General features: G+C 37.7%; 2 protein-coding genes across 2 annotated transcripts; one reads left to right on the top strand and one right to left on the bottom strand.

Annotated features, from left to right (window-relative positions):
- Positions 1 to 647: 647 nt before the first annotated feature.
- Positions 648 to 21,870, bottom strand: rab10 (RAB10, member RAS oncogene family). The gene is made up of 6 exons (XM_012875801.3): positions 21,126 to 21,870; positions 11,303 to 11,363; positions 7,893 to 8,031; positions 4,962 to 5,051; positions 3,190 to 3,291; positions 648 to 1,788 (listed from the first exon to the last, which is right to left on the bottom strand). Exons 1-6 carry the CDS (start codon positions 21,250 to 21,252, stop codon positions 1,702 to 1,704), a joined length of 606 nt encoding a protein of 201 aa, XP_012731255.1. The 5' UTR covers positions 21,253 to 21,870; the 3' UTR covers positions 648 to 1,701.
- Positions 21,871 to 29,491: 7,621 nt separating this feature from the next.
- Positions 29,492 to 55,800, top strand: LOC105935409 (kinesin-like protein KIF3C). The gene is made up of 9 exons (XM_036147220.1): positions 29,492 to 31,479; positions 47,685 to 47,786; positions 47,895 to 48,017; positions 49,166 to 49,284; positions 50,321 to 50,437; positions 50,580 to 50,688; positions 51,594 to 51,730; positions 55,026 to 55,109; positions 55,190 to 55,800. The coding sequence occupies exons 1-9, from the start codon at positions 30,067 to 30,069 to the stop codon at positions 55,194 to 55,196; spliced, it is 2,211 nt and encodes a 736-aa protein (XP_036003113.1). The 5' UTR covers positions 29,492 to 30,066; the 3' UTR covers positions 55,197 to 55,800.
- Positions 55,801 to 56,698: the final 898 nt, after the last annotated feature.

The following is a 56,698-nucleotide window of genomic DNA, read 5'->3' as shown; positions in this document are numbered from 1 at the left end:
ATATTAAAATCCTCACTGCTGAAACCCATACGATTTATTATATTCTTGCCACTGTAACAGTTTTAAAGAAATAGTTAAGTTTATTAATGATTTAACTAAATATGTGACAATCAATAATTAACAATAGTCTATAAGAGAAAAGCCTCAAACAAATACATTTTTCCTGTCAAAGTTTTGAGAACCAGCTAAAATAAAATACGCTGCGGCCACCAGGGGGCAGTATGTGACAACATTTTCATTAAGTTTCCTTTAATAAACACCATTTTTACTGCTTACACAGGTTAAATGTCCTGTACTTCAAATTATGTAATAAATAGCATATTCTGGAGAGAAAGGTTTATTTTAATTTAGTGTGTAACTATATTGAGAAAGGCTTTTGGTATTCAAAGAAATAACCAGGTCACGTTTTTCTTTTTTTAAATGCATTTAATTTAAATGCATTTCTTTATCCAAATATGTCAGAGGAGTTCCCTCGAAGAGGATTTTGTGCTGGTCAGCGTTCCAACGACATTTCTGTGCAACAAACTATTCAATCTCACCTGGAATAGTTTAAAACCTTTGATTTAATGACATTTTCAGGGTCTTCATCATCAGCAGTGGCTGACAGACATCAGTCCGCACGCTTCACACGATTGAGGACAAACAAGTTAACTTAAACAAGCTTATTTTTTTTAATGGATCTGCAAAACTGTTTGAACTTTTTTATTTTATTTTTTTCCAAAGAGAACTCGTGTTCCTCCCGCCCACAGTTACCCAGTGGCAAACATTACACAATGTTACAGAAACATCTCCAACCCAAAGAAAACCTGCATGCAAAAAAAAAAAAAAAAAAAAGTGGGGAAAAAAAAAATAACTCAAATATAAAGTAAAATAATCCATACAGATAAAAATAAAACATCAATAAACAGGACATACTGTATAATGCCGTTCTCTTGGCTGAAGCAGAAATTCAAACGCCTTAGCTTCAGTTCCACTTCTTCATAAGGAGAGTCTGAACTGACAGATTACCGAACTGCAATTTCATTGGGTAGATGTGGCTCCACCCACCACACAGCCCCGCCCCTGTCTTCCATATAAGGCACAGGACAAAATAAACCCCCACATACAAAAGGAGCTAGCCACGCCTCTGTCACTTGGTAACAAAGTGTAAATAAACAAACACGGTAAGATGACAGAAAGCCCACTGAGTGTACAAAATGTTATTCCTATAGTAGTTTTTTTATTTTTTTTGGTCTGATTTTCTGTTTACTTGGAGTTCCTCTGAAAAGAGAGAGCTGTGGGTGGGCGGTGTTTGGGAGGATAAGGGAGGAGGGGTGGGGAGTCCAACTAAAGTGACCTTAGGCGAAAGGAAATATTAAAAATATTGTCTTTTCACACTTGTCTTTTTTTTATGTTTAAAACAAATGACAAGAAACGTGACTGGATTTCTCCTTTTATCAGAAATAAAAATGATCATCAGATGCACGGTGGAGGAATATGATGTGGGAAAAGGAGGAGTGGAGAGCGGGGTTGGGGTGGGGGGGGGTTTAGAAGAGTGAGGTGGTTTATTGTTTTATTCTGATAAAGAGACAAAGTGTCAGTGTGAGAGAAAACTCATGAGACGGGTTAGAGGGGGGGGGAGACGGTTAGAGTTAGCAGTTAAAGAGAGATCGCGTGTCTGTGTGTCGGTGTGTGTTAGTGTGGGTGAAACTGAGGAGTTGTTCAGCTGCAGCACTTGCTCTTCCAGCCTGTGACGCCGCCTCCGTTGGTGATGTCCACGTTTTCACTGTTGGGCTCTTTTACGGGCGTCTGTGGGACAAAACGGTCAAAAACGTCAATGAGTAAAGAGAAAACAAGGAAATAATTACTTTTAACGTTTGGGGTACCTTCATTTTTTTTGCTCCACCTTTGTCCCTTGATAATAAAAACCAATGCTTTAAAAGACTAAAATTGAAATTTATGCATAATTTTTATGACCGTTATTATGAACTTCCGTCCTCTGCATAGAACTTCATTTTAAACCAGTTTTAGCAAGAATTTTAGTTAAAAAAATAGAACATTCATACTTTTATTTGGGGGCCGGGAGTGGAATAATCGTAAAATGGGCAGTGACGTTTATTCAAACTAATTATTTTTTGTACAAAATCAAAAAAGGCATTTTTACACCCAACATACCATAAATGGGGTATATTAAAAATATCTAGCAGAAAACAAGGGGAATTCCAACAACAAATGGTTCAGATTGTAAATCTTTATTTGAGAAAACCCATTTTTTTATTATACTACAAAAATTAGGGCTGAGTATCATCTAGGATGAGCCGATTCGATACGATTCTCGATGCATAGCTCAGCTTGATTTGACTCTAATATCGATATTTATTACTTTCAAAATAATGCTCAATGCTCAAAGTCAGTCAATCAACAAAGCCAGCCAAATATTATATTTATGTTAAATTTAACAGGACAATAAAGTGCATTTGGTTCAATGCATTTAACGCATCACAGAAACCAAAAATGTGCCCAAACCTCTGATTTTAGGGACGATGGCGCTTCTAAAATCCTGTCGGCCAGATTATTGATATGAAATCGTTTTTTTAAAAAAAACATCAATATTAATCTTTCCATCGATTTTTATGCACAGCCCTAATAAAAATCTTAGTTTTAATGCTGTAATACGTCTTTTGCAGAAAATACAATAAAAATGTATCCCTTTTAAAAAAGGTGAATTGAATGTAAAGGATCAGAGTTTTTTAAACTTGGAGCCAACCTCTGGATTTCTGATCAAACATTTATTATCCATACAGCTTCATCAATCCGTTTGTAGCCATCTATTATTTAAATATTTGCAACTAATAAAAAAAGATTGACAGAAATCAATAAAAAGCTTTTCACTACAGTTTCAGAAAGTAGCTAATATTGCAGTGATGAGACCTTTAATTTGAAAGGCTCTTCACTTCTTGAATCCTCAGATCTAAAGTCATGGCCGTTAAAGGGATCAATCAAAACGACAAATTCTTTTTAGCGAGACAATTTCTCAGCGTACGGTCAAACTTAAGTTTACGACTCCAGGAAAACATGTATTTTAGAGCGCATCTGTTGTCAATTATTTATATAAAGAACCAAGTTTCTTGTGTAATAAAGCAACTAGTGGCCCTGAACAGCAGCCATCAGCACCGGCGTTAACGTCTGGACCGGATGACGCATACGAACCTTTCTGAGGATGTCTTCTGCTAACGTCAGGAAAGCCTTCTCGATGTTGATGTTGGCCTTGGCGCTCGTCTCAAAAAACCTAATGTTATGCTCCCTTGCGATCTGTGGACACACAAACAAAAAGAGACTTCAGGAGACGTGGACGTTTCTTTAAAAAGAGGTCCAGTCTGAAAATAGAGCCGCTGATCCTCCTGGCCGGGTCGTGTATCGCTGGAGTCACTGCACGATATTTTCCACAGGTGAGGCGGTCTGAGTTAGAAAGTCGTCAGTTAGAAAGTCATCAGTGGTTTGCTGTGATTACCGTGCGTTCCCTTTGGGAAAGTCGACCAAATCTGAGCTAAAACTCTTTTTAAAAGTACGGTGCATACTAATAGTAACGTCCTTTGAATGGCCTTGTCACTGAAAAGTGCTGTATAAATTAACTTGCCTTAGGGCTGGGCGATAAATCGATTCAATCGATTAATTCGAATTTACAATTCTTTAAGATTTCATTTTTGGAAACTCTGGATTTTATTTTGCCAATACACTCATTGGGTTTCCATGAAGAGAACAGCATGTGATGCTGGATATATGTTTAGGCAAATGTATTGTCAAAATATTGTTAAGTAGGAAACTTTTTTTTTACCATAATACGAGGTACTTCATTTACTTATTTACTTTTTTTTTTAAATACTTAGTTTGAAGTTCACAAGTGCAGTGAAGCCTGTTCTTAGCTCAATGTGTAATACCACTAGCAGCAAATGTTTTGTTAAATTTTCATTGATTATAATGGCACGGCTGCCATCTTGTGTCACAGCTTGTCTTTAGTTGCACTTTGAATTTAGGTCAACTCCCTGACAAAATGCTTGACATAAAAGCAAGGTTTTAAAATAATTTCTTTAATTTCTTTTTATGAAACAAAAAGGAGGAAAAAAAAATCGATTAATCGGATTTGGTATGATAAAATCGGAGATTTATTTTTTAATCCATATCGCCCAGCCCTAACTTGCCTTGCTTTTGAACATAAACAATTGAAAAACTGATGGAGCCACAGATAAAACAATAAAATAAAAACTGATGAAGCCATAGATAAAACAATAAAATAAAAACTGATGAAGCCATAGATAAAACAAGACAGAGAGTCATTAACCCGGGCGGCACAAGAATAATCTCGTACGTTTTTAACAACAACTGTGTGAAAACTCATTTTTCACCTCGATTCTGATCAATTTTAGTCATAGCTAGTAAAAAAGTACTGATTGCTCACGAGATTTTTGTGACTTATTGCCTCAAAGTCAGAATGGAGTTTAATTTATGCCAAACATTGCTTCATTATCTGCAGGCCACCAATAATTACCTGTAACAAGTATTTACCTGTGGGTCCATTTTGGTAGCAGACAACAGAAAATTATTAAGTTTTTTTTGAACGATTATTTTCTACGCAGGAATGTTCCAGAGGAAGAAGAAAAATAAAAAGTTGAATAAACATGTAACAGCATGCATCTTACATTATAGAGTGTACTGCATGTTGAAACAACACTATCATGGATTTTAAAGACTGTAGAAAATAAATTAACGAAAAAGTGAAAATGTTCTGATCGCATTGTTGATCCAAGTAATTACCGTATGTTGTACCTGAATTTTTCCTTTTTTTTTTTTTTTTTTTTTATATATTTTGGAAAATGATCTGGACTTAAAAAGCAGCAGCCAATCAGCGAAGAGGACCTTAACGTTTAAGGTCTGCTTTTATCCCAGGGTGGTGGTGGAGGTGTGGGGGGGGGGGGGGATCTCACCTGCTCTCCCTTGGCTTTGGGGACCACCCTCTTGTCCTCCATGTCACACTTGTTGCCTAGCAGCATCCTCTCAACATCTTCGTTTGCGTGCTGAAAACAGAGGAAACAACGTTAATTTCCTGGATTGTTTCTGATGAGAGCAAATTTAGGCTTCATTTTGCTGGATATTCAAATTAGAAATTTTGGTATCAAGTATCCTAAGCAAAAATAAAAAAAATATTATATATTGAATTTCAAAATGGCTTAGTGTAGCAGACTGAAATGGAAATGAACTGATGTAAGGTCTGGTGTGTATCTGGTATTTGTCTAATCTGAACTGAATTATCTCACAGGGACTTTTTCAACACACAAATAGTGATCTGTAATGATTAAGGATTAACAGATAAAAACAATCAAATATGGACCAGACAAAATCATGAGGAAAAAAAAAAGTGAAATGATAGAGGGTATCTTTCAAACACATTGGAAAGAAAAGCTCTTTATTTCTCAGAAATTATGAGTTTTTAATCAAATAAATATGATGGTTATAAATGTAACAACTTAATTTAACAACAAATATATATTAACAGTAAAACTAATACATGATAATAATCCAACCCCGATTATGAATTAGAGCAACTAGCAAACTATTCAGGATTTAAGTTATTTTTTAGGATTTCTTTTACAGTATTTACAGTTTTTTTTTTGCGTCTATTCTAATATTACGATATTTTATGCCTAGTTCAATAGTGTTTGAACAAAATATAAAGAATTATATTTTTAAGTAAAATACTTAAACATAAGCTAGACTAGGGGTGGCCGATAGTGACTTAAATTTTTTCCGTAATATTGTAATAATCATAAAAGGTGATAAACAGCAAATAATCCTAATTTTGATTGACTTTATTGAGGCACTCATGAAACAAAGTGATGAAAAATAATAACAATACAGACATTTTCTGGGTTTCCAAACACGTTAAATTCTTATAGTAAATATTTCATGATACCCATAATTACATTAAATGCCCACCACTAATTCCAACATTTTGATTTTTGTATTTTATTACGACTGGGCAATAAACGGATGTTACAGATTATCTTTAAGAATTGGAAATTCAATTTAAAAGTATTTGCTCCCCCCAAAAAATCTTTTTTTGGCCAACGCACGCATGGACTTCCATGAAACTTTAGATTATATCACTCCCAAAAGGGGAAATTGTTTTGCTAACAGGATTTAATGTTTTAAAGAACATTTAATAAATAAATAATAATAAATATATTTAATAAATCAAAGTGCCTGGTCTTAGGGTAAAAAAAAGTTTCCTATTAAGAACATTTTGACATTTACTAGAAGCTGTACAAGTGAAGTCAGGGCGTGTTTTTAGATGTGTGACACCAATATAAGCAAACATTTTGTGTTATATTTGCGTCGTTAACTATGGCGGGGCCTAACCATTCCGTTTTGGTTTGTTTCAAAGCCTATAATTAGCTGCACTATTTACACCAGATGAGGTGTTTTTAAAAGTTATTAAAATAATTTAAAAAATATGTTTCTATGAATTGAAAAGGTAAAAATAAATATCGACTACCGTATGTTTCAGACTATAAGTCGCGTCATAAAGAGGGGAAAGAATATAAGACTGTGTGCGTAACGGTGCTACATGCTAAGCTAACAGTAAGACACGGATGTTTCAGCGCAACATAAAGATGACGTGCATCAGTGAAGTGTTAACATGCCCGGATAACAGAGCTGTAAGCTAGCGCTAGCTGTTATTAGCTTCACAAACAACTCAATAACAGAGTTCTGTAGTTTTTTTTTTTACAAGGCTAGAGCGCCCTCTTGTGGCTTTAGACGGTAATGTTTACTCCTTGGCTCATACTAGTCAATATGATTTACCATTTAAATTTTATATATAAGTGGCACCTGCATATAAGTCACAGTATTGGCCAAACTATATATGAATAAAAAAAAGCGACTTACAGTCCAAAAAACACGGTAAATCGGAGTTTGTAAAATAAAAAATATGATTTTTTTTAAGCCATATTACCCAACGCTAGTTTGTATGTTCACAGGCTTTTCAAAAGGTACAATATAAGTAGCTGAAAGGAGCGGGTGGACAAATGATGAAGCAATGGGTGGGGGACTGGGTGCTGCCCCGTTGAGGTGGGGTGCCTGGGGGAAAGGTGCACAGTCACATATTTTCTGCCTAATATTTGATAGTTGGTAAGAAAGTCTCAAAAGTCTTGTTCAAAAGTCTCTCTAAAACATCCATTCTCTACTGGATTAAACACGAAAAAGAAAAAGTGAACAAGATCCCAGCTCCTTTAAAGTCAACAGCATTCTTTCAGAGGCAAAGGAGCAACGAATGAAACGTCAAGTTCTCCGCAGGAAATTCATTGTTTCCTTTTCCTCCTTAACAGCCGGGGCGACACCAATTACAATGACACGGTCAGACGGGCTCACCCAGCTCGGTCCGACACCTTTGTGCTAAAAAGGAACCAACTATTCGCTGTAAATAATAATCCAAAGCAAAGTAAAAAGCCTTTGTGTGAAGCGCAGATTGGAAGAACAAGAGTCGAAAAACAAACAAACAGTCGGAGGGTGAGGCATAAAGACAGCATGATAAGTCATATTTAAGTAATATTAAAAAAGAGAGGTGATTGAATGCGGTCTTTGGGTTAAACGGTTTTGTATGTCCCATTAAAGATGTCCTGTTTCCCATTTAACATGGTCGTTATTTGACGTAGGACATGAAAGAGGCGGAACACAAAAAGGAGAAAAGGGAGAACAGTTATTGAGTGTCTGAAGTTTAAGTTGTTTTATATGGTGAAACATTTCTAACAAATCCTGTTTCTTCAAACATTAGGTGCTAGATGTTTTCAAATGAATTACAGCTACAACATCTAAAAAGGCACAGCCCATAATCGCCTCGATATTTCTGCGTCCCTCACCTCATCAATGTTGCGCAGCCATTTGCTGATGTTTTCGAAGCTCTTGGCGTTGGTGATGTCGTAGACCAGCATGATGCCCATGGCTCCTCTGTAGTACGAGGTGGTGATGGTGTGGAACCGTTCCTGTCCTGCTGTGTCCCTGAAAACAAACGTTTATATATTTAATACTCCTCTTTTCTCAGATTAATTCACGCCGTCCACCGTAGGACACCGGGCCCTTTTCCAGTGCCGTCCCTCGGGGCTGTGGACCGCTCTGCTTCCACAGACCTTTGATGCCCAATGATTTCTTTAAAATGTTTTGCCTTTATAGTTTATTGTTGCTCTTTTTAACATTGTTTTATTGACTGTAGCACTTCTGTTTTTTTTTTTTAAATGTGTAAATGTGAAACGCCTTAAAAAAGATTATTACAACTACATTACAACTAGGGCTGAACAATTAATCGCATTTTCAATATAATCGCGATTTAAAAAAAACGCAATTTCCAAATCGCAGAGTCTGCAATTTTTGGCTATGTAACAATTAGGGAATTAGACGCGTCCATTAGGTGTTGGTAAAATGTTTAAAGTGGGTTTGCCTCCACATGGAAGGGAAGAGAGTTGCAGCAGTGAGATAATCTAATTTTATTACTTGTATTAGAGTTTATATAATCATACAAAGCATTAAGTAGCGGTCAATCGGTTTAATACATAGACTTGCTTGTTGGTTGCACTTTATGTTCAACAAGGATTGATGTTCAACTCAATTAAAAGCTGTTCTCTTGAATAATATTCTGATTAATAGAAATATTAAAAGTTCTTGTTTTAAATAGTCCTTGTTTACAAACATCTTTATTTAAGGCCATTTTTGTTGCTTGTGGTTAACGCAGAGAAAAGTCAAAATTGCAATTTTGGTTGAAATATATTGTAGGCAGAACGCAATCATTACTGCTCTGAGTTTAGATGCTGTGGGTCTTTTAGCAACTAATCTGCACAGCGAGGAAACAAAATGATTTGTTGTTTGTATATGTTTAAAAAAACATGATAAATTAAACTGGGAAAAAAATAAATAAAATCGCATTAAATTGCAATATTAAGAAAAAAAAAAAAATCAGATTTTCCAAAATCGTTCAGCCCTAATTACAACCAAAATGAATGTTTTATTCTTCATTCTTTATGTTTTATTTTCCCCTTTAGGTAACAGCCCAGTTTTTAATCAACTAAAATTTTGCATTAATAATTAAAATCAAGTATGATTATGACAAATGAAACTTTTCTTTAAGCTTTGTTTTAATTAAAACAATATTTATTAAAAATCGCATATAATTAGAACATCGTTTTAAATCTCTGGAGCAAATTTTCCTGTTTAAACTTCCAACATTTAGTCTAGTGTGCTCCTGACATCATGGTATGATCAAAAGAAGACGATTATGAATTTGGTAAACGATTTAAAACAGTCTTAAAAAGGAGCAATTTTGCTGTACAGAAAACAGTCCGCAGGTGGAGGACATTTAAAACATCTGCCGACATCCCCAGATGTTGCCATCCAAGCAGCCCTGACCTCAGACTGCAAGATGCTTAAAGTCCCCAAAAAACTTTAATGCCATGAAGGGAACAGCAGCAGCTGATGTGAAAGGGCAGAAAGCAACTGGACAAGTTTAACCTTTATGGAAGACGTGGAAGGAAGAGATCTTTGTTCTCCAGCTAAAACGTTTCAGCTAGTCGTAAACCAGGACATGCGGAGCAATGATCTTTATACAGATTAGATTAAATTACCTTTTTTTTGGGGGGGGGGGGGGGGGAACCTGAGCAGAGGACATGTTTGCTATAAACCAAATAAATGAACCCAACTGTGAAGCTCAGAGTTGGGAGCATCGTGGTTTGGCTGCAGCAGCATTTGGCCAGCTGAATTTCAATCAGAGGAAAATGTGAGACCTGTTGTAAAATGAAACGCTGATGCAGAACGAGACGCTGCGACGTACCAATGACCCAAGACCGATCAGTGAAGCATTGGTTAAAGATTTTTCTCACTACATTTTGTTTAATGTGTAAACAAAGGTTATTTTGGGTGTTTTGCTTATAATTAAACTGCTTTCTTTCACAAATATAAGTAAAAAAAAAAAAAAAAAAAGAGGGGTAACCATTTGTTTTTTAAAGAACTAAATATTTCATGGAGTGTCCTAATTTTTACACAATTTCTACTTAGACAACTTTATTTGTCATTTTGTATGCATACAGAACGAAATTTTATTGCATACGGCTTGTAAATTGCAGTAAAAATCTAATTACAGTATAAGGTACAGCAGTGATTTAAAAGTAAACAATTTAAATGTGGACAACGCAGGAGAAGTCACAGCGTACAGGTGAGTATTTTTAAAACCATTTCTATGTGCAGAATTGATTGTGCAAGGGCATTTGTGCAAGAATGCACAAAGTTGATTATTTTATTAATTGGTCCATAACATGATTTCTGCAGCAGGAAAACAAAGGAGAGAACCCATGAAAAAAAAAAAAAAAAAAAAAAAAAAAAAAAAAAAAAAAAAAAAAAAAATCAATACACCTTTTCACTCCATGATCGTAAATATTGTCTAAAAATTTAAGGTAAATGGTTGAATTCTCACGTTCGTTTACGGTGCTTTTAAAGACCCACCTCTATTGTTTGGCTTTTAAATTAAACAGAGCTTGATCTCCTAAACATTTTTATTTTAACAAATTATTTTATTAAATAGTCCCTTTTTCTGTTCTTGCTGTGCAGCACTTTGGTGCAAAGTTTTATAGAAATAAAGTTGTCGATGAAATTTTCCAAAAATCTTTACTATGTGAAATCTGAAAAACTACATATTAGGTTTAAAATGTTTTGTGAGTTAGCCATTTTAATGCAGCAGAGGGTGTTAATGTCTACATGTCTGCATACTGGATCATAATAACAGATAATCTGTACATATAAAGTAATTATTGGTTAAAAAAAACAACTAATAAACTGCAGAAACTACTTGACTGGATGTTTACGTTCAAAACTCTTAATAGAATAGATCAAGAAAACTATCTGTTCAGAGAAAAACAAAAGAAAATACTTTTAAAACTACAAACTAAAAACTTAATTTAATTATTTTATCTGAACCCCTCAGCAGTGAAAACGGTGAGCAGAGTGACTACATGCAGCTGAAGTTCAATGTTTTAGGCTGGGAAACATTTTGCTGTTCTGCAGACGGTTAAACTGGCTTCCAGCTGGTGGAAATTAGCCCTTCTGGATGACGATGATGCAGCACATGTCCTGGTGGAGACCATTTCCTGTCCTCGCATACTTCAGCGCATGAAGGAGTCGTGTCAAACAGATGTTTCACTGAGATACGCGTCAGAAACTCAAGAAGATGCGCTCAATTCTCAACATGACAATCTAAAAAAAAAAAGAAATTAAACCATCTCAGACTTACCAGATCTGTAGTTTGATCTTCTTTCCTTGTAATTCCACAGTTTTGATCTTGAAGTCTATTCCTGCAAAGAGAAACGAACACGTCAGACACGTTTTTACACAACTGGGGTCAGTTCGTCGGAGCCACGATTCAAAGATAACCGATGGACTTAAGCTGACAAATAAAGTCAGCAGTAATTACACAAACACAGAGGGGTCAGACATAAGCCAAAGAAAGACATTAAGGAGAAGAGAAATGGGGGAAAAAAGAAAGAAATGTTTCCGTCAGAGACGATGTAACCCTCTCCTGACTCTGCGGAGTCACATCCGGTGCTTTAACCCCACGAGGTCAGCGTACCGACGCAGCAATCTCAGTACAGGCGGCCATCAAGGTCAGACGCAGATAAATAATGGAAGTAAAAAATGTATGCCTTTATTTTTTATTTTTTTTTTATAAATCACCCCAAAAGCCAGTCTTGGGATACATGATTCAAACCACAAAGCCTAATTACACCCAGTTCCTTCTCATCAAGCTCATTGTGATCAAACGTAATTCTGATATTCTTCAATGCTAGGACAGGATTCAAGAAAAACACAGAATACAGTTTTCCATAAAGTATCAGACTTTTTAATGCACAGAGCTCTTTCTATAAAAAGCAGAAAATCAAAAACAGGACAATATTTTAATTATTGTATTATTATTATTATTATTATTATTATTATTATTATTATTATTATTATTATTATTATTATTATTATTATTATTAGGGTAAAACCCAACACAAAAACCTGTAACTTGCAAGGATTGATTACCTTCACTGCAAAAACAGCCAAAACAACAGAAAAATAAAAGTAATACAGTGGGTGAAACCCAGCTTGTGCTCAAAGTTAAAATGAGAGATTGGTGAGGGAGAGCCAGAGAAACGCTGGTTTGAAAAGAAATACGGCTGCACAATTAATCACATTTGCAATATAATCGAAATTTAGAAAAATAAAAAACGCAATTTATATAACACAGGTCTGCAATTTTTGGCTACGTAACAATTAATGGATCAGACCTTTAGGTGTCAGTAAAATGTTTGAAGTGGGTTTTTCTCCACATGGAAGGAAAGAGAGCTGCGGCAGTGAGATAAACTACTTTTATTATTTGTTTAGAGTTCATGTAATTCTGTTTTTACCAGAAACTTTTAGGGAATCTCACCACAGAATTAAGTAACAGTCAGAATGTTACATACACTTAATACATAGACTTTGTTGCACTTTATGTTCAACAAGGATTGATGTCCAACTCAATTAAAAGCTATTCTCTTGAATAATACTATTCTGATTTAGATGAGAAGATAGGCTTTATTGATCTCACATTGGAGAAATTCACTTTATGAAAATTACATTTCTTGTTTACAAACATCTTTATCTACAGGCCATTTTTGTTGCTTGTGGTTTAAACACGACGGCTGCATGGTGGGAATTTTTCTGATTTAAATCAAATGACGGCACCCGCTTAATTCGTCTAGGTCGAGAGGATATATATTTTGCCATTATATTAGTTGAAAAATGTTTCTCAAAAATTACTGAATTATCGCAGTAAATTTTAGAAAAGAAAATTATCGTCCAGCAAAACTTGTTATCATAAACAGGCCTAAATATTATTGCTAGTCTTTAGTGTATTTCTGTTTGCCTTTTATTTGATTTTCCCACCAGGGGACAATGATGCCCTGTCCTACAGACGTGGAACCGGTCCATCCGACAACTTTCTACAGTGTGGACAATACTGATTCGATTCAAAAAGTAATACCGATTCGAAATTCAACGCAAGACACCTGTTGAACCTAGGGCTGGACGATAATTCAATAACAATATACATCGATCGATAGATGTATATTGATGATAGAAAAAAAGGGTCAGTAAAAAGTTCAATAGAAGTTTTCCTTCGTTTTCCATTTTAGCCGTTTAGGTTAATATTACAGTCATTACATCCTCCCAACCAATCACAACGCAGACCCAGGAACCCTCTATCACCAAGCTCTGCCCCCTTCAAAGAGTTCAGAGAGCAACCGTTCTTTTTTTTCCTTTTTTTAAACACTTGTAGTTTTGGTAAAGTTGGTAGAATAAAGGGTTGAGCTTGAATTCAGTGTTTGTTGTTCTTTATCTAAAAATATGTTGCTAAACAACAGCATAAAATGACCAGGGCTGCACTTAAATGTTTTGAATTTGTTGATAATTATCAATAAATCGATCCAATATGACTTCTATTTAATCAATATGATCCCCCCCCCCCCCCCATATCGTCCAGTCCTAGTTGAACCGTAGGAGAAATTCAACAAATATGCAGTAAATGATTTATCAAAATAATGACCAAGACAGGTCAACAGCACTATAAAAAAAACACATTTACAGTTCATTAGAGAAAAAAAAGGAAAAAAAAGTTGATTACCCTTTAAATATTTAAATAATATTTTTTGCAGCCCTGGGCAGTTTCTGTTTTTTTTTTAAATATTCCATCATATTTTCTTTAGTTATCAGCTAGTCAGCTGAGTTGGTTGCCGCCGGTTCCAACTTGTTTCTGCCCGAAATGTCAGCGTCAATCGAGGTTAACCAACATTACTATGAGTCACACTACCCGCCAATTCCTGTTTTATTTTGCTAAACTTTTGCCAACTGTAGATCATATAAAAAAAATGAATCTATCTTAGGATACACAACTCCACCCAGACAAATGATTTTTAGCACTGTAAGCTCGTTAGCTAAAAATAAACACTACAAATGAAGTATTCGAAGCTTTTATTTTCAGGATAGCACACTAGTACAGAGTTTAAAAAAAAAAAAAAAATCTTAGAAGGCACAGCGCCACTAGTTAGAAAAGTTTTCCTGATGGGGGCCCACAGTTAAACTCCTGTGATTCACTGCTTTTGGCGACTGAGTCACTAAACATTATTTTCCTGTTTAATCCAGAGCTGTCAGTTCTGCTTTGGTCCCGACGTTTTCATGGTCAAAAAGTTAAAGAAACAGCTGTGTTTTACGTGGGGTGGAGCCGTAGAATAATGAAGGAACCGGCTGCCAAAATGTGACTCAAACGTTTTGGACACCCCAGGGGAGGAGAAGGAGCGGGAAAGAAAATCCTAATTTCTTGAAAAAGACGCGTAAAAACAAAAGGGGTATGATGTATAGGGAACCAGGGACAGTTTTATTGATAACAGCTTAATTTATAAATCCTGTTCTCTAGGCTGGGAAGCTGGGCGGGGGGACGGGTTGTTGAGCAACCACAGGGTCATTAACCTGTTCAGTGGAAAAAAATGGACATACTTCACCAGAGCAGGATTTCCATGACAACTTAAACTGAACATCTTGAGCAGAAAGCATCTGGGCTTTTTTTTTTTTTTTATTTTTTTTTTTAGTCCAAGAGGATCAATTCTTTCCACAAACATGAATACCACATTTGCAAGTTTCTGTACAAAAAAAAAAGAAATAAAAAAATGTGTTTCTAAATGACAGATTTTCAGCTGCATCAGTGCGCATTTTAAGGATTGTCCACGTCGTCTGATTTTCATGGAGCTAAAAGCTGGAGGACAGAAAGAAGTCTGGAAAGCATAATGGCGGAGGGGGGTTTCCCAGTGGGGGTATTTTGAGAAGCAGCTGTCTCTAAAAGGTATGAGACCTGGCCAGAGGAAGACCACATTCCCATTTCAGCTTTTCACGTCTGCCGTTTGCACAGATTTGGTCTTTTGGCCACAGGTTTTAGTTACACGCCTTTAAAAATAATTATCTTGCAACACTAATCTAGGGTCAACACACAAATGTGGTCATGTTCGACAGGGACATTAAAAGGATTTGGCCTTTAAGCTTGAATGACTTTACACCAGATTTTAATAGTGTTCTTATTCATTTATTTCAAGCTTGCAATAAAAAAAAAGATTGCTCATTTATATAATTCCAGTTTGAGCTGTCTGTGCATTTCATTGCATTTTAATTCAGCTATTGTTCATGTTTCATTGTGCAGACATTTTCATAGTTTGTTTTTGAGGGGGGGGGGGGCAATTGATTTATCAACAGTATAATGTCATAACTTCTAACTTAAAGGAGCAATAAGTAAGAAATGTACGGGAAAATTAACCTAAATCATTCTCATTTGCCACCTGGTAGTAGAGTTTAAAACCTACAGGTACGGTCCACAACTACTTTGGGTCAGAGTGAAGCCCATGTTTACTTCCTGGTTCCTGAGCCAATCATATGAGAGTTCACAGTGTTCCCAAAGCAGAGCGCAGCATTTGGCAGTTTAGCAGCAGCCTGCTAACATGGAAGCCAGTAAGAGCAGCGGACCAGAAATAGATCAGAATATATTATAATATACTCATCCTGTGGACTTTCACAGGAACAACGGACTGTTGAGTAAATGGCAGGTCTCCATAAAAAGCATGTGTTGTTCTGATTTTTACCACTAGGTGTCATTCATTCATTGTTCCTTTAATTATGTAAAGTTTTTTTCCCTGTTTAAACAGTAGAAGGAAATATTATCTGGGAAAGAATTACTGGAGCATGTATTACAAATTATTTTCCATCAGGCAGCATTACCCCTAAGGGTTTGCGGTGAGACTAAAAAATAAAGCTCTGGTTAAATGCCTACAACACAGAGGATACATCAAACAGATTCCACTTATTATACAGCTGACCAACTTATGTTTTTTCAATCTTGTTGAAAATCCAGGATGGAAAAAAAACAAATAAACAAACAAACAAATAAAATATGTGACCCATTTCTGTTGTCATACTGAAACTTTAGCTGTCAACCACTATCAGTACTGAAACACGTCATCCCTGGACGCAAACATCTGCAGAAACACGTGGGACAGCCTGCAGACCAACACTGATTTAAAAAATAAATGTATGAGGAGCAACGATGAACGGCAGCCCAGAAAACGCTGGAATATTTCACCCACTAGAATTAAAACATAACTGAAAAGTTGCACTGCCAATCTAATACATGGCTAAAGGCTAGCGTTAAAGCTAAATTGGATATCTATAACCCTAGATGAGCAAATTGTACAATATTTGAAAGCCGAAATGGTAAAATGTTTATCATCAACTAATTTATCATCTGTTATTTGACAAATTTCCCCCCTTAAAGACAGATTTCAGTAAACCCTGGTCATTAATCCATCTAGTTCATGTGCTTACTTTGTACTGGATTATTGTTAATAACTTTCAAACTTAAGCAAAGTTAAAAACTGAATTTATTGCTCCATCTCAAGAGCTACGTTAACATGGGCAAAAGTAATCGGAATAAAGGGTTGAACAGAATAAAAATGTGTCATGTAAACAAGCCAATGGGAATATTGTGATCGGATTGCAATCCGAATGAGAGGGGTGGTTTACGGCGATGGATAATCCGATCAACATGAACGTAAAAGCTTGTCAGGATCAAGTTATTCCGAAAGTAGCAAACTGACCTGAATGCGACATAAATGTGACGTTATTTCCACGTTGAGTGGTGGAAATACGAAAAACTGTCGGGTGCTCAAGATACAACCTGTTTGTAACATAAAAAAAAGAGCTAAAAATTGTTATTTATTCAATAATGTTTCACCCGTAATTAGAACCTCATGTAAGTCCAGGCTGGGCGCTCGGACGACAAACTCGTACAATATTGCTGTTTACTTTTTTGTTTCTTCTTCTGTGTTTATTTTTTAGGGAAATTTGTTAACTCTGCATGTCAAAGTGGTTCTTTTCTGAATAAAACCAGGTGCATACAGGGTTCTCACACGCACATTATGATCAGATTGATTCTATGCCCATATAAAAACGGTACAATCCAATTGTTTTTAATTCTCTAATCTGAATACATTTCAATCCGATCGTGACATTTTGTGCATGTAAACAGCTACGGTGTATGTCGCTGCTCCTTTCACGATTTAGACAAGTGTTCGACCAAGTTTCATTAAATAGCAGATATGCGCAATCTACAAAAAAAAAAGAAAAAAGAAAGTGGACACTGAAACCTGTTCTGCTGACTGTAGGCTCTTGAATTCATTTCCACATTTCTATAAATGAAAACAGAAAAACCGGCTGATGCTGTCGCCAGGACTAGACCTGAGGTCGGTCCCCCAGACTGAAAAACCTGTTGGTCCGCAACAACAGGGGCGTCTTTAAAAAAAAAAAACACAGCAACATCTTTTCCTTACAATAACAAAGATCTGATATGGTAGGTTTGACTCAGCTCTGCCCCGTTTAAGTTCATTTGAGCAACGAGACCGGCTGTAATAAAGAACAAACGAGTGCAAGTCAAAGCAAAAAAAGGTACAGAATAATAAAAGCAGAAGTCTTCGTGTAACAGCAAGCCACAGCAGTTCGTGTCTGAACCACGACCCATTGGATGCTGCTGGAGACAGGGCTGCTCATAATGGCTGCTTGTTATCGGGCACACAGTCAGGAAAACTTAAGACACAGCTTATAAAAAAAAAAAAAAAAAACACCACAAAGGGCTTGAAGTGAAAGTCGAGTCCAAGGATCAGGGACAATAATGTCGACGCACTGCAAACACCGCCGCTGATGTTTCATTATTACTCAGAGCAGGTCTTAAGCAACAGGAGTAAACGGAGCCTCACTTTGGCTGCGCTGGGATTTGACATACTTTAACACTTAACTCATGCAAGTGCAATTTTAGACGCGTGTGTAAAGCAACGTAGAGAAAAGAGGCTGATGATGCCACCATGGAGGATTGTCTATGGTTCCCATAGGATCATCTCAGGCACGTAACCATGCATATACTAACAAATCACAGCTACTTTGATCATCAGATGCAAGAGTGAATTATCAACAAAAAATAAAGGGCTTTTCTTAAATACAAACTACTTTGACTTCTAATGTTAGATAAATTGCTTAAATACACCCAACACTTGTTTATTATCCTAATGACAACAATCAGCTACATCTCTGCTATTATCATAAAGAGCTTTATTGTCCTCATTTATATCATCAAGTCATTTTGTGTCATGTTGTGGTAACAACTACAAAGTCCTAAAGACAGATAACCTGTTTATGGTTAACGTCACCCTGACTGTAGCCAAAATATGTCAACAAACCCGAACTAAGTCTCCAATAGTAAAGCTCTGGTTTTTATTATTTGGCTGTAGCTACTAAACGCAATCCATGTCACTTATTGGAAATGTTTTACTAAACAAAAAGGTGTATCCGTGCGCCAACAACACTAAATCAGGCTTAGCTTCATTCAAACAAACATCTGGAACGAAACACCAAGGCAAAGTTTAAACTCTTAGCATTCCTCTTTTCCCATTAGGTACAAGTTGCCTCACTGAAATACTAGAACCAAAACAATAAAAATGTTAATTTCACCCAACATATTATGACAATTGTAGGATTAAGCAGCAAAAATGCAAGTAACCTCCCCTTATTTGACATTAAATATGTGCCGCCTTGGGTTATATGGGCAGTAATGTCCAACCAGTAGGCGTGGACCAGTCACAGATGTGAGAGAAAGTAGCAGAATGGCCCGGTTTTCTTCAGCTGTGTGAAGCATAGTATCGTAGAGCTAGCTCTGCCAGCTGGCATTGCACACTGCCGGTCAGCAGGCTGACACAAGGCTGATATGTTTTCAAGAAGAATCAAGACTCTTCTGTCGTCACCGCGTATTACCGTCATGGTGAAAACTTTTTCCAGGACATACGCCGGAAACAAGCAATAAACGATAAGTACAGGTAATAACACAACAAACGGTGTGTACACTTTTTTTGCTTAATACAAAAAATGTTCTGAAATAATTTGTGCCACAAGAACAGTTCTAATGGAGTGCCTTTATCCCTCTTATGAAGGTTATGAGGTTTTAAATATAAAGTCTCCATGCTGCAAGCAGCATTAATGTCAAGCAGAGGACTGCAGGAAGCGCCACACAAGTAAGTAGCTCGACTAACTAGCCAGCTAATATCAGGTAGTTATGCTTATGTTACTCTATAAAGAGCATATGAACAACAACAACAAAGGTATAATGTGCTAAAAGAAATTATACGACCACTAAATCTAGCAGATTTTGACCATATTTTTTTTCTTCTTTGCATCAAAATCCAAAATAAATGTTCTGACATTATTGAAACTGAAATAATTGTTACGTTTTAATATTTTGGCACCAGTTGCAATATTCGTTGCTGTTATGTTTCAACATAAGAACAATACATTTGTTTTAAAATCACTGTGGAAATACCATGAAACAGTGATCATATTGTGAGAATTTCATACCCTCCCATGTCATGCCACCTTCAGAAGATTTTGACAACCATAAATCTATAAAAAATTAATTACCCAGATATTACAAAAAGAAGCCTTGATTAAGCTTCTTTGAATGAGAGTAATCTATTTTGTTACCCAAATTAGCTACAATTTGATCATAAAGCCAGTATTGTTGAAGTTGGAATGGGCAATTGGTATTTCACCTACTGCTATGACGAAATAAATATAATGTAGTAAGCCTCAATTCAACTGTAAATGTAACAAAACAAAAAAAAAAAAAAGAAGAACTGTGAGTATTATTGAGATTGTTACATTAACTATTTTAACCATTTTTCAAATGTTGACACCATGAGATTAGGCATTAGACAAAAAGGTCAACACAGTAATCTTTCAGCCAGCGGACCCGCAGTGCGCAGCAACATGCGGGAAATGGGCATCACTGTGTTACTCTTTCATCATTATAGGCGCAGAAAACTAGTCGCCATAATATGTTCTCTAGCATCAATAAAAGAACTAAACTATTGGTAGGGCTACGAGGGAAATATTATGGCCGTATTGAAACTTCACCATCTAAAAACCTTGTTTCACCTTATCGTGGATAACAGCCACAAAACATAGATAATTAATACATCTCCTGTTCATATTTCAAAATATGACTGAAAAAAATAAAAAACTCATTTTCTATTGTTAGTTAGAGATCATTGTTAAGAAAATGTAGTAAACACCTAGAATTAGTTACCTATTTTTTACCAATTAGCAACATAGCAAAATCTTCCAAGTCCCTGGTTATTTACCAAAAACAAATTTGTTTTTTTTGTATTTTTGTTTTTATGCATTTCTAATCCTTAAATTAGGTGATTCTCATGTCAAAAGTGATAGAATGGCAATATAAGCCACCGTTTTCACCTTTGTTGAAGGCTTTATGCTAATAACTACAAACATTACTAGGAATAATGCTAATTTCTGTGACCAAATTTTAATTTTTGAGTAACCAGGTATTAATGTAGCTTCAGGAACAAAAACTACTTCGTAATAAATCAAAAAAAAAAATACCGTAACTGTGTTAATGCCGTGTCATTTGAAATGTTTTTTTTAGACGCACACTTATTCTGAACATTTTTGATTTTACTTAAACTTGACTTTTCTAGTCTAAATAATACACACTTGTTCACTTACTGCGTTATTAGAGAAGCAAATGCCTTTCACTTGCTTTGAAGGATACTTTTCAGAGTTCAGTCACAGTATGGCCGCCCTGTAATGCTACCGTCACGTCGTTGTTAGCCACTGACGTGACAGAAATGCCTCTACATTAACCTAAACTCAGGGGCGATATGAATTCGAGTATTTTAGTAACTTATATGACAAGTCACCAAACAGGCGAAATGGATCCCCTTTTTTTAAGAGCACGCCGAGGCCTGGATAAACTGTGCATGCTAGCATAGCAGCTAGCCTGATACGTCCTGCCTAGCATTTCCAGCTGCATGGTGGGGGTCAGACGACTCTCCCAGCTGTCAAAAGAAAATAAACCCTGACAGAAGTAGCTAACTAACCGGCAACCCTCCCTCCTAACCACAAACCCGACCGTGTCCGTGCCCCCCCGGTGTTCTTACCTATGGTAGAGATGAAGGTTGTGTTGAAGGCGTCGTCCGAGAAGCGGAACAGCACACAGGTCTTCCCCACACCCGAGTCGCCGATCAGCAGCAGCTTGAACAGCAAGTCGTACGTCTTTTTCGCCATCGGGGAAAAAAAGTATATATATGTTCACCCAGACACAAAAAGAGACCGACGACAAACTAGCACGGCTACGTGAAGTCTAAATCCAGCTCCGTGGCCAACTTGACCAACCCGCTCCAGCCCTCCTGGCTGTTAACAGTTAACAATCTGGGATTTGTTGATTAGCTTCGGCGAGCTAGGTGTGAGCTAAAATACAAGCCGAGCGGAGGACCCAAAATGCGTGTCCGAGAGGTTGAAAAATATCCCAACTGTTTCCTCTCTTACAACATGAAAACAAAAAGCAAAAAAGATGGTATCTCCTCCCGTGTGATTCCTCTTTTCCCACTCTCTTTTTTTTTTTTCTCCCACACAAGTCGGGACAAAATGGCTTCTCGCTACGTCTCAACCCCAACTCACTCTTTCTTCAAAACTAACTGCGAGCTAATTCAAATTCTCTGCGCGCGCCGTCATTCCAGAGTCCCACCGAGAGCTCGAGCGAGAAGAGCTGGGAATAAACCGAAACATGAAAGTGAGTCAAATTCGCTGTCCGCCTGGCGGAATTGAGCTTTTCCGATGAGATTATAGCCGAAATACAGACGACCGCCGTCGCCTTCGAATGGGAGCCACAACGGCGCCTCCCTGGACCCACTGACACGCCTCCCCCCACCCTTTCTGTCAAAATACACGCTTCTGATTGGTTGTTTCAACTGCCAGTTTGTGAAACGACGTGAGATGATTGGCTAAAACTGGGAAGCCCAAACAGTTAGAAGGCGTCTCTTAGAGTGACCGACAGGCCAAGTGTTACTGCGCCAGTGACTCGGACATTACGGCGCAGAGGTTCCTTTGCATCCTAGCGTGAAAATCACCCGGACGATCCAACATGGACGCCAGTTTCATGCGGATCTCAGGCCTCTAGTGTTCAGCTTTAATGGCAAGTTGGCACTCGGTGCCGTGACCATCCCAGCTGTGAGTCAGGCAAAGTGATGTCATAAAAGTACTTCGGTGTTTTTTCACGGGCGTTTCCCCACGACGGAGCGTTGGAGTCATTGAAAAAAGAGTGATGCAAGAATTTTTCGGTATTTTCCAGTTAAAATATTCTGATTAAAGTTTAACTTTTCGCATTGAAACAGACGCACGACGGCATACTTTTCCGCGTTGAAAGTTGAAGAATATAGTTAATAAAACTTGTTTAAAGTTTGCACATATTGTTTTTTTTCAATCGCAGCCTAAATCTTTCCCTAAAAACATGTCACTATAATACAAAAAAGTCATGTTTTCAATCATCCTTATATAATTTATGACATCTGAATCCAATAATTATTGGCCATGTTTGTGCATCTAAACAAGGACTTAGATTTTTGGTTTACTTTACTGTCAATGTACAGGTATTTTAAATAGAAATATAGAAATTTGGTTGGCAAAAACATTATTTTCTAAATAAATAAACTGTTATCACAAAAAAAAGGCAAGGTTAAATGAATGCACACTGTTGATTCCAAGCTGAGTACCTGGATACTCAGGTTAAGTGTTCATTAGAGACATCCCAGAGGAACAAGCTGTTACTGTAGGGGTTCCATTTTTACAAATGTTTCTTGGTAGCGCGGACTCAAAAGACTAAACACTTTGTGTCCAGGATGTGTGGAGTCTGCAGCAATTTGCGTTATTCTTTATAAACTAAATCTTCTCACTGATAACACCGACCTTGCTTGTTTCCTGCATCCTTCGCTCTTTTTTGGGGGGGGGGGGGGATTTGAAATGATATACCAACACAAAGCAATGTGTTATTATAAAGTTGAAAGATAACATAAAGTTCCCAGCCTTTCCAAAGATTCTCACTAGGCTTTAGGCTTAGGACTTAACTGTACCATTCTAACGCGTGTCCATTAAAGCTCCAGCTGCATCTTTAGGGTCTTGGACCTGCTGGAAGTTGAACGTCTACCCTTTTCATTGTTTTTAACAGCGCCTATTCCCAGATTACGCTGAATTTAGGTCAACCAAACGTCCCATAATTCCATTTGACAGGACATTTTCCCTGTCCCTGCAGAAGAAAAGCCTCCCCACAACATGAAGTTCCCATTGACCTGTTTGATGTTCTGGATAGTGAACGACTGGGTTGGGACGTGTCAGTTTTCCACCACATATAGTAGTTTGTGTGTACATATCTAACCAGGGCAACTTTTTCCACATGTTTGCTGTTGCCCCTACACGGGTTGTGGTAAACTGCAAACAGCATCTCTAGTGGTTTTTCTTCTTGGCACACTTCCATAAAGGTCAGATTTATGTAATGCACGACAAGCTGTTGCCTTGTCAACATATTCTCCAACTTGACCATTGGCTCTCTGCAGCTCCTCCAGAGTTAATGGCTGCTTCAATGATTAGTGCCCAGGTTTTGAGTTTAGGTGGATAGCCATGTTTTGATAGGTTTGCATTGTGTCACATTCTTTCTGTTATAAGATAATAGTTTGAACAGGTTACAAAACTCAACACTTGGAATGTTGTTTTATAACCTAACTCTGCTCAAGACTTCTCCATTATCCCTGACCTGCTGTGTCCCTCAGTCTCCATGATGCTGTTTGTTCACTAACATTCTCTAACAAAACTCTGAGAAGTTCACAGAGTGGTTGGTTTTATACTAACAATAATTCACACACAGATTGACTCTTACCAAAAAGATACCCTCTGAAGTCAGTTGGTAACTCCAGCTTTTATTTAGTAGGATCAGAGTAAAACGTGAAAGCCACATTCTTTTTTCTTTTACTTCACAAACATTAGTTTGAGTTTGTCCACAGCAAGAAATCTCTATCAAAAACATTTAAACTTGTGGTTGTAACAAGGGGTACTAATAACCTACTAGACACTGTATCCTAAGATATTCTCCATGCAAACACCATCGCTGCAAGTCAATTTAGTGTTAACTTTATCTGGCGGTGTTTGAGACTTTTCTTCCGCCTGTCAGAGTAGTTTGACTCAGGCGCTCTCAGGAATGCTCAGTATGCCCAGATTCCTACTTCCAAGTACAGACTTGACGCAAACCGAGGAAGGAAGAAGCACATCGAGAGAGAGAGGAGAAAATGAAGAAAGCAAGATCAACTTGATCATGTACATGTGCTCTGTGTTATAAAAGAGCGTGAAACAAAAACCATACACTAGAGTACAAAAGGTAGTGAATGGGTGACATCTAATCTTACTGTGTCGCTGAATTAAACAGATCTGGATAGTAAATCTCAGCTCTCTTTCTTTGTATTGGCACTCAACCAAGTACATGTTTCCCAAACAAAGTCAAGCAGCAACAGGAAGTGGATATTGTGTATTGTGAAAACCCCACAATATATCTAAAAGGAAAGAACATTAGGTTAATCTAACCCTAAATAAACTAAAAGGCATGATGTGTGATAATGTTTCAAATAGAGCCTAAAGGTATCTTTGGCTTCACATTAGACTGGTTTTCTTCCTACTAATCTGACAGGAAAATCTCAGATACGGTGAAAAACTTTAACTCTGATCTTGCCTCTGTAATCTGAGGGGTCCCACCAGGAGTAGTCCTGGGTACATTAGTATTTACTTACTGCATTTTTTCTTTTGCTTAGCAGCACTTCATCACCACTTATGTTGATACAATCAAGCTTTATACACCTTTTCCGCTTTACCAGTTAGATCAGTTGCCCACATGGTTCACTCAAACTATTTAACAAAAAAATAGTCAGTCTCTTCCTTCTAATCTGCTCAACAACCAAATCCCAAATTTGTAATCTTTGTGTAATCGTTTAATTTGAACATAAAATCTGTCTGACACAGCAAGACAGACAAAAAAGCACAGAAGCACACATTGATCCAGGAATCTGTTCTACATTAGATGGTAATAGCGGATGATCTGTCTTCCCTGGAAGATGCCACAGCTAACAGAACGCCAGACCAGGTGTACCTACTATGAAGAAAAAGAGAGAGAGAGAACAAAAAGTTAAAAGATGAAATGACAACAGTCATTTTAATGCAATGCAATGCAAAACTAGAGAACAGTAGACTGAAGAACAGTAGAACTCAATAGAGTGAGAAAATAGGCCTTGATGTCCTCCAGTAGCCTAAGCTAGCAGCATAACTATAGAGGTAGCTCAGGGTAACCTAAGCCAGTCTAACTATAAGCTTTGTCAAAAAGGAAAGTTTTAAGCCTAGTCTTAAAAGTAGACGGGGTGTCTGCCTCACGGACAAAAACTGGGAGTTGGTTCCACAGGAGAGGAGCCTGATAGCTAAAGGATCTGCCTCCCATTCTACTTTTAGAGACTCTAGGAACCACCAGCAGACCTGCAGTCTGAGAGTGAAGTGCTCTGTTAGGAACATACGGGGTAATCAGAGCTCTGATATATGATGGAGCTTGATTATTAAGGGCTTTATACGTGAGAAGAAGAATTTTAAATTCTATTCTTGATTTAACAGGAAGCCAATGAAAGGAAGCTATTAAGGAACATTAATCTGATTTTATCCCTATCCAACAAGACATTCCTTGTTAGGGTGAAACAGTTTATCTCTAACATTGCTTCTTCATCCTGTGGGGCTCCGCCAGGTTCAGTCCTGGATTCATTGTTTTTTTTTTCAATATTTCTCCTTTACTGACCAGTATCCGATCTTTCTTTCCTAACATTTGCTTTCACTTCTGTTCAGCTGAAATCCAGCTTTGTATGTCATTTCATTTTTACCAGCCGAATGGGGATAGTCTGCTGTTGACCACAGATTTGTAAAATAATTGCAATCTCCTGCAATTATGTGGTCATACAGTAAAGGCCAAAAGACTGAGATTGGGATTCTTAGCCACACTCACATTGTATTGGAGAAACAGTCAGACTCCTGTTTATATATATATATATATATATATATATATATATATATATATATATATATATATATATATATATATATATATATATATATATATATATATATATATATATATTCCCCTTTAAGGAATATTAAAGTGTCTTTCTTCCTATCCTTCTGATAGGATATTGTCTGTCGGGGGGTAAAAGTTTTCTTCTTAAATTTCCTCTCTTGCCAGTGGGGTTCTGCAGGGTTCAGTCCTGGTTCAGTTCTCTACGCCAATGACATTCAGCTATATATCTATTTTAAGCCTTACCAATTGGATAGACTATCCATTGAGTCCACTGGTTATTTTCCTGGTTTAACATTTAGTAATTCTATTGGGTTTAATTTACACATGGCTCTGCTTACTGCTGCTTATCTTTGACAGACGGGACCTTTAATCCATCACAACAAGGCTGTTGGACGATTTGCCAACAAAGCATCAGTAGCTGACTTTATGGACGCCATTGAAGAGCAATTAAAAACTTTTTTAACCAGGCTTTTTCTTGAAACGTTTGTTTAATGGACTTTATTTCTTCTTTAATTATTTTTCCTCTACAGTGTTATGTGACTGTATCAATAAAAAAAAAAACAAAAAAACAAAAAAAAAAAAAAACAAGGCTTCAAATGTATAAATGTGACATATGGACCAAATAGGCCGACTAACTGACCAACAAAGCAACATTTCATAGATCCACCACCAATAAATAAAGTGCATAGAAGAAGTCAAACTTTTTACCTAAGTCCCTGCATATCACATCACTGTTCCTCCACAACTTTGTAAGCTGTTGTAATAAAGTAATAAATCATGTGTTTGCATAGAAGTTATTTTTCTTTTAGATTGAGATGCATTCCATGATTTTTGCTGCAAGAGGCCCCCAGGGTTCATCTCGCACTCCCACAGCGAGTCGGCGACTACTTCTCACATTTCTTCAAGCTCTGGCAAAGATAAGCAGCTGACTTTACATGTACCCGTTTTGGAAGCAAGCATTGAATATTTGAAAGCTATGTTGGACTGCATTTGGTTTTTATTTGACAGCTCAGATGGTGAGGAAACTAGAAGAGAATGGGGGTTAAAGGGGATGTAACCAAGCACCAGTGTGTGCTATGCATATAAATTGGCTCTTCCCCAAAACTCTATTTTGTTTAAAGAAAAGCCTTTCAGCAACTTTTTTTCCCCTTTCATTGGAGCTCATTGGATTAATACAAAGTGCAGCATATTCCTTTAATTCTGCCAATAGGGAGCAGATTACCTTTTGAATTTTTAATTGATCATATGCCAAAAAACTTTTATGTTTTATTTCACTCACATACTGGTTACCGATGTCAAATTATTTACATCAAATATGCTTTAAAAAGCAGGCATTTATCAGGAAATCATCACAACATTTGCATGTCGCCGAGAATAACCTATTGTTAAAAGAGGAACACCTGAGCTACAGCTATTTGTATGACACACTCACATAATACAGGTAATTTTCCATTGTTTGTCACAAAACTTCCCCTCTACACACGGATTTGTAATAAATGAAGCACACATTAGTAGTGAAAAGGAAAGGAGTCATTTTAAACTATTGGTTAACTGGTAATGTTAAACCAAGTGTGAGTTGTGATGAATTCCCCATGTGGCTGAAGCTCTTCCCACTCTGATCAGTGAAAACCACAACAGTGCAAATCCCTCCCTTAACACAAGTTGATTATAAATTACAAAGACATCCACTATTGCCTATTACATAACTTATTTTTGCTCCTACATTTTTGTACCCTCTGAAAGGTGACATTGAACAGGAATTATGTCGAAAAAAGTATGCATTTTGCATTTATTTCACCAGAGGGTGCTGCTGTGCCACATTTGGCAAAGCTGTGAAATTATTCAGATTTTCTATTACTGTAATGTTTTTGTGTGCGTTGTGATATTATACTAATTAGGAGAAAACAGCAGTCTGCCTGACTTTCCGGATATTATGAATAATAGTAAAAAATAAAAACATGTGACTCACGGGCTTTTGTTCGAAATCCCAATGCTCAGGGAATTTCCCTCACATTGGGAGTGTTTATTGCTTATTATAGTAATGCAGAGAATCCCCTTTTAAATAAACCCAATTATGAGCATAACCAGCAGTGTTTTTCAATAGATCCACTCTTTGTAAACTGTTGTCAACTATAGGTTTTCAGGTAGGTCGGTGTGCAGATGTCAGTTTGTCACATCAGTTAATTCAAGCCGAAAAATTACTACAACCTTACAAACACAAAAACTGCCACGTACTAGAATATGTTTATGGCTTTATTCTAATTCATATGGCAATACTGGGTGCTGCTAAGTAATTATTTTTTGCATCATTTAAGTGCCTAACCCCTAGAATACTAAACTAGATTCCACAAAATACACATCAGTGAATTAGGCCCTGAAATGTGTCAGTGACTGGAAGCAACTCTGATTTAAAAAAACAAAACAAAAACAAAAAACACTTGCATTTGAAGGCAGCCTCCTAAAATCACATGTAACACTGCAGTTTACAGGTATTAATTCCACTCTAAATGGGCCAGTCACTGAAATGTATGTTTATGCCATATATTCACTATACTAATAAGTCTCTCCATCTCCCCTCTCTTAGTTCTTGTATATATATATATAGATAGATAGATAGATAGATAGATAGATAGATAGATAGATAGATAGATAGATAGATAGATAGATAGATAGATAGATAGATAGATAGATAGATAGATAGATAGATAGATAGATAGATAGATGTGTGCGTGATATGAGTCACATCTGTTTTATTGAATAGGCTTTGCTCTTTAAAGTTAACATTTAACAGCATCAGCTTAGAGTGAAATGACTGGGAGCAAAAGAGATTTCCATCCATCCATCCATTTTCCAAACCGCTTATTCCCTCATGGGGTCGCGGGGGTTGCTGGTGCCTATTTCCAGCGTTCACTGGGCGAGAGGCGGGGTACACCCTGGACAGGTCGCCAGTCTGTCGCAGGACATCACAGAGAGACAAACAGGACAAACAACCATTCTCACACACACTCACAACTAAGGACAATTTGGAGAAGCCAATTAACCTAACAGTCATGTTTTTGGACTGTGGGAGGAAGCCGGAGTACCCGGAGAGAACCCACACATGCACAGAGAGAACATGCTACCCACTGCGCCACTGTGCAGCCTACTTTTTATTTTATTACTTTATTTGTTTATTTTTATTTTCAAATACGAACATCTTTTTAAGATAAATGCAAATTTAGAAGGAAAAAAAACCTACATTATTTAAAAATATCAAGATTCTGCCTGACTGCAGTGCCAGCCTCAGAGTCGGTGGCAGCCTTGGACAACTTTCTACCTGTGATTGCGGACCAAACTCCATTTCCCATAATCCTCCATTGGCCTCTGCAGTGATGTAGGGTGTGGTGGTTGAATGGACGTGTTCGTGTGTGTGTGTCTGTGTGTGTGTGTGTGTTTTTCATACGGGAATGAAGCTCCGTCTCCGCGCAGACTGAGAGCTGCAGATCCGCTTCAGAGCATCTTTCAGCGGGGGGGGGGACTGGAAGATGCAGGCGTCGGTATTAAGCGCTGCTGCCGGATCTCTCTATTCATGACGACCGGAGGAGGATGTGTGAATTGACTTGTATCATCCCTGGCTTTGTAGGATATTTTTTTCTTCCCACCGAGTGAATCTGGACGGGTTGCGGAACCGCAATGGAGCGTCAGTCCAAAGCGTGAGAGGCATTGGCCGACAGTCTGTGTTTGTGGGCTAAAATTGGATAATAAGCAAAGGAAAACAGAAAGAGGGGGAGATCATTTGCAATGGTATTTTTTTATTTCTTTTTTTTAGCCACGATTTCCTCTCTCTATTGTGACACGACCACCAAGTCATACTGGATGCGTTATTAATAATTTTACATGAAATCTAATTCAAAGTCAATTGTCAGATAGTCTGATCAGAATTTAATTTGGATTTGTTTAATTCCAAGAAGCCAATCATGTCCAAGACCAAGAGCAGCGAGTCAGTGAAGGTGGTAGTTCGATGCCGTCCGTTGAATCGGAAAGAGGAGTCCAATGGTCCTGCTGGGGGGATTGTGAAGCTGGATCTGCTGCTTGGACAGGTGATCCTCAGAAACCCCCGGGCACCACCAAGCGAGCCCCAAAAAACCTTCACATTCGACGCGGTGTACGACTCGAGCTCCAAACAGCGAGAGCTGTACGACGAAAGCGTCCGGCCCCTGATAGATTCAGTTCTCGCCGGGTTCAATGGCACCATCTTTGCCTACGGGCAGACCGGCACCGGGAAGACCTACACCATGCAGGGCGTGTGGCTGGACCCAGAGAAGCAAGGCGTGATCCCCAACGCCTTCGACCACATCTTCACGCACATCTCCCGCTCACAGTCCGACAAGCAGTACCTGGTGCGGGCGTCCTACCTGGAGATCTACAGAGAGGAGGTCCGCGATCTCCTCGACCCCAACCACGGCAACACCAGGGGACTGGAGCTCAGGGAGAGCCCGGAGACAGGGGTGTACGTTCAAGATCTCACGTCCTGCGTGTGCAAGAGCATCAAGGAGATCGAGGAGGTGATGAACGTGGGCAATCAGGCGAGGGCAGTCGGCGCAACGGACATGAACGAACATTCGTCCAGGTCCCACGCCTTGTTCTTGATCACTGTGGAGTGCAGCCAGCCCGGACCAGATGGGAGGAAACACATCCGAGTGGGGCGCCTCAACCTGGTGGACCTGGCCGGCAGCGAGCGCCAAGCCAAGACCGGGGTCCAGGGAGACCGCCTTAAAGAAGCGGCCAAGATCAACCTGTCTCTGTCGGCTCTGGGGAACGTGATCTCAGCTTTGGCAGACGGACGTAGCAGCCACGTGCCGTACCGGGACTCCAAGCTGACCCGGCTGCTGCAGGACTCGCTGGGCGGCAACGCAAAGACCGTCATGGTGGCCACCCTCGGCCCGGCGCCCCAGCACTACGACGAGACTCTCACCACTCTTCGCTATGCCAACCGCGCGAAGAACATCCAGAACCAGCCCAGAGTCAACGAGGACCCCAAAGATGCTCTGCTCCGTGAGTTCCAGAAGGAGATCGCCCGTCTGAGGGCCCAGCTCAACCACAGGAGGTGGAGGAGCAAGCAGAAGAAGGAGCAGGTGGACGGAGAGGCCTGGGAAAGGGATGGGGACGAAGAGGAGGAGGAGGAGGCCGAGGAAGAGGAGGTGGAGAAGGAGGCAGAAGAGTTTGTGAAGCTGGAGGAACAAAGGTTGGAGAAGGAGAACGAGGCCATCAGAGAGGACCAGTTCCTGTTGGCGGAGGAAAAGCAGCGGCTCCTTGGGGAGAACGAGAAGATGATGGGGGATCTGAGGAAGAGACAGGAAGCCACCGAACAGCTGACCGCCAGATACAAGGTGAGTCTAACTGGGAAAAGTACGTCTCTTTTGATCCCACTATCCAACCAGCCTGAATGTAATCATTGTTTTTTACAAAAACATAAAAAATGATGGCAACCTAATCTGCCCTTTGTTAGGATACTTCACTCAGCGTATGTTCTTCCAGTTTCAGTGTTACACTTTACCTCTTCGCATTCTCAGGGATTTGTTATTACCTTAAACATGGACAATGTTAATTAGGCCTGAATTATATTAGAGAAAAAACCCCAATATATATATATATATATGTGCAATATAATTGGTGAATTTTGTGACAACAGTACAAGATACGACAGGTAAATTGGTACAAAGCATCTTTCTGCTTTGGGTTTACAGAAAACATACACCAGATAACGAGTAGTCCATCCACCTTTTGGAAAAAATAAACACGATTCCATCTCAAAACAAGGTTTTATTTAAAAAGTTGCGTCCGGACGATTCAGCTAACGTTTGTTACAGTTCAGTTCTTAGCAATAGACACATTGAGCATTGTGATAATGATGTACTGGTTGCTGTACCGGTATAATGGACAAGTGTGAAGGCTTAAAATATTATTCACAATTGAAAGCCCAGTTTTTTTTTGTGTGTGTGTTTTTTTTTTAAATGGCTCAGAAATTTGCTGTCAGCTTATTTATCTCTGGATGTAAACTTTACACTACACAGTATCTTGGGGTCTTGTTTACGAGTGAGGGGAGAATGGAGCAAGAGATCGGTGCGGCTGTACCGATGTTTCGTACGCTGCACCGATCTATCGTGGTAAAGGGCGCTGAGCTGAAAGGCAAAGCTCTCGATTTACGGATCTGTCTACGTTCCTACCTCTACCTATGACCATGAGATGTGGGTCATGACTGAAAGAACGAGATCTTGGATACAAGCGTCTGAAATTAGCTTCCTGCACAGGGTGGCCAGGCACTCCCATAGAGATTGGTTGAGGAGCTCGACCATCCGGCTCGGTGTAGAGCCGCTGCTCTTCCACATCGAGAGGAGTCAGCTGAAGCATCCAGGGAGCAGAACAAATGTCCTCTGGATGCCTCCCTCAGGAAGGTATTCTAGTCATTCCCACCAAGAGGAGGCCCAGAACACGCAGTAGAGACTACGTCTCTCAGCCGGCCTGGAAACGAGCTGGAGGAGGAGTCTGGGGAGAAGGAAGTCTGGGTGTCTCTCCTGAGTCTGCTACTCCTGTGACCCATGTCCCAGATTAGCAGAAGAGTATGAATACTTTGGATGTATGATTATTTTTGCTTTAAGCTTCAGTAACTCATTTGATTAAGCCATGCTTAGATCACCCGTTTTTTGCAAGTAACGTTTACCAAAACCCTCCTGGAGCAACAAGTTTTCACTGCAGAGCTTCTAATAGAAAATCATTCTTAAATACGTGAAACCAACCATCTGTCTTCTATACCTGCTTGTCCTTGAAGAGTATTTGAGCGAGAGTCTACCCTGCACTGCAAAAATGGATCTAAAAATAAGTAAAATGTTATTAAAGTTAGCGTATTTGTCCTTGATTTGAGCAGGTAAATAAGATTATCTGCCAGTGGAATGAGTATTTTGACCCCTAAAATAAGATAATTAGACATCCTGCACTTGAAATAAGATGATGGAGATGAGTTGTTCCTATTTTAAGTGCAAAAATCTTATTCCATTGGCAGATCATCTTATTAACCTGCTCAAGTCAAGGACAAATGCACTAATTTTAAGAACATTTTACTTATTTTTAGTTCCGTTTTTGCAGTGTGGACCTTTGGCACACTCACAGTTGGAGAGATCAATTGACCCAAAAGTCATGGTTGAAGCAGGAGTACCCAGAGGTAACTCACACATACATGAGGAGAACATGATAACTCCATGCAGAAAGACACCAGGCCAGGATTCGAACCCAGGACCTTCGTAATCCAGTGCGCAGACTGAGAGATCAGCCAGATCCCTTAAACCTTTTACTGTTGAAGACTATCGTCGCCACGCAGTAGCTGCGCTTTCACATCTGCTTCCCTTAGGATCCTTCATTTCCACCCTGGGGCTGTGAAGTTCCTTGTATCTTAAGAAATCGGTTCTTTCTTCACCGTTTTTTAGACACAGGTCACAATCACAGAAACAGCAATAAAAGGCTAAGCCAGAGCTGCATTAATCACTCGCCCTTATTCATTGGGCATATCCAGTCGATAAGTCACTCATGCAGAATGACTGAGTCACTGAGCTTCGTAATCCCGTAGCTGCAGCCTCGACTGTCCAACACGAGACGCTGCCGGATCGTCTTACTGAGCCCCAGAGGTGATGAGAGGTGGGAAGACATTTCTTTCTTTTAAGAGAAAACGCCCCTGTATGCTGCTGCCCCCCTTTGCTACATCGTGTATTCCTGTAGAAATTAGAAATGAGACGACGTGATTTGAAATTATTTGGTGTTCCCACGTTCTCTTTCAGTGCCGGAGAGCTTTAAACTATTCCCGGAAGCTGAACTTGATGCGTTTTGCTTTTAGAGAAGCCGCTGAGTGTGTGTAGGTGGAGAGGGTGTTAGCAGCAGAACTGCAACAACACTCACTGAGTTATTTTCATCATGTCTTTTAAAAGTTTACACTTACCCCCAACATCTCAAAAGACAATGCGCATTGGGACTAAATGGGACCCTTTCTGCTGTTTTTGTGGGAAACAGCTAAAATCAGTGACAGAATATGACATTTACACCTTAATGGGCTTTATTTATTTACTTAGCAGTCCCTGTTCGTAAGGGAAGGCGTCCCAGAGGTAATCCTGCTTCAGCGTTGCTGCACATATTTCCTCCCTTTACGTTATTCCTCAAAGGACGTTGGGGCTAATAGGTTTTAGTGCTAATTTGTTTAAAATGTTCGGAGGCTCAGTCAGCCGGCATGATTCACTGGGCAGCTGCTGAGCGATGACAATCAGAAACCGACCCCCAGCTGGAAGCTGATTAAGGGGAAGAAGTATTTCCTGCCTTTGATGCATCCGTCTTTTCTCTTGGCTGGTTTAGGAGGAAACCTGCAATATGTCAGGCTTGCTTGAATCACACAACATAATAATTTAACCCCCTTTAAGATGCTTGGTGGTAGTAGCTAAGGCTTATTTTGTCTTGTTCCTCATGTGTCAGAGCTTTAGCTCTTCCCACAAGTAGATACAAATAAATGTTGGTCTTCCTCTGGGCTTGCTGGGCCCATGCTTTTAAATCCTTCCCTCAGACACTGCCTTGTAGCTGTAAATGAATAAAACATAAGGCATTTATTTATTCACTGATGAAAATGTTCCCTAACATACTGTTATATGACAAGCCACATTTATATGTTTTGTAATTACCTCTGTTTAGTTAATGTTGAGAGATCTCCCAGTTATTCCCTGTTTTTGTGCCATCATTAGTCTAATCTGCTTTGCTTCCCACTCAGCTGCCATCCATGCGGCTGATTGTACTGCTTTCTATAATACAATCACATCTCCACGGCATTTATGGTCCTTGGTTTCTCTCTACTGTTTCTCTTGTCCTGGATCCTGGGTGTTTTCCTTCATAATCAAGTGAGGACAAAAAGAAACCAAGGAGCTGTGGAGATGTGATTGTGAAATGGAAACCAGCTGAGTGCACAATCAATCAATCAATCAATCAATCAATCAATCAATCAATCAATCAATCAATCAATCAATCAATCAATCAATCAATCAATCAATCAATCAATCAATCAATCAATCAATCAATCAATCAATCAAAGTTTATTTATATAGCACTATTGAACAATCCATATGGTGCACAAAGTGCTTTACAGGTTAATTTAAGAACAAGAAGATGTTGAGACAAAATAGATAAAATATAAAAACGTATGGGCAACAAAATAACAGAATAAAAGCGAAAAATGCATTATAGCACAATTCAAAACAGTTCTAATAGCTATATCGAAAAAGAAAACCACAAAATAAAATAAAAAGTTTCATCTGCATGTACCTAATAAATTGACCAGTGATTGAGTCCTTCTAGCCCCAAACTGATGAATTTCTGATGAAGAAAATTTGTTTAAAATATTCATTTATTATTTTTTTTCCAGGCTAGAATGAAGATATGAAAAGATAAGTGAACTAACTGCATCTCTCGTCAGCCTCAAAATCTCCAGGCATATATTCTAGCCAGAAGATCCTGCAGATATGGACGTGCTTTGAATTGTTAACAAAAATCTATTTTGTTTTTAAAATGAGAAGCTCCAAAATATCTTCTTAAGGAGGTCTTTTTGCACAGAACAAACCCGTAGTTGCCGCCTTATAACTGGTAGTATTACATTATGTTTGGTGCACAAGTTACAAATACTGATTGGGTTGAACTGCTGCAAAGGTAGTAAATATTAAACATAATCAGTACTTTTAGCCATGAAATGGTTTAGCAGCAAAAACCAAAATGTGATGCTTTATATTGTGTTTTTTATGTGTGGCCAATTAAACAGATAACTTATCAATCTACCAGTAAAGCACATCTCCTTTGAAAAAAAAAATAATATAAATATCTAGATAGACATTGAAAGCATAATTAAGTTTTAATATGTTCTCTGTATGCATTATTTATTGCCAGCTCCAGCTTCTAAGACTGGTGTTGATTCATTTAGCTGAGGTTTACATGAACCCACCAATCACAGATCAGTATCCGAAGGTTATGTTTTTCATCTCTGTTGACCAATGAGACAGCGGTTGTTGGGCGGAAAAGAGACTTTAAGTCAACTCAAGCTCAAAAATAACCTATCGGAGGTAAGATCAGACGGTAATGAATTGAGTCTCTCTCCGTTCCTGCCTTTGTCTCTTTCAAAAAGCACACTTAGGCTCACTCACAACAAACAAATGTAGGTCAGAAACTGTGAAGCACTCTTGGCTCAGCTGGTGTTTCCATCTGCCTGTTACAGTACATTGTGTTATCGGTCCAACTACTGCGTGTACGGCTGGAGGGAAGATTTAATGTGTGCCGTCCTGCTGGCTCCTTGGGTCACCACACAAGCGTGTGAACTAACAACATCACAGGTTCAGACCTGATAATTCGATCTTGTGCGGCCGTATAGCCTCTATGTTTTAGTATTTCTCATGTGCTAATATTAGACAACTGACACGAAAAAGAAATATTAACAGGGTTTCTTCCTCATCAAATATCATATTTCCTTAAACCCAAGCATTGTTTATATCCTCTACCTGTCTGATACCCTGAAATACATGTGTAGCCCCTTTTAAAGTATTGTCACTGATTTGCCTCACTTGTCAAACAGCCAATGTGATGCATGTGTGCCATAAATGCCTGTTGATGCATATTCAACACATACCCGTTGTCAGAGTCATGCAAAATTATAGCTAATTTAGCGTATTTGTGTTTCTAGATATATTTTGTTTGTATGTTCCTTATTTAAGTTAACAATCTCTACTGAATCTAGTACTGCTTGAATTTTACATAGTTGTAAAAAAAAATTAATTGGTCTCTCTAAATTGCGCTTAGGTGTGAGTGTGTGGACGGCTGGTTGTTCTGTGTCTCTGTGTTTACCTGTGATGGACTGGCAACCTGTCCAGGGTGTATCTCACCTCTGTCCCAATGACTGCTGGAAACAGGCACCAGCACCCCCACTGCTTTGGACGGAAAAGTGGGATGAAAGCAAATGGACGAATGGATGAACTTTGTCAAACATCTACAGAAGATGGCTAAATAAAACTGGATCAGTAAAAAATGCTGCATTTTCCTCTAATCAGGGATTATGATGCTCTAATTATTGACCCCTTTTGGGTTGGGGGTCAGTTTCTGCCTCAAGCGGAGGAGTTTACGTATCTTGGTGTAGTGATGGTAGAATGAGACAAGCAATGGACAGATGAACTGAGGCTTCTTCTTCTGCAGTAATGCAGGCGCTGCTCTGTTGGGTTGAATTAAGAGCTAAGCTAAAAAGTAAAGCTGTCAGTTTACCGGTCCGCTTACGTTGAGATCCAGCTCAAAGTAGAGCTGCTGCTTCTCCGCATCGAAAGGAGTCAGCTGAGGTTGTTTGGGCACCTGATCAGAATACCCCATTCGAGGTTTTATACAGGCACGTCCCACTGGGAGGAGACCCTGGGGGAGACCCAGAACTCGCTCTAGGGACTAAACATCCCGTCTGGCCCGGGAACGCCTTGGTATCACCCAGACTGAACTGGAGAATGTCGTTGGGAAGAGGAAAGTCTGGGGTTCCTGGACTTGTTGCTCCTGCGACCCTATCTGGGTTAAGCAAAAGACAATGGATGATTATTGACACTTAGCTAAGAGACAGATGGATGACAGTTGAGCTTCTCACATCCATTTAACGTGGTGATAGTATTTAAGTCTGGTGAATAGAACCTTCTTGCTTTGTTTAAAGATGACTTTCCCCACAAAACATCATGTCTTTGTAACATAACCCCTTATCAGTGTCACATTACATTAGTGTACACATATTTGATGGTACTTAATTTTTTAAATGATAATTGGTCCTGAAAGAAGACCAACAGCAGCTTTTATGGAATTTTTTTATATCCTTTGTTTTTATTTATCTGGCAGACACAAGTGATTCATAACGTGTTTGTGCAGTATTAGGATTGCAGTGGGAGACCTGTGCTCTTTTAAAGGGAAAGCTTACAATAGCAGGAAATAGCAGGGGTTGCAAAGAGTATTTATGAGATTTAAGTATCTTATCTGCCCCAACATGCATAATTCTGCATCACATTTGCATCCTTACTTGGCATTATCAACATTGCCGAACTTTTATTATCCATTTAAATAGTGCACAACTCAATGTTTACTGCATTTCTGCACATATTACTTGCACTGCATCGTACTTTTCCATACAAATGCCTTTTTGCACCATTATTTTTGCACATAAACAGTGGTTGAACATTCTGCTGCACTCTGTTCTTGCACACTGTTTTTCTCCTGCATTGTTACATCTGATCAATGCTGCACTTTATAACTTTATATTGTAATGTTGCCTTATTCCACCTGAAATCCCATTACACTGTCGTAAACTGTATGCAGCGAAGTTTCGTTCTGTATGCACTCTGTACAGACAAAATGACAATAAAGTTGTCTAAGTCATAAGGCAGTTTCACTTTAAAGGGTCAGAAATACATTAACAAGAAGAATCAAGCTGATTATCAAGAAGGTTTTGAAGTTGTGTTGTGTTATTTAATTTCCGTGTGGGATAAATAAAGTATTTTTGAATTTAATTTGAACTGAGTTAATCCATTTTTCTGTTTTGTTCTTCAGGTAGACAAGAATCAGATCTGATTTAGGACTTAATTGATTTTATTCAAGATCTGATTTGTAAGTTTTGTTTTTTGAAAATTTACTCCAGACCTTCTCACAGCAGTTACACCCCAGAACCAAACCAAAAACTCTCTTAACCCAGAGGAATTTATCTCTTTGATACATTTTGACCAGAAGATTTAGACCCTCCATCTCCAGAGACGGCCAAAAGTGGAGGTTTTGAAAATTTAGAACCCTCCTTCCTCAGAGCTCCATCCTGAAGGTTCAGGGAAAGATCATTGACAGATGGACTTTTCTACCTGAGTAACCAGTTTTGCACTGGTAGATTCATTGGAAAATGTTCCATGTTTCTTTCTAGTCTTTCAAGTTTCTTTGCAGTTTCATATATTTTATGTATATATATTTTTTTTTTGCTGCAACTGTACTGGATGGCGCTCTTCAATTGTATTTCATATTCTAGCAGATCATTCCTGTCCTGTTGACATTAACTTTTCATGCCGTCATATTTTACATTATGCATCATTCTTTAGGAGATAAGAACTTTGAGCTTTTAGCAGCCACGGAGCCCAAGCCATGCAGATTTGTTGCATGAATTATTCACATAAATCTTGTCACAACATTAGCAGGATTTCTTCCCACCCGATTTACTCTCACGACAGTAAAAATTGTTATTTTTGTTCCTGTTTACAGCAACAGTTTCGCAGATAAACTAGTATCTAACCTCATTAATGATCCTAATTTCTTTCCTCTGAATCTAACAGTTAAACCGGCATTTAATTAGCCTGCTATCAGTGCTGCTGTGAATCGGTTGTGTCTCCCTGCAGCTGCTGTTCAGGGCCTCATGCCGAGCAGCAGCTTCCTATCAGCAGGCTCCCCTGACTGACTCTTTAACGGACTATTCTTAGATCAACTTTCTGGGTCAAAACGGCAAACATCTCCTTGCTTCTTCTCAGTACCTCTCATTAGATGAGTTCTCCGTTCTGCTTTTCTAATGAATGATTTCTGCAAGGATGAGGAAAATGCTTTAGTTTTTGCAAAAACTCTCCCTTCATGTTGCTCCAATTGACTACTTTGGAGTCATTAAAACTTAAAATATTTCTAGTTCTCTGCAGCTTTTACTTTCATTGCTCTCAAACTGATCGGTAAGGATGATAAATTGACAACGAAAAAGATATTTCTCCACAAGTTGGCCCTCTACACTAATTTTAGTCTGAAAAGTGGCAGCACAACAAATAAAACTTTCAAGCTTTATAAAATTGATGTGCCAAAATCACATTACTGCCCCCCCCTTACTGCTTTAGAGTAGAAGGCACACCTCCAAATTGGTTTTTGAAAACACAGAGAATTAATTTTGTCTCTGAAAACAGTGACTCCAATAAAATAAATCTAAAAATAAAACGTCTTTTGGCAAACAGCCCAGATAAAGTCTAAGTAGTGAAAATCTTAGTTTTTTTCATGCCACTGCTCCTTTTTGAAATCATGGATCGCGAGTCTTTGATGCAAACATAAGCAGGAAAATATTTGTAATGAGAAGCGTCCAGAGTGTCCGGTTTCATCATTTAGTTTTTAATACTAGCTTTCCAACTTGAATTTTGCTGTTGAGAGGAAATCGGTGTCGACCCTACATTAGCTTATTCCTGCACCCTGCAGAATCAACAACTATGATCATAACCATCTACAAAACTAAGAGCCCTTCACAAGTTAGATCCACAAACCTTAATGTGTTTATTCAGATTTTATCTTATAGACCACCAAGAAGCAGTGCATAATTGTAAAGAATAAAACAAAGTGCAGTCTGTTGCCTTTAGAGGTCACGTAGTTTGTAAGTAGATTTCACCTGTGTATAATTTAATCTCAATATAAATTCCGCTGTTCTGTGAAGGCCCTAGAAACAAGCAACAAGGCAGATGGTGTCGGGTATAAAGTTGTAGAGATGTTTAAAGATCATAAAGCTAAATACCACAGAGCACTGTTCAATCCATGATCTGAGAATGAAAAGCATATAGCATATCTGCAAACCTACAAGCTCATGCCCGTCTACCTTAACTGGCAGACCTGAAAAAGAGAGCGTTAATGAGAGAATCAGGCCCATGGTAGCACTGGAGGATCTGCAGAGATCTACAGCTCAGGTGGGAGAAACTGTTTATGAGATAACTATATGGTGTTCACCATAAATCTGCCCTTTTCAGAATAATATGTAAGGGATTGTTGAATAAAAAACCCTAGAAGAAGTCTTATTGGCATACAGGAGACATGTTTGCATGTGGGAGAAGGTGCTCTGGAAAACTAGCGCGGCACACGCCGTCTCCTCGAAACACGGTGGTGGCAGCATGATGCTGTGGGGATGGTTTTCTGCAGCAGGGACATACACTGCAAAAACAGAACTAAAAATAAGTTACATTTTCTTGAAATGAGTGTATCTGTCTTTGTTTGAGCAGGTAAATAAGATTATCTGCCAATGGAAGGAGTCATTTTACCCCTATACTAAGATAATTAGATATAATGCACTTGAAATAAGTTGATGGAGATGCGTTCTTCATATTTTAAGTGCAAAAATCTTATTCCATTGGCAGATTATCTTATTTACCTACTCAAATAAAGTACAAATACACTCATTTCAAGAATATGTTACCTTATTCAGTTAAGTTTAGTCTGTTTTTGGAGTGTAGAAACAGGTTATAGTTTGTGCCAAGATGGATGAAGCAAAAAATAGCCCAGTCCTGGAAGAAACATAGTTTGGAAATGCAAAACAACAAGCGAGGAAGTTCACGTTCAGAGTATCAATTAAATCAAAGCATATTCACGCGTTACAAACATGCAGCCCTATTCTTGTTAATTCTTAACTCTTAAAGGTGCTCTAGATAAATTGTTCTCTAGGTTTTCTGCAAGGCTTAAAATGTTTGCCTTAGACTTTGTCTTCTTTAAACACATTTTCAGCCCTCTTTTTCTACATAATCATGATGAGATATTGTGAAGTGTGCGCTTAAAAAAGGAGGAAACAAAGAAATAAAGACAGCATCCCTCTTAAACTTTTCAGCTAGATTGAAAATGAGTAAAATAGCTTTGAAAATCCTAAAACGGCTGGGGAAGTCTAAGTTCTTGTAGGGTAAATATGAAGGTATGAGGTACACCGCGAGAGTTTTTGCAGCCTTTTTCACATAGTTTCTTCGTCTAAACATCGTCTTTTCAGCTGTTTAACCATTTTTCGCAAACACTATACAGTTCAGACCTACGCTCACATGCACAGCTGGACAGAATAATGGTGTTTCCTGTTTATATGGCTGCCTTCCTGTGAAATTAGAGCGAGGAGAAGGATGGAGAGAGAGAGAGAGAGGCTTGAATCTGAAGGTTACTGTGTGTGTGTGTGGGGGGAAGGTTGATAACAGCGCTCATCTCTGCTCTCCATTTCTCAGCATACAGGCCTGCATACGCTGAAATATTGATGAATTGGCTCAGTGTGTGTCCGTGTATGTGTATGTGTGTGTTTCTGTGTGCAGACAAACACAGTGTGTGACCTTTTGCAAGCCATTTGTTCATGTCATACTTGTAGCATACCGGGGGGAAATGCAGGAATTTCTGCATGTAGATATAAAATAATGAACGCTGTGTTTTACAAGGAATGCAGACATTGATATTTACTTATACAATCTTACACCTGATAATATATATATATATATATATATATATATATATATATATATATATATATATATATATATATATATATATATATATATATATATATATATATTTGCATCTGATATTGTATTTTTGTCCATGATCAGGCAGACTGAAATGAATCAGGTGACTGTTTTTGGCAGATTGTACTTTTAACCAGATGTTTCTGAGGCAGATGACTGACCCTAAGTGAACATAAATGAGATTTTGAGGCTTTAAGCTGTGGCTGCTTAAGAGGATCTGCATCGATCGGGACAAACATGAACCAGATTCTCGTGGATATCACCTTTTTTCTTCACTTTCTCCCCTCGTAGCTGCTCCTACTCTACTCCTTCGCTCTCTGCCTTCTGTATAAGAGACCTGTTGTCGTCACATGATATTTATAGCCCGATCGCTCCCGGCAGGATCCGACCTCGCCGGGATTGGCTGGCTCGACACGGATGAGCCAGCTCCGCATGCATCACTTCCCATTCTCTTTACTTTCCCCCCGCCGTCAGGAAACGGATCACTTACAGCTGGAAGAGCTTGAGCGTGCACTTATGTGCAGCTTATATGTCCAAAAACAGGTTTGCAGTCTGTACATGCACGCACACGACAACTTTTAGGAAAGTGAAATGTGTTCTTTTTTCCCCCCCTGCTGACAGATTCATAACATCAGGGGGAAAAAACATGTATCGTAAGGTTCAGCATCCAGGAATTTGAAGCAACTAATTTAATGCCGTTTTAGCAGTTGACTGAATTAATATGATAAATAAAAATATAGCGCATAACATTTCCACGTGTTGCCAACTTGCAACTTTCCTTTTACTGCTGTGGTTTCTTAAGCTGTCCATCCATTAGTCCTAATCAATGAAAATTAACACATTAAAACAGGAGGCAGCAAACAAGAGGTTGATCTGCAAGAAACACATTTGGTCAGTAATGGATTGATGATGAGGATAAACTATTATAGGTTTTATTAGGGCTGGACGATAATTCAACAACAATATATATTGATCGATAGATGTATATCAATGATAGAAAACAAAGGGTCAATAAAAAGTTCGATAGAACAGTTTTCCTTCCTTTTTTATTCAAGCCTATCATGTCGATTAACACTACAGTCATTACATCCTCCCAACCAATCACAACGCAGACCCAGAAGCCAAGCTCCACCCCCTTCAAAGAGTTCAGAGAGCACGCTTTCTTTTTCTATTTCTATTCTAGCACTGTGAAATTGTATTTGAAATGTAAAGTGAATTATAAATAACATTTATTATTGTTATGAAATGGTCAGGGCTGCACTTAATATATATATATATTTTGAATTTGTTGATAATCCTCGATCTCAATCAATATGATTTTTATGTTATCGATATGATGCAAGATATTTTAATATCTTGCATGTGAAGAGGATTTAGTGAAGGCTATTGATAGTTTTTGCATATTTTTTTATAATTCTAAAATATCAGATTTAAGGAAAAATATCCAAACACAATATTGCTAAATGTATTTCATAGCAGGCACTTGTTATTTTCATCAACTATTCTTTGTCTGTGTGGATTTTAGCTGCTGAAAGTAGAGCTCTTCCTCTGCAGGAGTAGTGCTGGAGTCTTGCTAATCGCGTTCAATGTTTGCACCCTCATTGTTACGTTTTAATTGGATGTTGCTGCAAACAAGGCTGTGTGCGGTGCAAAAAATGTCATTTGCATTATGACACTGTTGCATGACCCCCCGGCGGGGGTCACACAGTGGATCCTTTCATCCGTGAATAAAGCTAAAACCTGAAAGTATGCGTCTTCTGAAGCGTTAAACCGTTTTAAGTTGCAGAAAAAATTCCCTGCCCGCATATGAGGAATGTGGCCTGTCTGTTAGGGACCTAAAGGGAACATGGGAAGCAGAAATGGGGAAAATCCCTGCCATAAATCGGGCCTCTAATGACACTGAACGAATATGTAGGAAGACAAAGAGCGTCACACACTCTGAACACAAAGACGGCTTGAAACAAAGAGGCTTTCTGTGCTGCGTCCTCCCTGAAGGACACCACTGTACTCTGCAGCCGTTTAAATGTGTTTTTGTGTTTTCGTTTATAAGAAAAGTGTAAGTGTGAATTCATAGGAACGTATCTGCAGCAAACAGTTGTCAGGGACTCACTGTCTTTTTGTGTTGAATCCCAAAAGGAGGCGAAAACAAAATGTGAGTGGCCTCTGTTTGCCATCTATGGATCTTCTCTTTGTATTTGTTTTTTTTTGGCTTCTGTATATATATTTATATATATATATATATATATATATATTTATATTTATATATATATATATATATATATATATATATATATATATATATATATATATATATATATATATATATATATATATATATATATATATATATATATATATACAGAAGTACAGAAGCCAAAAAATATATATTTATATATCATTTCATTAACTATCCTATTTCTGAGTTCTCACTCTATCAGATTTCTCCTCTCGGCAACAACATGCAACCATATGTAATTTGGTGAGATTTAGCTGATCCCAGCAGGTCTTTGATCGTCACGGTGAAGAGAGGAAAGCTGCATCCTGATATTCGATTTTTTTAAAAGTTTAAGTAAAAATGTTTTTGTTTTTTTTGGGGCATACACTAAATATTCAGACCCTATGAAGTTTTTCATATTTTTTCATGCTTACAGCCAAAAACGTTAGGATTTAATGGGATGGACCAACACAAACAGCTGCATGTTTTTGAACCGCAATCAACAGGATCGTTGTTCTCAAATAGAAATCTTAAAAGTGTGTCACGCATTTGTATTCAACCCCCTTTTATTCCGATACACCTACTACATAATCCTATCAATCTTTACCTAATTAATGATTAACTTCCCTTTTCACCTAAATAGTGAAATGATCTCATGAACATGAACGCAACCCCACAGTTTATGAATCTGTGTCCGTTTCTGAGTGCGATTGAAGTGGCTGTAAAGCAAAAATGCTTAGAGTAGTCAGTAGGGCTAAATAGGCGCCATAATAAAATTTTGTTGATTCGCAATTCGTGTACAAACAGCATCATAAAGACGAGGGAACACAGCAGACGTGGAGAAGGGTGTGTAGAAGTTTAGTGAATAAAACAATATCCCAGGCGTTGAAGCTCCGACAGAGCTCTGTTGAAAACATGTTCTAAACATCTGTGGCACATCTGCCAACAGACGTGGCTTCAAAGACACTGCCGTCCACCTACTCTAACGAGCCGAGCAAGCAGAGCAGAATCAGAGAAGCAGCTGAGAAGTTCACGGTAACTGTAGAGGAACTGCAGAGATCCCCAACTCTGATGGGAGAATATGTCGAGACAACAGCTAATAGTCAAACACTCTCCACATATCTGATCTCTGTGGAACAGCTGCAAGATGGACGTCACCCTTCAAAGAAAAGTCATCAGCCATGTAGGGGACAGAGCACACACGTGGACGGAGGCGTCCTGGTCACATGAGACTTAAATGAAACATTTTGGCCTTCATGGAAAAGACACCCTGAAGACATTATCCCTACTATGAAACATGGTGGTGGTAGTAGCATGCTGTGGGGATGCTTTTCTTCAGTGGAGCCTATAGAGCTGGTTCAAATTGATGGACAGATGGAGCTAAAACACAGAGCAATAGAAGGAGAAATGCAAGGAAGCTGCAAAAGACTTGAGATCGGGGGGGGGAGGTTTCCCCTCCAGCAGGGCAACGAAAAGTTTAAATCAGAGCAGATTCGTCAATGCGGCCCCAAAAAAAAATGTACTCCGCACTTTTAAGATTTTTATTTGTAAAACAATTATCCATTTTAATCTTCTTCACCATCATACAAAACCTTTTGTGGTTATGCAACTTAAAAATACCAATAAATCAGCTGAAGTTGCAAATGTAGCAAATGTTCAAGAGGCAGGAGTGATTTTGCCAGAACACATTTGCTTGTGACTTGATGTCGACCCACTTCTGCAACGTCTCCATGCCTGAAGCTCAGCCGGTGTTTGAGCAGAGCTCAGCTTGCTGTTCTGTCGTGTCATCATGACGACGTTGAGCCGTCAGCACAAAGTTTCCGCTGATTGCAGCTTCAAACGCTCACAAGGACGCAAACGTTGAACGTCTACATGAACTTAGTTTGACCTCAAAGAGCCCCCCTGAGGCATTTTTACACTCTTTTTAATTGCTTAGCCATTTAGATATCTGCAGGAGGTGGATGCACTGCAAAAACGGAACTAAAAATAAGTAAAATGTTCTTAAAATGAGTGTATTTGTCCTTGATTTTTAGATTATCTCCCAATGGAAGGAGTCATTTTACCCCTAAAATAAGATAATTAGATATAAGGCACTTGAAATAAGTTGATGGAGATGGGCTCTTCCTAATTTAAGTGCAAAAATCTTATTCCATTGGCAGATTATCTTATTTACCTACTCAAATAAAGGACAAATACACTAATTTCAAGAAAAGGTCAACTTATTTTTAGTTCTGTTTTTGCAGTGTAGGTCTAGGATTGATAATAAAATCAGAAAAGATTAATTTTTCTTGTTTGTCTATTTCTTTATCGTAATGTGAACCTTCTGTAAATCAACTGATTAACGCAGAACAGACAGGCAAGAAAATTAACCCACAGGATCTACTATAACCATTTGGACATCCAAAAATTTGCCATACATGATGTGTCGCTGATCCGCAGAACTAAAATCTCAATATTTGATCATTTGAATAATCAAAAATTGGGAGGAATGTTTGCATTTGAAGTGTCCAAATTTTCTTAATCAGTTATTATTATTTTCCTTTACAATGTTTTGAAAGTACTTGTTTTTTGGACACATTTTCATCTTTAAATTCCAATAAATAAATGTTTTTTTCATGTTCACAATAATGCATTAATTTCACAATAATGCATAATGCACTAATTTCATCTCATTATTTATCAGATATGTTATTCTCAGTCAAGTTTTTCTTACATACAATTGCTTTCTTAGCATCTTATACACTTTGCCAAATATATCCATTAAATTTCATATCTTATTTCACAATATTATAATTACCTTTCAATGACGATTTATCTTTATTCTTAAATTGTTGCTCTATAATAGACCCAAATAACAACTTAATTATACACAAATGTTGTTTTTCTAACAAATGTGTCAACCGAAAACACAAAAAAGTCTATTTTTCTTTTCCTCGTTGTCCACAACTAGATTTTATTCGCTTGATAGAATCATCTGCAGATGATGCATCATGACCATCCAATGATCATCCAAATATATTTTGGGGATTTTTATATTTTTTAATTTCAGGCTATGGAGAGCAAGCTGCTGGTTGGAGGGAAGAACATTATAGATCACACCAACGAGCAGCAGAAGATGCTGGAGATGAAGCGGCAGGAGATCACAGAGCAGGTACACCACTGTTTGCAGTTTTAAATTTCCCATCAGATCATAATAACTTCATAATGCGGTAAAAACCCTTTAAAAGCTAAAAAATATTTTTTTTTTTTCTGGTTTTAGACACGTAGGGAGAGGGAGATGCAGCAGCAGATGTTGGTCCAGGATGAGGAGACGGTGGAGCTGAGGGACACTTTCTCATCTCTTCAACAAGAAGTCGAGGCCAAGACCAAGAAACTCAAGAAGGTAACGTATCAGCAGGGGAATTAATTCAGGAAACCATCAAGGATTTCTTGATAAAACTGGTGATTTAAAACAAACCCTGCCTCACACAAATAACAAGGTTATTTAACCATTTCCCATGGTCCCTCTCCTTCTTTCAAGGCTGTTCTCATTCTGTTTATTGTGCTCCCTTTTTGTTCATTAACCAGTGCGCATAATTATAAGTTTACTCTTTTTCACTCGATCATTTTCCTTGAGATGACCATACAGCCTTTTGCTGGAGTGCGCATAAAAATGTAACTAAGGATCCTGTATGGAGCATAGAGCAACTATGCCCCTCCCCCACACGTTGCTGCATACTGATTGCCAGCTCGCTCAATTAAGGCTCATTTAAGGCTACGGCACGCCTTCCTGATTTGGCAAAAAAAAATAAATAAATAAATAAATTGTGGAAGCTAAAGTCTCTCCAGCAATCTGCTGTTTTTAAACTACAGTTGCCAGGACATAAACAGCTTGCTTCCTGACTAGATTAACCTTATTAGATTCCCACTGTTGCTTGATATAAGAGCAGAATGACAATCGTGGTGTAACATTTCACCAGGCTGACTAGAAAACAAATATATCCCTACTACTAGTTGCTAAGTGACTGATGAAGATCAAACAGAAAATGCACTGAGAAAACCAAAGACGTCGTGTTTTGCGAAACAGGACATTTAACGTTCGGCTCCAGGAAGTAAATTAAGCCCAGCTGGAGGCATGCAGCCAGTACTGACAGAGACCTGGCCGGGATACAGACCATAAATCCCGATACAGGGAGGGATTCAGTAAAAAAAACAATGTGACAAATATATTAGCGCGCAGGAAAAAAAAAAAAGCAATCTCATTTTTCAAAGCATCACTTTGCTAAAGCGCAGCATTACAATTCAAGCCCCCCTGTTGAGAACCTGGAGTGTAGCCGTGAAGAGCGCGACAACTCTGCAGTGGAGGAGGGAAGCGGAGGAATGAGGGTCGGCCTGCTCCCATTGGCTGGCCCGTCCTCCACACGCCAGTGCTTCCAGTGCCGTTGCTGATGGCAACCGAGCGGCGGCGAGCTGGGAGCCGGCTCGCCGCCGCCTGGTTGCCTCGGCCCGGCTCGTTCCTCAGAGTTGATCTTTGTGCCCGTTTCCTCCCAGCTGTACGCCAAGCTCCAGTGCATCAAGGCGGAGATCAAGGACGTGAACGACGAGCACGTGAGGAGCCGGCAGGAGCTGGAGCAGACGCAGAACGAGCTCACCAGAGAGCTCAAGTTCAAGTGAGTCCACCAGGATCCACGCTGAGCGCCTCAGAAACAGGCTTTATTATTCAATTAGGGGAAAGACGTTACTACAATAAAGAGTTTAAATTCTTATTATATAATAATAACACATTTTTTATATATGTTCACCGTGACGACAACAACAACATAAACATGAAAAATGTGCTTTTATTTTTACTTATTTTTTCAGCACCTACTGTAATGATTGATAACATTTCAACTCAAAGCTAAAATATTGTTTTTAGATCTGATGGATGCTGGCTTTATTTATCTAATGGGCTCAAACTGACAATCTAAAATGATTTCAAAGTAAAGCTTTCAGGCATTTCTCAAAATAATATAATGTAAACTTATAAATATAAAGTTCAAGAAATATAGGTACGATTATTGCTAAACTGGGATTGAAAAAGGGATTTAGTTTGTGTTGCAAAATAAAGCTCTCAAACACTAAAGATAAAAGTCTTGAGTCGTCATCTTTCAATTATAAGACACTTACAGTATACATATATATATATATACACATTATATAGAGTTTTATATATATGTGTGTATGTATGTAAGTATGTGTATATATGTATGTGTGTGTGTATATATGTGTGTGTGTGTGTGTGTGTATATATGTGTGTGTGTATATATATATATATATATATATATATATATATATATATATATATATATATATATATATATATATATATATGCAGACTTCAGAGTGAAAAACTGCTCATTGAAGGCTTGTGTCCAGATTTCTGCTTTTTATCATTTATTTATTCTTAGGTTGTCTATGCACAGTTTATGTCCTTGGTTATTAAGGTTCAAATATCTTTAGGATAGGTATAGTCTGAGGGGAAGTAAACATTTGTAAAAAAAAACAATAAATAATAAAAAAAAGAGCTTTTCTAATACCAAAACATCTTTTTTTTTTCTTTAAAGATTTGAGAAAAAACACTGTTCCAGGATCATTGGTGGTCAAATTTAAACAATTTTGATGTTTAACTGGACCTCTGCCCTGCGTTGTGTTGTGGACACTCAGGTATCTGATCATAGAGAACTTCATCCCTCCAGAGGAGAAGAATAAGATCATGAACAGGCTGATGTTCGACCCCGAGGAGGACCAATGGAAGTTCAAGCCTCTGGTTCCAGATGAAAGGTTTGTCCCCCTCCCCCCCCCTCCCCCCCACCACCACCACCACCGCTTCTAATTAAGACGTTAATGTGGTTTTAATCAACAGTAGAAGATAATATATATGATTTTTTTTTATTCCTAATGATTTGTGTGTGTGTTTGTACAGTAAATCCTCACAGATGAAGAAAAGGCCGATATCTGCAGTCGGATACAAACGACCTATCAGCCATTACGCCCGGGTAGCGCTGTCGATGGGAGTTCATTCCAGATACCGGGTAAGAGGGTGTGATTTTCGCTTCTGTTGCTCATCTTATACGGGCAGAAACTTATTTAAACAGTCCTGCTGTGAGAACTGAAGTTTCATTTCAGTTTTTTAACATTTAAATTGTATCCCATTCATAGCTTTCTAGTGTAGACACAACATTTTGTATCATTTTTTAAAAAGTTTTTAACCTATAAAGTTACTTTTTATGCCTAAAATGATGAGCCAAAAATGAAATGCACGGGTAGCTGATCACTTGTGAAATCAATGAACCCTGAATTTTCAAGCATGGTGGTGGCAGCATGATGATAGGAGCCTGTTTTGCTGCCAGCAGTACTGGTGCATTATAAAATGTGGCAATAATCGTAGAAACGGACTACCTAGAAATGCAATCAGTCTTCAGATCCTCAGGTAGACCAAGGGTTTTGATCATTTAAGACCCAAACAGACATTTTCCCACTTGCTCCTGCTAACTAAAGTTCGTTTAACACAGATACGACGACGTAACCTGGGAAAGAACACACCTTATCAAGTTTTATAAATACATACAGTCTAATTAGTTTTCATGGTTGGATAAAAAAAGCATATTTATAATTTTAGGTATCAGAAAAAGTAATAAATAAATGGAGTTAGACATTTTATTCAATGCAAAAAAACTGTATTTGTGCAAAATGAAGGGGGAACATTTGTGTTTGAAAAATGACTGATGAAGAGAGGAAGACTTAATTGCACCACTGGTGTCAATTTGTTGTGGAAAATCCATGCAGATACTTTCTGCTTGAACAAAACTCGTAGTTATATTGCACATATGACATGCAACCTTGTTTAATGAAAAAGAGATTTAATGAGTACTGAAGTGAAGTCCGCAATTACAGCATTTCTAATCCTAATTTCCCTCTGGTGCACATTTCTGTGCAGGCTGAGAACATCATGTTTCTGGAGCTGGACTTGACTCCACCGAACACCTCAGCTCTGACGGACGGCGAGCAGAACCAAAGTCCCTCTCTGAACAACTCTCCCACCAAGGACAAAGGGGTCTGCAAGTCTCGCTCTTGGTGAGCCTGGATGTCGTCTTTCATCGTCGGCTAGCAACGCTTATTGTTTCTTTGTATTAGAAATCACTTTATTTATAACAAACCAGCACAGGACCAAGGTCCTTTGCCTATTAAAATAAGTTTAAAAACTATAATTAACAGTATTTAATTAAACTAGAAAAAGCTGTTCCTGCGTAACAGCGAGCGAGAATGCTAATCTGCAGAATGATTGAGCAGAAGATGCAGAAAACATTGAAATCAGATTTGAAGAATTTGAAAAAAAAATTAAGAATTTGAAGGGATTTGAAGAATTTGAAAAAATTTGAAGAATTTGAAGACATAGAAGAATTTGAAAGAATTTGAAAACATTTGAAGGAATTTGAAAAATTTGGAAATGTTAAAAAAATTTGAAGGAATTTGCAAAAATTTAAAAAATTTGAAGGAATTTGAAAGATTTGAAGAATTTGAAAAATTTTAAGAATTTGAAAAATTTTAAGATATTTGGAGAATTTGAAAAAATATGAAGGAATTTGAAAAATTTGAAGAAATTTGAAGAAATTTGTAAAATTTGAAGAATTTGAAGAAATTTGAAAATTTTCAACAAAATTGAAGGAATTTGAAAAATTAGAAAGAAAATTGAAGGAATTTGAAAAATTAGAAAAAATAGAAGGAATTTGAAAAAATTTAAGAATTTGAAAATTTGAAGAAATTTGGAGAATTTGAAAAAATTTGAAGGAATTTGAAAAATTTAAAGAATTTAAAGAATTTAAAGAATTTGAAGAAATTTGAAAAATTTGAAAATATTCAAAAAATTGAAAGAATTTGAGAAATTTGAAAAATTTGAAGATTAAGAACAATTAGAAGAATTGGAAGTATAGGAAAAATGTGAAGAATTTGAAGAATGTGAAGAATTTGAAGGAATTTTAAGCAATTTGCATTGATTTCAATGGGAACAGCCAAAAACATCGCACAAAAAGTGAAATATTTTAAAAAGTGTAAAAGTTAGCATAACCATGAGGCAGTCATGCCGGGAACGAGACGAACGTTTTGATACCAAAATTGTTGAAATCGGTTATAGTATGCGGGAGTAGTTAGACTGCGCCGAAATAATAATAATAATAATAATAATAATAATAATAATAATAATAATAATAATAAAGAAAAACAGGAAAACAATAAGTGAGAATGCTGTATAGCATTCTCACTGATAAACCCACAATACAAAAGATTTGCACTATTAGGACCCAACAGTCCTGTATTAAAGCGAAATAAAAACAGCATAAAAATCATTGGTAAAATTAGGTAAAATGAACGTCTCACACGGTGTCAAAGGTGAAGGTGAAAAGAATAATGATGATGTTGATAATATATTTGTCATTGCAAATTTTTACATTTCAATGAAATCAAAAACAGACAAAGTAGACATCTGTCTGATTTTCCAAAGGGTGGACAGTTCCACAATTTGGGAGCTGCTAAGACACGATCTCCTCCGTAAGCAGGTCTATAAGGCTGCAACAGCTCAGAGCGGTCATGCACGGCTTCAAAAGCAAATAAAAGGATTTTAAAACAAATCCTTAGGATTGGGCAGCCAGTGAAGTGAAGCTAAAATGGCTGAAACATGCTCAAGCTTTCAAGTGCCTGTTAAAAGACATTTTGCAGCCGCTGGAGATAATTATTGGATGAAGCATTGACCCCAACATAAAGTGCATTACAGTAACCCAGGCAAGTGGTAACATAGGCATAGAGTAATGTGTCAAAGTGCTGCTTGGACAGAATTGGCTTTGTTTTAGCCAGCTGCCTCAATTGGAAAAGGCTTGATTTAATAAGTGCCTTAATCTGACTTAGTGTCCACTTTGACCCCCAGGATTGTGACTACTGGTTTATACTTGGTCTAGGAATTAAAAAAACATAGTGGGTCTGAATAGGGTTCTAAAAAAAAAAATCACCTCACTCTTTTTTCATTGAATATTAAAAAGTACCTTCTGGGCTTAGGTATCATATTCAGTCTTAATTATGGACCTTTTTCTTCAGAGGAAAAGTGAAATGCTTCAATACTGCACTGTTAACAGAAAGTGCGTCCTGCTGAATGAAGACCAAACAAACCATCTTCAGCATTTGATACATTTTGATTAAAATACTGAAAAGATATGAATAATTACATTTGTATCACAAAAAATAAATAAGAAATAAATAATGGCTGCAAGTTTGGTGCTGCACAGCCAAGTTTGGGTAACTTCCCTTAAAATGTCGCCTTTTTCATGTAAGCCACATTTAAGGCCTTTTTTAAGTTTATCATGCTTGAAACATTTAATTATTAATGATTATGTGCTAGTACAAAAAGTGTGCTTATATATAGTTTATTTATATATATATATATATATATATATATATATATATATATATATATATATATTTTACAAAATGTGAATAAATAGCACAAACATAAAGTTCAGAAACACAGGAATCCTGAACCAACTGGTAAATGGATTTTATCCTGTTTTAACCTGATATATTTGTTTTTCTGTCATTTATACAGGCAGGAAAAAAATTTCCCCAATACCACTTTTTCCATTTAAAAAAACGTTATTTTTGTAAAGAACTTAAGTCAAATAATAACAGCGCAATTCCCAAAAGCACTATAGTGAAGCACAACAATAGCCCAAGCGTTTATTTTACAGCGTACCTGTTATCCAACATCAGTCTTTACATTTATAGAATTTAAGAGAAATAACTGAGGCAGTTTTGCAGAAGGTTACTTTTTTTATTGCAAACACTAGAGAAGACGTGTTATCACCAAAGTCTTCTAAAAAGTTCTTATTCATGCTTAAGATAAGATAAAAAGTTCTTATTCATGCTTAAGATAAGAGTGTGTTTTTTATTTTTAACCAATAAAACAAGCACCTTCATCATGGCTGGTCAACTTTAACCTGTATTTCAAAGTATCGTGAGAAATTGTCAAATATTCTTTTTACATTTAATTTTTTTGATAAATCAAAAATATTTTTTGTAAATATGAATGCTTTTATATGAGGTTTTTAATCTACATGTTATTACTTCTATTATGGGACAAAACCTGCGTTCAGGCTGACAACTGAGCCCTAAACGGTTTGGAGTCAATGCGTCTCTAAATGGGATTATTCAGGATTAGCCACACCCTCCCCCAGATATCCTAATCTCATGGTTTTATCTCATGTTTAACATTTAATCTCAGTATTGCCAGATAATCTTTTTAATCTGTCGATTTTAAGTGAACAAAAAAAAAAAAAAATAGATTTGCGTGTTACTTATCAATTCATTTTTTTATGCCTTTCCTCAGGTGTCAGAGCCAAAAATCCATCGCTTCCTCCTCCTCCAACAATTCCTTGGCGGGTTGTCAGACGGCCGCGCCCACAGCGGCAATGTAAAGCTTTATTACCAATAGTTTTTTTAAATTGTTATTTATTTTATTGCTTAGCTTGTTGTTTTTTTTGCCGTTTAAAGACTTTAAATGGAGGGCTACAGCCAGGACACAAACACAAACACACCATCACCTCTGCTGCCTCTAAAGAAGGCGTAAGCTGCTGTACATGGAAAGCAGGAATCTCACCGGCCGGATGAACCTCAGAGACTCTGGGATACTTCACTCTCTCTCTCTCCGTTGGTTTTGGATAAAACTATTTCTTTCCTCTGCATGTTTGAATCAAAGTTGTGGATCATTTTCAAAGAACGGCTGCGCTAACTGTGGTAAGTGTGTAAGAGAAGGGATAGTTTCCAATAGATACCAATTCTCAATGAATCTTGAGATATCTGTAAATATTTTATCTATTCAGGGTTCTTTTTTGCTTTTCTTTCAGGGTAAGTTTTGTCTGGTTTTTCTGTAAAAGAAGGACTTTAAGAGTTTGTCAATTTTTTGTCCGTGTTGGCTTTTGGAAAGGAGCGCAGTAAAAAAAAAAAAAAAAAAAAGAAGAAAAGATGTTTGCTGTTGTTGGTCAGATGTGGTACTGAAACCTGAATGATGACCTTTATCATCCATGTTCATTCCTCTGTCTTTCAGCGTCTAATTCAGTGTGGATGTCCCAAAAAGATCTCATTAAATGCAGAATGTGACACTTGTCGGACTTCAGCAATTATTTCCTGCAATTTGTTATTCAGAATGGGAAAAATAAGGTTCTCTAATCATGTGACTCCGACAGAGTGGTACTTTTTTGTTAGTGTTGTGAGTTTTTTTTTTAAGTTAAGTTAAAAGTTAAAAGAAATCCCTTGTTTTCATACATCTGATTAAGAATGTTATTACCTCAATGATATAGGGTCTAAAAGCTCAGAAAAACACTTCTACATGTATAATAAGGCAGGTAAGTGACCATTTATCTATCTAATTTGCATTGGCCAGTGGCTACATGGAAGATACTGACTGACTTTTTGAGGCGGTTGCATGCTTAATCGGTGTGTGTGTATGTATATATATATATATATATATATATATATATATATATATATATATATATATATATATATATATATATATATATATTTAAGTTTTACGTTTCAACTGTGTTGCAACATTTTATTTGCATTCTTTTGTCTGAAATCAGTCTTAACCCTATAATACCAAATGTATAATCTCTGATACAAATATTTATGAGAGCTCTAGCTCTTCAACAAAGTCAATATTCTTCTGAACATACACTTTACAACATATAAATTCATATTTTTTACACACACACTATATAAAAATGCAGAAAACATGAGGAAAGTTTATTTTTTAATCTAACGTACCAATTACGATGCAATTTGAAAGCCTGACGTTTTATTTATTTTTCAGATCTCCCCTAAAAGATTATCTTTTTTTTTTTAAATGTGAAGTTTCCTCACAATTACCTATATCAGGCTTTAAAGAGTTGAAACATATGGAGGAAAAAAAAAAAGAAACAAAACACCAGAAAGTGAAACATGTACTAGAACTGCAGTTGAAAATCAGATTAGCGTTCATACAGCTGTGTTCTTGTGATG

This window comes from Fundulus heteroclitus, chromosome 15 (assembly GCF_011125445.2).
Source record: "Fundulus heteroclitus isolate FHET01 chromosome 15, MU-UCD_Fhet_4.1, whole genome shotgun sequence".
Lineage (NCBI taxonomy): Eukaryota > Metazoa > Chordata > Actinopteri > Cyprinodontiformes > Fundulidae > Fundulus > Fundulus heteroclitus.
This window is presented reverse-complemented; position numbering and strand designations above follow the sequence as displayed.

Coding starts and splice junctions, on each gene's coding strand:
- rab10 (XM_012875801.3), bottom strand. CDS start 21,252: ATGGCGAAAAAGACGTACGACTTGCTGTTCAAGCTGCTGCTGATCGGC. Junction 8,032..11,302: donor AAGATCAAACTACAGATCTG/GTAAGTCTGAGA, acceptor GTTTGTTTTCAG/GGACACAGCAGGACAGGAAC. Junction 5,052..7,892: donor GGCTGCGCAACATTGATGAG/GTGAGGGACGCA, acceptor CTCTGTTTTCAG/CACGCAAACGAAGATGTTGA.
- LOC105935409 (XM_036147220.1), top strand. CDS start 30,067: ATGTCCAAGACCAAGAGCAGCGAGTCAGTGAAGGTGGTAGTTCGATGC. Junction 48,018..49,165: donor AGACCAAGAAACTCAAGAAG/GTAACGTATCAG, acceptor GTTTCCTCCCAG/CTGTACGCCAAGCTCCAGTG. Junction 51,731..55,025: donor GTCTGCAAGTCTCGCTCTTG/GTGAGCCTGGAT, acceptor GCCTTTCCTCAG/GTGTCAGAGCCAAAAATCCA.